General features: G+C 40.5%; 1 long non-coding RNA gene and 1 pseudogene across 1 annotated transcript; one reads left to right on the forward strand and one right to left on the reverse strand.

Moving 5' to 3' along the window:
* Positions 1 to 15,851: 15,851 nt before the first annotated feature.
* LOC110487355 lies at positions 15,852 to 44,188 on the forward strand (annotated as a pseudogene).
* A 7,455-nt stretch (positions 44,189 to 51,643) lies between these two features.
* LOC118938255 lies at positions 51,644 to 53,720 on the reverse strand. Its single transcript, XR_005035511.1, has 2 exons — positions 53,069 to 53,720; positions 51,644 to 52,634 (listed from the first exon to the last, which is right to left on the reverse strand). It is a non-coding gene; the product is annotated as an uncharacterized LOC118938255 (long non-coding RNA).
* Between the last annotated feature and the right edge of the window lie 18,369 nt (positions 53,721 to 72,089).

Raw genomic sequence — 72,089 nt, forward strand, 5'->3', positions numbered from 1 at the left:
TCTATTATATTATGACAGACGATCTACTGTCTCTATTATATTATGACAGACCAGCTAGATCTACTGTCTCTACTATATAATGACAGACCAGCTAGACCTACTGGCTCTCCTATATTAAGACAGACCAGCTAGGTCTACTGTCTCTATTATATTAGAACAGACCAGCTAGATCTACCTTCTTTACTATATTATGAACGACCAGCTAGACCTACTTTCCCTATTAAAGTATGACAGACCAGCTAGACCTACTGTCTCTATTATATTATGACAGACCAGCTAGATCTACAGTCTCTACTATATAATGACAGACCAGCTAGATCTACTGTCTCTATTATATTAGAACAGACCAGCTAGATCTACTGTCTTTACTATGTTATGACAGATCAGCTAGACCTACTGTCCCTATTAAATTATGACAGACCAGCTATATCTACTGTCTTTACTATATTATGACAGACCAGCTAGATCTACTGTCTCTATTATATTATGACAGACCAGCTAGATCTATTGTAGCTATTATATTATGACAGACCATCTAGATCTACTGTCTCTACTATATTATGACAGACCAGCTAGATCTACTGTCTCTATTATATTATGACAGATCAGCTAGATCTACTGTCCCTATTAAATTATGACAGACCAGCTATATCTACTGTCTTTACTATATTATGACAGACCAGCTAGATCTACTGTCTCTATTATATTAGAACAGACCAGCTAGATCTACTGTAGCTATTATATTATGAGAGACCACTTAGATCTACTGTATCTATTATATTATGACAGACCAGCTAGATCTATTGTAGCTATTATATTATGACAGACCAGCTAGATCTACTGTCTCTACTATATTATGACATACCAGCTAGATCTACTGTCTCTATTATATTAGAACAGACCAGCTAGATCTACCTTCTCTACTATATTATGACAGATCAGCTAGACCTACTGTCCCTATTAAATTATGAGAGACCAGCTATATCTACTGTCTTTACTATATTATGACAGACCAGCTAGATCTACGGTCTCTATTATATCATGACAGACCAGCTAGATCTACTGTAGCTATTATATTTTGACAGTCCAGCTAGATCTACTGGCTCTACTATATTATGACAGACCAGCTAGACCTACCTTCTCTACTATATTATGAAAGACCAGCTAGACCTACTTTCACTTTTAAATTATGACAGACCAGCTAGATCTACTGTCTCTATTAAATTATGACAGACCAGCTAGATCTACTGTCTCTATTATATTATGACAGACCAGCTATACCTACTGTATCTATTATATTATGACAGACAAGCTAGATCTACTGTCTCTACTATATAATGACAGACCAGCTAGATCTACTGGCTCTACTATATTATGACAGACCAGCTAGACCTACTTTCCCTATTAAATTATGACAGACCAGCTAGATCTAATGTCTCTAGTATATTATGTCAGACCAGCTAGATCTACTGGCTCTACTATATTATGACAGACCAGCTAGAGCTACTTTCCCTATTAAATTATGACAGACCAGCTAGATCTAATGTCTCTAGTATATTATGACAGACAAGCTAGATCTACTGGCGCTACTATATTATGACATACCAGCTAGATCTACTGTCTCTACTATATAATGACAGACCAGCTAGACCTACTGGCTCTACTATGTTAAGACAGACCAGATAGGTCTACTGTCTCTATTATATTAGAACAGACCAGCTAGATCAAACTTCTCTACTATATTATGAAAGACCAGCTAGACCTACTTTCCCTATTAAATTATGACAGACCAGCTAGATCTACTGTCTCTATTATATTATGACAGACCAGCTAGACCTACTGGCTCTACTCTATTATGACAGACCAGCTAGTTCTACTGTCTCTATTATATTAGAACAGACCAGCTAGACCTACTGGCTCTACTATTTTAAGACAGACCAGCTAGGTCTACTGTCTCTATTATATTAGAACAGACCAGCTAGATCAAACTTCTCTACTATATTATGAAAGACCAGCTAGATCTACCTTCTCTACTATATTATGAAAGACCAGCTAGACCTACTTTCCCTATTAAATTATGACAGACCAGCTAGATCTACTGTCTCTATTATATTATGACAGACCAGCTAGATCTACTGTCTCTATTATATTAGAACAGACCAGCTAGATCTACCTTCGCTATTATATTATGAAAGACCAGCTAGACCTACTTTCCCTATTAAATTATGACAGACCAGCTAGATCTACTGTAGGTATTATATTATGACAGACCAGCTAGATCTACTGTCTGTACTATATTATGACAGACCAGCTAGATCTACTCTCTCTATTATATTACAACAGACCAGCTAGATCTACTGTCTCTACTATGTTATGACAAATCAGCTAGACCTACTGTCCCTATTAAATTATGACAGACCAGCTATATCTACTGTCTTTACTATATTATGACAGACCAGCTAGATCTACTGTAGATATTATATTATGAGAGACCAGCTATATCTACTGTATGTATTATATTATGACAGACCAGCTAGATCTATTGTAGCTATTATATTATGACAGACCAGCTAGATCTACTGTCTCTACTATATTATGACAGACCAGCTAGATCTACTGTCTCTATTATATTAGAACAGACCAGCTAGATCTACTGTCTCTACTATATAATGACAGACCAGCTAGATCTACTGTCTCTATTATATTATGACAGACCAGCTAGACCTACTGGCTCTACTATATTATGACAGACCAGCTAGATCTACTGTCTCTATTATATTATGACAGACCAGCTAGACCTACTGTCCATATTAAATTATGACAGACCAGCTAAATCTACTGTCTCTACTATATTATGACAGACCAGATATATCTACTGTACGTTCGATAGTATTACAGACCAGCTAGATCAACTGTCTCTATTATATTATGACAGACGATCTACTGTCTCTATTATATTATGACAGACCAGCTAGATCTACTGTCTCTACTATATAATGACAGACCAGCTAGACCTACTGGCTCTCCTATATTAAGACAGACCAGCTAGGTCTACTGTCTCTATTATATTAGAACAGACCAGCTAGATCTACCTTCTTTACTATATTATGAACGACCAGCTAGACCTACTTTCCCTATTAAAGTATGACAGACCAGCTAGACCTACTGTCTCTATTATATTATGACAGACCAGCTAGATCTACAGTCTCTACTATATAATGACAGACCAGCTAGATCTACTGTCTCTATTATATTAGAACAGACCAGCTAGATCTACTGTCTTTACTATGTTATGACAGATCAGCTAGACCTACTGTCCCTATTAAATTATGACAGACCAGCTATATCTACTGTCTTTACTATATTATGACAGACCAGCTAGATCTACTGTCTCTATTATATTATGACAGACCAGCTAGATCTATTGTAGCTATTATATTATGACAGACCATCTAGATCTACTGTCTCTACTATATTATGACAGACCAGCTAGATCTACTGTCTCTATTATATTATGACAGATCAGCTAGATCTACTGTCCCTATTAAATTATGACAGACCAGCTATATCTACTGTCTTTACTATATTATGACAGACCAGCTAGATCTACTGTCTCTATTATATTATGACAGACCAGCTAGATCTACTGTAGCTATTATATTATGAGAGACCACTTAGATCTACTGTATCTATTATATTATGACAGACCAGCTAGATCTACGGTCTCTATTATATCATGACAGACCAGCTAGATCTACTGTAGCTATTATATTTTGACAGTCCAGCTAGATCTACTGGCTCTACTATATTATGACAGACCAGCTAGACCTACCTTCTCTACTATATTATGAAAGACCAGCTAGACCTACTTTCACTTTTAAATTATGACAGACCAGCTAGATCTACTGTCTCTATTAAATTATGACAGACCAGCTAGATCTACTGTCTCTATTATATTATGACAGACCAGCTATACCTACTGTATCTATTATATTATGACAGACAAGCTAGATCTACTGTCTCTACTATATAATGACAGACCAGCTAGATCTACTGGCTCTACTATATTATGACAGACCAGCTAGACCTACTTTCCCTATTAAATTATGACAGACCAGCTAGATCTAATGTCTCTAGTATATTATGTCAGACCAGCTAGATCTACTGGCTCTACTATATTATGACAGACCAGCTAGAGCTACTTTCCCTATTAAATTATGACAGACCAGCTAGATCTAATGTCTCTAGTATATTATGACAGACAAGCTAGATCTACTGGCGCTACTATATTATGACATACCAGCTAGATCTACTGTCTCTACTATATAATGACAGACCAGCTAGACCTACTGGCTCTACTATGTTAAGACAGACCAGCTAGGTCTACTGTCTCTATTATATTAGAACAGACCAGCTAGATCAAACTTCTATACTATATTATGAAAGACCAGCTAGACCTACTTTCCCTATTAAATTATGACAGACCAGCTAGATCTACTGTCTCTATTATATTATGACAGACCAGCTAGACCTACTGGCTCTACTCTATTATGACAGACCAGCTAGTTCTACTGTCTCTATTATATTAGAACAGACCAGCTAGACCTACTGGCTCTACTATGTTAAGACAGACCAGCTAGGTCTACTGTCTCTATTATATTAGAACAGACCAGCTAGATCAAACTTCTCTACTATATTATGAAAGACCAGCTAGATCTACCTTCTCTACTATATTATGAAAGACCAGCTATACCTACTTTCCCTTTTAAATTATGACAGACCAGCTAGATCTACTGTCTCTACTATATTATGACAGAGCAGCTAGATCTACTGTCTCTATTATATTACTACAGCCCAGAAACATTGACTCTCTTTATTATATTATGACAGACCAGCTAGATCTACTGTCTCTACTATATTATGACAGACCAGCTAGATCTACTGTCTCTATTATATTATGACAGACCAGCTAGATCTACTGTAGCTATTATATTATGAGAGACCACTTAGATCTACTGTATCTATTATATTATGACAGACCAGCTAGATCTATTGTAGCTATTATATTATGACAGACCAGCTAGATCTACTGTCTCTACTATATTATGACATACCAGCTAGATCTACTGTCTCTATTATATTAGAACAGACCAGCTAGATCTACCTTCTCTACTATATTATGACAGATCAGCTAGACCTACTGTCCCTAATAAATTATGAGAGACCAGCTATATCTACTGTCTTTACTATATTATGACAGACCAGCTAGATCTACGGTCTCTATTATATCATGACAGACCAGCTAGATCTACTGTAGCTATTATATTTTGACAGTCCAGCTAGATCTACTGGCTCTACTATATTATGACAGACCAGCTAGACCTACCTTCTCTACTATATTATGAAAGACCAGCTAGACCTACTTTCACTTTTAAATTATGACAGACCAGCTAGATCTACTGTCTCTATTAAATTATGACAGACCAGCTAGATCTACTGTCTCTATTATATTATGACAGACCAGCTATACCTACTGTATCTATTATATTATGACAGACAAGCTAGATCTACTGTCTCTACTATATAATGACAGACCAGCTAGATCTACTGGCTCTACTATATTATGACAGACCAGCTAGACCTACTTTCCCTATTAAATTATGACAGACCAGCTAGATCTAATGTCTCTAGTATATTATGTCAGACCAGCTAGATCTACTGGCTCTACTATATTATGACAGACCAGCTAGAGCTACTTTCCCTATTAAATTATGACAGACCAGCTAGATCTAATGTCTCTAGTATATTATGACAGACAAGCTAGATCTACTGGCTCTACTATATCATGACATACCAGCTAGATCTACTGTCTCTACTATATAATGACAGACCAGCTAGACCTACTGGCTCTACTATGTTAAGACAGACCAGCTAGGTCTACTGTCTCTATTATATTAGAACAGACCAGCTAGATCAAACTTCTCTACTATATTATGAAAGACCAGCTAGACCTACTTTCCCTATTAAATTATGACAGACCAGCTAGATCTACTGTCTCTATTATATTATGACAGACCAGCTAGACCTACTGGCTCTACTCTATTACGACAGACCAGCTAGTTCTACTGTCTCTATTATATTAGAACAGACCAGCTAGACCTACTGGCTCTACTATGTTAAGACAGACCAGCTAGGTCTACTGTCTCTATTATATTAGAACAGACCAGCTAGATCAAACTTCTCTACTATATTATGAAAGACCAGCTAGATCTACCTTCTCTACTATATTATGAAAGACCAGCTATACCTACTTTCCCTTTTAAATTATGACAGACCAGCTAGATCTACTGTCTCTACTATATTATGACAGAGCAGCTAGATCTACTGTCTCTATTATATTACTACAGCCCAGAAACATTGACTCTCTTTATTATATTATGACAGACCAGCTAGATCTACTGTCTCTACTATATAATGACAGACCAGCTAGACTTACTGGCTCTACTATGTTAAGACAGACCAGCTAGGTCTACTGTCTCTATTATATTAGAACAGACCAGCTAGATCAAACTTCTCTACTATATTATGAAAGACCAGCTAGACCTACTTTCCCTATTAAATTATGAAAGACCAGCTATACCTACTTTCCCTTTTAAATTATGACAGACCAGCTAGATCTACTGTATCTACTATATTATGACAGACCAGCTAGATCTACTGTCTCTATTATATTACTACAGCCCAGAAACATTGACTCTCTTTATTATATTACTACAGACCAGCTAGATCTACTGTCTCTACTATATTATGACAGACCAGCTAGATCTACTGTCTCTATTATATTAGAACAGACAGCTAGATCTACCTTCTCTACAATATTATGAAAGACCAGCTAGACCTACTTTCCCTTTTAAATTATGACAGACCAGCTAGATCTACTGTCTCTAGTATATTATGACAGACCAGTTAGATCTATTGTATCTATTATATTATGACAGACCAGCTAGACCTACTGGCTCTACTATATTATGACATACCAGCTAGATCTACTGTCTCTATTATATTATGACAGACCAGCTAGACCTACTGGCTCTACTATATTATGACATACCAGCTAGATCTACTGTCTCTATTATATTATGACAGAACAGCTAGACCTACTGGCTCTACTATATTATGACAGACCAGCTAGATCTACTGTCTCTATTATATTATGACAGACCAGCTATACCTACTGTCCATATTAAATTATGACAGACCAGCTAGATCTACTGTCTCTACTATATTATGACAGACCAGCTAGATCTACTGTCTCTATTATATTATGACAGACCAGCTAGATCTACTGTATCTATTATATTATGACAGAGAAGCTAGATCTACTGTCTCTACTATATAATGACAGACCAGCTAGATCTACTGGCTCTACTATATTATGACAGACCAGCTAGACCTACTTTCCCTATTAAATTATGACAGACCAGCTAGATCTACTGTCTCTAGTATATTATGACAGACCAGCTAGATCTACTGGCTCTACTATATTATGACAGACCAGCTAGACCTACTTTCCCTATTAAATGATGAGAGACCAGCTAGATCTACTGTCTCTAGTATATTATGACAGACAAGCTAGATCTACTGTATCTATTATATTATGACAGACCAGCTAGACCTACTGGCTCTACTATATTATGACATACCAGCTAGATCTACTGTCTCTATTATATTATGACAGACCAGCTAGATCTACTGTCTCTACTATATAATGACAGACCAGCTAGACCTACTGGCTCTACTATATTAAGACAGACCAGCTAGGTCTACTGTCTCTATTATATTAGAACAGACCAGCTAGATCTACTGTCTCTAGTATATTATGACAGACCAGCTAGATCTACTGGCTCTACTATATTATGACAGACCAGCTAGACCTACTTTCCCTATTAAATTATGAGAGACGAGCTAGAACTACTGTCTCTAGTATATTATGACAGACAAGCTAGATCTACTGTCTCTATTATATTATGACAGACCAGCTAGATCTACTGGCTCTACTATGTTAAGACAGACCAGCTAGGTCTACAGTCTCTATTATATTAGAACAGACTAGCTAGATCTATTGTATCTATTATATTATGACAGACCAGCTAGACCTACTGGCTCTACTATATTATGACATACCAGCTACATCTACTGTCTCTATTATATTATGAAAGACCAGCTAGACCTACTGGCTCTACTATATTATGACATTCCAGCTAGATCTACTGTCTCTATTATATTATGACAGACCAACTAGACCTACTGGCTCTACTATATTATGACATACCAGCTAGATCTACAGTCTCTATTATATTATGACAGACCAGCTAGACCTACTGTCCATATTAAATTATGACAGACCAGCTAGATCTACTGTCCCTACTATATTATGACAGACCAGATATATCTACTGTAAGTTTGATAGTATACAGACCAGCTAGTTCTACTGTCTCTATTATATTATGACAGACGATCTACTGTCTCTATTATATTATGACAGACCAGCTAGATCTACTGTCTCCACTATATAATGACAGACCAGCTAGACCTACTGGCTCTCCTATATTAAGACAGACCAGCTAGGTCTACTGTCTCTATTATATTAGAACAGACCAGCTAGATCTACCTTCTCTATTAAATTATGACAGACCAGCTAGATCTACCTTCTCTAATATATTATGAAAGATCAGCTAGACCTATTTTCCCTTTTAAATTATGACAGACCAGCTAGATCTACTTTCTCTATTATATTATGACAGACCAGCTAGATCTACTGTATCTATTATATTATGACAGACAAGCTAGATCTACTGTCTCTACTATATAATGAAAGACCAGCTAGATCTACTGGCTCTACTACATTATGACAGACCAGCTAGACCTACTTTCCCTATTAAATTATGACAGACCAGCTAGATCTACTGTCTCTAGTATATTATGACAGTCCAGCTAGATCTACTGGCTCTACTATATTATGACAGACCAGCTAGACCTATTTTCCCTATTAAATTATGACAGACCAGCTAGATCTACTGTCTCTAGTATATTATGACAGACAAGCTAGATCTACTGTATCTATTATATTATGACAGACCAGCTAGACCTACTGGCTCTACTATATTATGACATACCAGCTAGATCTACTGTCTCTATTATATTATGACAGACCAGCTAGATCTACTGTCTCTACTATATTATGACAGACCAGATAGATCTACTGTACGTTCAATAGGTTTACAGACCAGCCAGATCTACTGTCTCTACTATATAATGACAGACCAGCTAGACCTACTGGCTCTACTATATTATGAAAGACCCGCTAGATCTACTGTCTCTATTATATTATGACAGACCAGCTAGATCTACTATATCTATTATATTATGACAGACCAGCTAGATCTACTGTCTCTACTATATAATGACAGACCAGCTAGACCTACTGGCTCTACTATATTATGAAAGACCCGCTAGATCTACTGTCTCTATTATATTATGACAGACCAGCTAGATCTACTATATCTATTATATTATGACAGACCAGCTAGATCTACTGTATCTATTATATTATGAAATACCAGCTAGATCTACTGTCTCTACTATATTATGACAGATCAGCTAGACATACTGTCCCTATTAATCTATGACAGACCAGCTATATCTACTGTCTCTATTATATTATGACAGACCAGCTAGACCTACTGGCTCTACTATATTATGACATACCAGCTAGATCTACTGTCTGTATTATATTATGACAGACCAGCTAGATCTACTGTCTCTACTATATAATGACAGACCAGCTAGACCTACTGGCTCTACTATGTTAAGACAGACCAGCTAGGTCTACTGTCTCTATTATATTAGAACAGACCAGCTAGATCTACCTTCTCTACTATATTATTAAAGACCAGCTAGACCTACTTTCCCTTTTAAATTATGACAAACCAGCTAGATCTACTGTTTCTAGTATATTATGACAGACCAGCTAGATCTATTGTATCTATTATATTATAACAGACCAGCTAGACCTACTGGCTCTACTATATTATGACATACCAGCTAGATCTACTGTCTCTACTATATTATGACAGACCAGCTAGACCTACTGGCTCTACTATATTATGACATTCCAGCTAGATCTACTGTCTCTATTATATTATGACAGACCAACTAGACCTACTGGCTCTACTATATTATGACATACCAGCTAGATCTACAGTCTCTATTATATTATGACAGACCAGCTAGACCTACTGTCCATATTAAATTATGACAGACCAGCTAGATCTACTGTCCCTACTATATTATGACAGACCAGATATATCTACTGTTAGTTCGATAGTATTACAGACCAGCTAGTTCTACTGTCTCTATTATATTATGACAGACGATCTACTGTCTCTATTATATTTTTACAGACCAGCTAGATCTACTGTCTCCACTATATAATGACAGACCAGCTAGACCTACTGGCTCTCCTATATTAAGACAGACCAGCTAGGTCTACTGTCTCTATTATATTAGAACAGACCAGCTATATCTACCTTCTCTATTAAATTATGACAGACCAGCTAGATCGACTGTCTCTATTATATTATGACAGACCAGCTAGACCTACTGGCTCTACTATATTATGACAGACCAGCTAGATCTACTGTCTCTATTATATTATGACAGACCAGCTAGATGTACCTTCTCTAATATATTATGAAAGATCAGCTAGACCTGCTTTCCCTTTTAAATTATGACAGACCAGCTAGATCTACTGTCTCTATTATATTATGACAGACCAGCTAGATCTACTGTATCTATTATATTATGACAGACAAGCTAGATCTACTGTCTCTACTATATAATGAAAGACCAGCTAGATCTACTGGCTCTACTACATTATGACAGACCAGCTAGACCTACTTTCCCTATTAAATTATGACAGACCAGCTAGATCTACTGTCTCTAGTATATTATGACAGTCCAGCTAGATCTACTGGCTCTACTATATTATGACAGACCAGCTAGACCTATTTTCCCTATTAAATTATGACAGACCAGCTAGATCTACTGTCTCTAGTATATTATGACAGACAAGCTAGATCTACTGTATCTATTATATTATGACAGACCAGCTAGACCTACTGGCTCTATTATATTATGACATACCAGCTAGATCTACTGCCTCTATTATATTATGACAGACCAGCTAGATCTACTGTCTCTACTATATAATGACAGACCAGCTAGATCTACTGGCTCTACTATATTATGACAGACCAGCTAGATCTACTGTCTCTACTATATTATGACAGACCAGATAGATCTACTGTACGTTCAATAGGTTTACAGACCAGCCAGATCTACTGTCTCTACTATATAATGACAGACCAGCTAGACCTACTGGCTGTACTATATTATGAAAGACCCGCCAAATCTACTGTCTCTATTATATTATGACAGACCAGCTAGATCTACTGTATCTATTATATTATGACAGACCAGCTAGATCTACTGTCTCTATTATATTAGAACAGACCAGCTAGATCTACTGTCTCTACTATATTATGACAGATCAGCTAGACATACTGTCCCTATTAAAGTATGACAGACCAGCTATATCTACTGTCTCTATTATATTATGACAGACCAGCTAGACCTACTGGCTCTACTATATTATGACAGACGAGCTAGATCTACTGTCTCTATTATATTAGAACAGACCAGCTAGATCTACCTTCTCTACTATGTTATGAAAGACCAGCTAGACCTACTTTCACTATTAAATTATGGCACACCAGCTAGATCTACTGTCTCTACTATATTATGTCAGACTAGCTAGATCTACCTTCTCTATTATATTAGTACAGACCAGCTAGATCTACCTTCTCTACTATATTATGAAAGACCAGCTAGACCTACTTTCCCTATTAAATTATGACAGACCAGCTAGATCTACTGTCTCTAGTATATTATGACAGACAAGCTAGATCTACTGTATCTATTATATTATGACAGACCAGCTAGACCTACTGGCTCTACTATATTATGACATACCAGCTAGATCTACTGCCTCTATTATATTATGACAGACCAGCTAGATCTACTGTCTCTACTATATAATGACAGACCAGCTAGATCTACTGGCTCTACTATATTATGACAGACCAGCTAGATCTACTGTCTCTACTATATTATGACAGACCAGATAGATCTACTGTACGTTCAATAGGTTTACAGACCAGCCAGATCTACTGTCTCTACTATATAATGACAGACCAGCTAGACCTACTGGCTGTACTATATTATGAAAGACCCGCCAAATCTACTGTCTCTATTATATTATGACAGACCAGCTAGATCTACTGTATCTATTATATTATGACAGACCAGCTAGATCTACTGTCTCTATTATATTAGAACAGACCAGCTAGATCTACTGTCTCTACTATATTATGACAGATCAGCTAGACATACTGTCCCTATTAAAGTATGACAGACCAGCTATATCTACTGTCTCTATTATATTATGACAGACCAGCTAGACCTACTGGCTCTACTATATTATGACAGACGAGCTAGATCTACTGTCTCTATTATATTAGAACAGACCAGCTAGATCTACCTTCTCTACTATGTTATGAAAGACCAGCTAGACCTACTTTCACTATTAAATTATGACACACCAGCTAGATCTACTGTCTCTACTATATTATGTCAGACTAGCTAGATCTACCTTCTCTATTATATTAGAACAGACCAGCTAGATCTACCTTCTCTACTATATTATGAAAGACCAGCTAGACCTACTTTCCCTATTAAATTATGACAGACCAGCTAGATCTACTGTCTCTATTATATTATGAAAGACCAGCTAGACCTACTGGCTCTCCTATATTATGACATTCCAGCTAGATCTACTGTCTCTATTATATTATGACAGACCAACTAGACCTACTGGCTCTACTATATTATGACATACCAGCTAGATCTACAGTCTCTATTATATTATGACAGACCAGCTAGACCTACTGTCCATATTAAATTATGACAGACCAGCTAGATCTACTGTCCCTACTATATTATGACAGACCAGATATATCTACTGTAAGTTTGATAGTATTACAGACCAGCTAGTTATACTGTCTCTATTATATTATGACAGACGATCTACTGTCTCTATTATATTATGACAGACCAGCTAGATCTACTGTCTCCACTATATAATGACAGACCAGCTAGACCTACTGGCTCTCCTATATTAAGACAGACCAGCTAGGTCTACTGTCTCTATTATATTAGAACAGACCAGCTAGATCTACCTTCTCTATTAAATTATGACAGACCAGCTAGATCTACCTTCTCTAATATATTATGAAAGATCAGCTAGACCTATTTTCCCTTTTAAATTATGACAGACCAGCTAGATCTACTTTCTCTATTATATTATGACAGACCAGCTAGATCTACTGTATCTATTATATTATGACAGACAAGCTAGATCTACTGTCTCTACTATATAATGAAAGACCAGCTAGATCTACTGGCTCTACTACATTATGACAGACCAGCTAGACCTACTTTCCCTATTAAATTATGACAGACCAGCTAGATCTACTGTCTCTAGTATATTATGACAGTCCAGCTAGATCTACTGGCTCTACTATATTATGACAGACCAGCTAGACCTATTTTCCCTATTAAATTATGACAGACCAGCTAGATCTACTGTCTCTAGTATATTATGACAGACAAGCTAGATCTACTGTATCTATTATATTATGACAGACCAGCTAGACCTACTGGCTCTACTATATTATGACATACCAGCTAGACCTACTGTCTCTACTATATTATGACAGACCAGATAGATCTACTGTACGTTCAATAGGTTTACAGACCAGCCAGATCTACTGTCTCTACTATATAATGACAGACCAGCTAGACCTACTGGCTCTACTATATTATGAAAGACCCGCTAGATCTACTGTCTCTATTATATTATGACAGACCAGCTAGATCTACTATATCTATTATATTATGACAGACCAGCTAGATCTACTGTATCTATTATATTATGAAATACCAGCTAGATCTACTGTCTCTATTATATTATGACAGACCAGCTAGTTCTACTGTCTCTATTATATTAGAACAGACCAGCTAGATCTACTGTCTCTACTATATTATGACAGATCAGCTAGACATACTGTCCCTATTAATCTATGACAGACCAGCTATATCTACTCTCTATATTATATTATGACAGACCAGCTAGACCTACTGGCTCTACTATATTATGACATACCAGCTAGATCTACTGTCTGTATTATATTATGACAGACGAGCTAGATCTACTGTCTCTACTATATAATGACAGACCAGCTAGACCTACTGGCTCTACTATGTTAAGACAGACCAGCTAGGTCTACTGTCTCTATTATATTAGAACAGACCAGCTAGATCTACCTTCTCTACTATATTATTAAAGACCAGCTAGACCTACTTTCCCTTTTAAATTATGACAAACCAGCTAGATCTACTGTTTCTAGTATATTATGACAGACCAGCTAGATCTATTGTATCTATTATATTATAACAGACCAGCTAGACCTACTGGCTCTACTATATTATGACATACCAGCTAGATCTACTGTCTCTATTATATTATGACAGACCAGCTAGACCTACTGGCTCTACTATATTATGACATTCCAGCTAGATCTACTATCTCTATTATATTATGACAGACCAACTAGACCTACTGGCTCTACTATATTATGACATACCAGCTAGATCTACAGTCTCTATTATATTATGACAGACCAGCTAGACCTACTGTCCATATTAAATTATGACAGACCAGCTAGATCTACTGTCCCTACTATATTATGACAGACCAGATATATCTACTGTAAGTTCGATAGTATTACAGACCAGCTAGTTCTACTGTCTCTATTATATTATGACAGACGATCTACTGTCTCTATTATATTATGACAGACCAGCTAGATCTACTGTCTCCACTATATAATGACAGACCAGCTAGACCTACTGGCTCTCCTATATTAAGACAGACCAGCTAGGTCTACTGTCTCTATTATATTAGAACAGACCAGCTAGATCTACCTTCTCTCTTACATTATGACAGACCAGCTAGATCTACTGTCTCTATTATATTATGACAGACCAGCTAGATCTACGGTCTCTATTATATTATGACTGGTCTTTCGTACTATAGTGAGATGTATCAGTATAGACCTAGTCTGTTCATTATATACATCTACATGATGTATTGTTACACCATGTGGGAGCAGTATAGACCTAGTCTGTTCATTATATACATGATGTATTGTTACACCATGTAGGAGCAGTATAGACCTAGTCTGTTCATTATTTACATCTCCATGATGTATTGTTACACCTGGTAGTGGGTAGAGTTTATTTATTTATTGTATACAGTAATTTTTGCTAATTTTATCAAGGGTATCAATAACTAGGTGCTTATTTTGATATCTAGTTATTTGACTGACTGAATCAGAAAAACAGATGTGGAGTATTTGTAGAGTTTGTTTTACATTTTCATAAAAATTCTGAACTAATCAAACAACACTTGTTCCTTTTTTTATGTGTTGATATAATATTCGTATTTAATGGAAAGGAAAAAAACAATTCCCTAAACTGCTTTTCAAATATTATAATTCAATGAAGAAGAAAGAAAGTTTCCCTCCTCAACTCCGTTTCCTCCCTCCAGACAGCATATGGCGATATGTGTCTTTCAGGCGATATTCTACTGTGACGTATAATCTAGTGGACGGAACGCTTCTTCAACAACTGCAGCCACCTCGGTAGCTCGCTGGACAACAAAGTCTGAACATTCAAGTTATTTAGACAATTTCGTGTTTTATTTGCCACTATGATTTAATCATACTTATGTGGAAACAACTAGTTACCCCATTTAATTTAATATTTACGTTAAGTCAACTAGCTGGCTGGTTAATTTAGCGCTAGTCTAGTCGCTAATGCTAACATCCCCGACCATGAGCTCACTAAGCTACTCTACTCCTGCTAAAGAAGAGGAGGTCTGCTGGACGGACAAAGAAGCTTTTGTGAAAGAGGAGGAGGAAGAGGAGGATGTTACAATACAAAAACAAGTAGAGGGTGAGGCTGTTAGGGTGAAAGAAGAAGAGAACGACGTTTCAGTGAAAGAAGAAGAAGATGCGATCAGAGTGAAAGAGGAGGAGGGTGTTACTGTGAAAGAAAATGAGGAAGATGCCGTGGAGGATGAAGTGAAAGAAGATGAAGACGTTTTTGGAATGAAGGATGAAGAAGGGGAGATTACTGTCACATTAGAGGAGGACGAAGAAGAGAAGACTGGAGAACTGATTAACACCAGTAAATACAGTGAGTACTATCTTATAAAGCAGGGGCACAAACTCTGCAGTTATTGAACTAATGTGTGATTTTTAAAAGGGCACTACACTTGGTTATGTTTTTGTACTGTATGAATTGTTCATGACGTCCTCCAGTGATTTTTTAAAAACTTTTCCTGTTGAAAAGTGAGGGTGGGTATAATATGTGGAACGTTCCAACAGGAATCCGTTCCAAAAACTTCGTAAATAACAAGGTTACCAACAAACAACGCATACAGAGTCGTATTACAGTATAATGAGATAGGAGTGAGGGAGTGAGCTATGTAATTACGTTTTTCACTCACCACGTTTATTCGGAAAAAATGTCTCTTCGTTCTGGTAGCCTCCACCATTTCTCATTCGTTGGTTTAGTTATTATTTCCGGTGTTCCTGAATTTGCGGGTGAACACTGTTGCGCCTCAATTGGGGAATCGCTGTGGTTGAAATGTAACTAATGACCGCAAGCCCCAGTATTTTATTAGCTAGGTGGCTTGTACACAATTGTTACCGATGATACTGTATATACATACTCGTACTACAGTAGCATGCATTGTATTTTGCCAAGTTCTCTCTGTGTTAATCCTTTTCCCCAAATATAGCAGGTAACTTGTGTCTGTCGATGTTTTTGAGTTCATCTTGCCTAGTTAAATAAATAGAAAATCTATTAGAACATTTCAAATATATACTTTGACCTATTTCAGGTAACCCGAAGATGCTTGATTCACTACACCTGCTTTTGAATAACTTTCCAGTCGTTTTTGCTTTACATTCCGACTTTTGCACGTCTGTTTATTGGACATATATATATTAGTGTCTAATAAAAAATTGCAACTTATGTAAAGCATCCCATCTGTGTTAAGGTTAAAGTGTGTGTGTGTGTATATATATATATATATATGTATATGTGTGTGTGTGTGTGTAGTGTAGGTCTTCTTGATGTCCACTAGGTGTCAGCACAGCTTCAATAATGTCACAACAGGTTCACAACATGTTTTTCATGTGTAACAAATTAAATTGTATTGGTCACATGCGCCGAATACTACATGTGTAGACCTTACAGTGAAATGCTGAAATGAAGCCCTTAACCAACAATTTAGTTGTAAGAAAAATGTGTTAAGTAAAAAATACGAAATAAAATTCCCATTCTTAGCCTGAGACATTTCATAAATGCGTACAGAGGAGCACTTTTCTACGATCAGCTTTGCCTAGATCATTCTGAATCATTTGTCTCTGGAATAACATTATATGGACAGCGGTGGGTTTGTTTGTAGATCAGCACTCCTTCTCAACACCAGTTGCTGTACCCTAACATTTTATAATACAATTTCCCTTGCTGTCTATGTCTTTCTGGAACCCCACCTCAACATTGTTCTGTCAAGGCAACAAAAGCAAGTTGGCATGCTCTTGAAATGAATTTAACTCACAACCTCTCCTTTGGGAATTCACCACCATATCTACTACTACAACTATTTTTAAACTATCTTAACATGTGGCTTTCTTCAGGGGGACCAAGACTAGGAACACCTTTGAATGGTCTACAAAGAATGGCCCCAGGTAAAAGTTGACTTTTGCAGAGTATGGTTGTATTGTTACTCCACAGCATAGTATGTTATCACAACTCTATTAAAAGGACATTCTATACAAGGTGTCACTTCAGTCCTTCTATTTGATGGGAACTACCCCCTAACCCCCGACAAACCTCAAGTTAGCTCTTTCATGCCAACAAAAGGCAGCATCAAAAATGTCTCTCTTCAGATATCAACTCTCAATCTCTGGTTTGGGGAGCAAACGCCTTAACCACTACTCTACCAGAGAGACAGGGACTAGATGTTAAGGGGTACTTCAAAATGCACACATCAAAGACAACATTTCAGAGGTTAGAGAATGGTGTGGGGGCTTGTACTTCTTGGGTCCACCAACTGTTCCTCAATCTTCTTTTGATGACTACAAACAGAGATTATGAATCTTCAAAACCTACACTATAGGATGGATGTGTTTAGGAACGGGGGACGAAATTCGAAAGGGACGTGTTTCCAATTACCAACAAATAGACCCTAGAAATGTTATTCCATCTTCTTAATATTGGAACTTTGTCCCTTCATTTGCCTACTACTGTTTATAAGCATAACACATGGGTTTTTTCTGGGGACAAGGTATCAGAACGCTTTTGAATGGTCTACAAAGCATGCCCCCATGCTGAAAATTCATAATCTCTGTTTGTAGTCATCAAAAGAAGATTGAAGAACGGTTGGTGGACCCAAGAAGTACAAGCCCCCACACCATTCTCTAACCTCTGAAATGTTGTCTTTGATGTGTGCATTTTGAAGTACCCCTTAACATCTAGTCACTGTCTCTCTGGTAGAGTAGTGGTTATGGCGTTTGCTCGCCATACCAGAGTTTGAGAGTTCAAATCTGAGGAGAGCGTTTTTGATGTTGCCTTTTGTTGTCATGAAAGAGCTAACTTGAGGTATGTACCCCCTAGTTCAAATCCCAGAGAAACAGTTAATGTAGCAACTTCTTTCTTGTTGCCTTTGTGGGTCTGAAAGAGCAAACCAGAGGTGTATAGGGGAAAAGGGGCTAGTTCCCATCAAAAAGCAAGAATGAAGTGACACCTTGTTTCAAATGTCATTTCAATAGAGTTGTGATAGCATACTATGCTGTGGAGTAACAATACAAACATACTCTGCAAAAGCCAACTTTTACCTGGGGCCATTCTTTGTAGACCATTCAAAGGTGTTTCTAGTCTTGGTCCCCCTGAAGAAAGTCACATGTTAAGATAGTTTAAAAATAGTTGTAGTAGTAGATATTGTGGTGAATTCCCAAAGGAGAGGTTGTGAGTTAAATTCATTTCAAGAGCATGCCAACTTGCTTTTGTTGCCTTGACAGAACAATGTTGAGGTGGGGTTCCGGAAGGACATAGACAGCAAGGGAAATTGTATTATAAAATGTTAGGGTACAGCAACTGGTGTTGAGAAGGAGTGCTGATCTACAAACAAACCCACCGCTGTCCATATAATGTTATTCCAGAGACAACTGATTCAGAATGATCTAGGCAAAGCTGATCGTAGAAAAGTGCTCCTCTGTACGCAATTATGAAATGTCTCAGGCTAAGAATGCTGAACTGGAATCAGTACCCCCCCACCCCCCGTCAAAGTAATGTTATTCATTCTACTCACAAATGCTAAACAGATCCTAGTTGAGCACTCCTACTTCAAGCCACCAAGTGAATGTTGGGTATTGGGTGCTAAACGTCTTGAACAGTGGTTGAAAAAGTACCCAATTGTCATACTTGAGTAAAAGTAAAGATATGTTAATAGAAAATGTGTCAAGTAAAAGTGAACCAGTAAAATACTAAGTAAACCGCATTGCTAAAAGATACTTAAGTGTCAGTGGTAAAAGTATAAATTATTTGACCTTCCATATATTAAGCAAACCAGACAGCACAATTCTCTTGTATTTTTAATTATGAAATAGCCATGGGAACACTCAGACATAATTTACAAACGAAGCATGTGTTTAGTGAGTCCGCTAGATCAGAGGCAGTAGGGATTTTCTCTTGATAAGTGTGTGAATTGGACCATTTTCCTGTCCGGCTTAGCATTCAAATGCATAAAGTACTTTTGGGTGCCAGGGAAACTGTATGGATTAAAAAATATATTAATTTCTTTAAAAATGTGGCGAAGTAAAATTTAATGTTGTAAAGAAATGGAAAGAGTAAAAGTACAGATACAAAAAAAAACTGATATAAACAGAATGTAGTGGAGTAGTTTAAATACATTTTGTTAAGTAATTTACACCACTGGACTTGAAAGGAACACCGGTACCCCATGTAGCCTTGCTATTTTTATTTTACTGCTGATCTTTAATTATTTGTTAATTTTATTTCGTATTTTTTACTTAACACATTTTTCTTACAACTAAATTGTTGGTTAAGGGCTTCATTTCACTGTAAGGTCTACACATGTAGTATTCGGCGCATGTGACCAATACAATTTGATTTGTTACACATGAAAAACATGTGAACCTGGTGTGACATTATTGAAGCTGTGCTTACACCTAGTGGACATCATGAAGACCTACACTACACACACACACACACATATATATATATATATATATATATATATATATATATATATATATATATATATATATATATATACACACACTTTAACCTTAACACAGATGGGATGCTTTACATAAGTTGCAATTTTTTATTAGACACTAATATATATGTCCAATAAACAGACGTGCAAAAGTCGGAATGTAAAGCAAAAACGACTGGAAAGTTATTCAAAAGCAGGTGTAGTGAATCAAGCATCTTGGGGTTACCTGAAATAGGTCAAAGTATATATTTTACATGTTCTAATTTATTTTCTCTTTATTTAACTAGGCAAGATGAACTTAACAACATCGACATAGACACAAGTTACCTGCTATTTTTGGGGAAAAGGATTAACACAGAGGGAACTTGGCAAAATACAATGCATGCTTCTGTAGTACGAGTATGTATATACAGTATCATCGGTAACAATTGTGTACAAGCCACCTAGCTAATAAAATACTGGGGCTTGCGGTCATTAGTTACATTTCAACCACAGCGATTCCCCAATTGAGGCACAACAGTGTTCACCCGCAAATGCAGGAACACCGGAAATAATAACTAAACCAACGAATGAGAAATGGTGGAGGCTACCAGAACGAAGAGACATTTTTTCCGAATATACGTGGTGAGTGAAAAACGTAATTACCTAGCTCACTCCCTACCCGGTATCTCATTCTACTGTTATTCGACTCTGTATGCGTTGTTTGTTGGCAACCTTGTTATTTACGAAGGTTTTGGAACGGATTCCTGTTGGAACGTTCCACAAGTTATACCAACCCGAAAAGTGATATATAAATACAGTAAAGTATAAGTTTGAGCAAAATAGTGTTTCTTTAGAAAACTGCAAACTAGAAGGAGTGAGTTATGTAAGGCCTTCAAGGAGTTGGTTTGATGGGAAGTTGTGATGTCATCCAATAGGTGACAGATCTTCATGTGAATATTCATTATTCTTTTTAAAATCCTTCCTGTTCTGTCAAGTTGGTTATTGATCATAGCTAGAAAGCCATTTTCAAGTCTTGCTATAGACTTTCAAGACAATTTAAGTCCAAACTGTAACTAGGCCACTCAGGAACATTCAATGTCATCTTGGTAAGCTCCTCCAGTGTAGATTTGGCCTTGTGGTTTAGGTTATTGTCCTGTTAGTACAGATTTTTGTATTCAGATCTCTGAAATGCACTCTACCTACGTAACATTTAGTTTCCTTATATTACGCTGGGAAAACAGTTTTCATGGCCACAGAAATCCTAAATAATTTCAGAGTTTGCAAAATCCAATGGTTCTAACCGAGAGTCACCTTAACTTTATTGACAACACCCAAATGGATACTGTCATTAACGCGGTTCTTCAATAATTACACATCATTCTTAATACTGTAGCTGTTTAGTTACAGTCACATGTTCAACTATCATCAGCTGATCCAGGAAATCATTTTCAGAATGACAGTCAAATGACAACATCACGACATGCAACAACAACCAAAGTGCTTCTTCATTCATTACTCTGGTATAGACAGTTATGCCGTGCTCCATGTTGGATCCAACATCCCTAACAAATTGGTGTTTATAATGTGTTATTGTCTGCTTGATTTAAAGTCGGGTGTCGTTAGTCTGTTTGGACACAGAGATACTTAGCTCATAATGTGTAGAGAACTGTTCCTTGATAGATAGGCTATTGTACAACACACAGAGCTATTTTCCTTCATTCAGGACATTTAGAATGACAAAACATGGCAGAGTAGCCTAGTGGGATTATTCACAAAATTATCTGGTTATGAAATGTCATGACAAAGACATTTTTGTTTCCATGTTTCACCTGAAATATGAAATGATTTATAGTCCTAGGTCTATGTTGTTGTTAGGTGAAGTTATTGGTCCTACAGTAGGTCAATGTTGTTGTTAGGTGAAGTTATGGGTTCTACAGTAGGTCTATGTTAGGTGAAGTTTTGGGTCCTACAGTAGGTCTATGTTGTTGTTAGGTGAAGTTATTGGTCCTACAGTAGGTCTTTGTGGTTGTTAGCTGAAATTGTGGGTCCTACAGTAGGTCTATGTTATTGTTAGGTGAAGTTATGGGTCCTACAGTAGGTCAATGTTGTTAGTTGAAGTTATGGGTCCTACAGTAGGTCAGTGTTATTGCTAGGTGAAGTTATGGGTCCTACAGTAGGTCTATGTTGTTGTTAGGTGAAGTTATGGGTTCTACAGTAGCTCTATGTTAGGTGAAGTTATGGGTTCTACAGTAGGTCCATGTTAGGTGAAGTTATGGGTCCTACAGTAGGTCTATGTTAGGTGAATTTATGGGTCCTACAGTAGGTCTATGTTATTGTTAGGTGAAGTTATGGGTCCTAAAGTAGGTCTATGTTATTGTTAGGTGAAGTTATAGGTCCTACAGTAGGTCTTTGTTGTTGTTAGCTGAAATTGTGGGTCCTACAGTAGGTCTATGTTATTGTTAGGTGAAGTTATGGGTCCTACAGTAGGTCTATATTGTTGTTAGTTGAAGTTGTTGGTCCTACAGTAGGTCTATGTTGTTAGGTGAAATTATGGGTCCTACAGTAGGTCTATGTTAGGTGAGTATATGGTTCCTACAGTAGGTTTGTGTTGTTGTTAGGTGAAGTTATGGGTCCTACAGTAGGTCAGTGTTGTTGTTAGCTGAAATTGTGGGTCCTACAGTAGGTCTATATTGTTGTTAGTTGAAGTTGTTGGTCCTACAGTAGGTCTATGTTGTTAGGTGAAATTATGGGTCCTACAGTAGGTCTATGTTAGGTGAGTATATGGGTCCTACAGTAGGTTTATGTTGTTGTTAGGTGAAGTTATAGGACCTACAGTAGGTCTATGTTGTTGTTAGGTGAAGGTATGGGTCCAACAGTAGGTCTATGTTGTTGTTAGGTGCAGTTATGGGTCCTACAGTAGGTTTGTGTTATTGTTAGGTGAACTTATGGGTGCTACAGTAGATCTATATTGTTCAGTGAAGTTATGGGTCCTACAGTAGAGCTACGTTGTTGTTGTTAGGTGAACTTATTGATCCGACAGTAGGTCTATGTTATTGTTAGGTGAAGTTATTGGTCCTACAGTAGGTCTATGTTAGGTGAAGTTATGGGTCCTACAGTAGGTCTATGTTGTTGTTGTTGTTAGGTGAACTTATTGGTCCGACAGTAGGTCTATGTTATTGTTAGGTGAAGTTATTGGTCCTACAGTAGGTCTATGTTAGGTGAAGTTATGGGTCCTACAGTAGGTCTATGTTGTTGTTGTTAGGTGAACTTATTGATCCGACAGTAGGTCAATGTTGTCGTTAGGTGAAGTTATGGGTTCTACAGTAGGTCTATGTCAGGTGAAGTTATTGGTCCTACAGTAGGCCTATGTCATTGTTAAGTGAAGATGTGGGTCATACAGTAGGTTTATGTTATTGTTAGGTGAAGTTATGTGTCCTACAGTAGAGCTATGTTGTTTGCTAGGTGAAGTTATGGGTCCAACAGTAGGTTTATGTTAGGTGAAGTTATGGGTCCTACAGTAGGTATTTGTGGTTGTTAGCTGAAATTGTGGGTCGTACAGTAGGTCTATGTTACTGGTAGGTGAAGTGATGGGTCCTACAGTAGGTCTATATTGTTGTTAGGTGAAGTTATGGGTCCTACAGTAGGTCGATGTTAGGTGAAGTTGTGGGTCCTACAGTAGGTCTATGTTATTGTTAGGTGAAGTTATGGGTCCTACAGTAGGTCTATGTTTGGTGAAGTTGTGGGTCCTACAGTAGGTCTATGTTATTGTTAGGTGAAGTTATAGGTCCTACAGTAGGTCTTTGTTGTTAGCTGAAATTGTGGGTCCTACAGTAGGTCTATGTTATTGTTAGGTGAAGTTATGGGTCCTACAGTAGGTCAATGTTGTTAGTTGAAGTTATGGGTTCTACAGTAGGTCTATGTTATGTGAAGTTATGTGTCCTACAGTAGGTCTATGTTGTTGTTAGGTGAAGTTATGGGTCCTACTGTAGGTCTATGTTGTTCGGTGAAGTTATTGGTCCTACAGTAGGTTTATGTTGTTGTTAGGTGAAGTTATGGGTCCTACAGTAGGTCTATGTTGTTGTTAGGTGAAGTTATGGGTCCAACAGTAGGTCTATGTTAGGTGAAGTTATAGGTCCTAGAGTAGGTCTATGTTGTTGTTAGGTGAAGTTATGGGTCTATGTTAGGTGAGTATATGGTTCCTACAGTAGGTTTGTGTTGTTATTAGGTGAAGTTATGGGTCCTACAGTAGGTCAGTGTTGTTGTTAGGTGAAGTTATGGGTCCTACAGTAGGTCTATGTTATTGTTAGGTGAAGTTATCGGTCCTACTGTAGGTCTGTGTTATTGTTAGGTGAACTTATGGGTGCTACAGTAGGTCTATATTGTTCAGTGAAGTTATGGGTCCTACAGTAGGTTTATGTTGTTGTTGTTAGGTGAAGTTATGGGTCCGACCGTAGGTCTATGTTGTTGTTAGGTGAAGTTATTGGTCCTACAGTGGGTCTATGTCATTGTTAGATCAAGATATGGGTCATACAGTAGATCTATGTTAGGTGAAGTTATGGGTCCTACAGTAGGTTTATGTTGTTGTTAGGTGAAGTTATAGGACCTACAGTAGGTCTATGTTGTTGTTAGGTGAAGGTATGGGTCCAACAGTAGGTCTATGTTGTTGTTAGGTGAAGTTATGGGTCCTACAGTAGGTTTGTGTTATTGTTAGGTGAACTTATGGGTGCTACAGTAGATCTATATTGTTCAGTGAAGTTATGGGTCCTACAGTAGAGCTACGTTGTTGTTGTTAGGTGAACTTATTGATCCGACAGTAGGTCTATGTTATTGTTAGGTGAAGTTATTGGTCCTACAGTAGGTCTATGTTAGGTGAAGTTATGGGTCCTACAGTAGGTCTATGTTGTTGTTGTTAGGTGAACTTATTGGTCCGACAGTAGGTCTATGTTATTGTTAGGTGAAGTTATTGGTCCTACAGTAGGTCTATGTTAGGTGAAGTTATGGGTCCTACAGTAGGTCTATGTTGTTGTTGTTAGGTGAACTTATTGATCCGACAGTAGGTCAATGTTGTCGTTAGGTGAAGTTATGGGTTCTACAGTAGGTCTATGTCAGGTGAAGTTATTGGTCCTACAGTAGGCCTATGTCATTGTTAAGTGAAGATGTGGGTCATACAGTAGGTTTATGTTATTGTTAGGTGAAGTTATGTGTCCTACAGTAGAGCTATGTTGTTTGCTAGGTGAAGTTATGGGTCCAACAGTAGGTTTATGTTAGGTGAAGTTATGGGTCCTACAGTAGGTATTTGTGGTTGTTAGCTGAAATTGTGGGTCGTACAGTAGGTCTATGTTACTGGTAGGTGAAGTGATGGGTCCTACAGTAGGTCTATATTGTTGTTAGGTGAAGTTATGGGTCCTACAGTAGGTCGATGTTAGGTGAAGTTGTGGGTCCTACAGTAGGTCTATGTTATTGTTAGGTGAAGTTATGGGTCCTACAGTAGGTCTATGTTTGGTGAAGTTGTGGGTCCTACAGTAGGTCTATGTTATTGTTAGGTGAAGTTATAGGTCCTACAGTAGGTCTTTGTTGTTAGCTGAAATTGTGGGTCCTACAGTAGGTCTATGTTATTGTTAGGTGAAGTTATGGGTCCTACAGTAGGTCAATGTTGTTAGTTGAAGTTATGGGTTCTACAGTAGGTCTATGTTATGTGAAGTTATGTGTCCTACAGTAGGTCTATGTTGTTGTTAGGTGAAGTTATGGGTCCTACTGTAGGTCTATGTTGTTCGGTGAAGTTATTGGTCCTACAGTAGGTTTATGTTGTTGTTAGGTGAAGTTATGGGTCCTACAGTAGGTCTATGTTGTTGTTAGGTGAAGTTATGGGTCCAACAGTAGGTCTATGTTAGGTGAAGTTATAGGTCCTAGAGTAGGTCTATGTTGTTGTTAGGTGAAGTTATGGGTCTATGTTAGGTGAGTATATGGTTCCTACAGTAGGTTTGTGTTGTTATTAGGTGAAGTTATGGGTCCTACAGTAGGTCAGTGTTGTTGTTAGGTGAAGTTATGGGTCCTACAGTAGGTCTATGTTATTGTTAGGTGAAGTTATCGGTCCTACTGTAGGTCTGTGTTATTGTTAGGTGAACTTATGGGTGCTACAGTAGGTCTATATTGTTCAGTGAAGTTATGGGTCCTACAGTAGGTTTATGTTGTTGTTGTTAGGTGAAGTTATGGGTCCGACCGTAGGTCTATGTTGTTGTTAGGTGAAGTTATTGGTCCTACAGTGGGTCTATGTCATTGTTAGATCAAGATATGGGTCATACAGTAGATCTATGTTAGGTGAAGTTATGGGTCCTACAGTAGGTTTATGTTGTTGTTAGGTGAAGTTATAGGACCTACAGTAGGTCTATGTTGTTGTTAGGTGAAGGTATGGGTCCAACAGTAGGTCTATGTTGTTGTTAGGTGAAGTTATGGGTCCTACAGTAGGTTTGTGTTATTGTTAGGTGAACTTATGGGTGCTACAGTAGATCTATATTGTTCAGTGAAGTTATGGGTCCTACAGTAGAGCTACGTTGTTGTTGTTAGGTGAACTTATTGATCCGACAGTAGGTCTATGTTATTGTTAGGTGAAGTTATTGGTCCTACAGTAGGTCTATGTTAGGTGAAGTTATGGGTCCTACAGTAGGTCTATGTTGTTGTTGTTAGGTGAACTTATTGGTCCGACAGTAGGTCTATGTTATTGTTAGGTGAAGTTATTGGTCCTACAGTAGGTCTATGTTAGGTGAAGTTATGGGTCCTACAGTAGGTCTATGTTGTTGTTGTTAGGTGAACTTATTGATCCGACAGTAGGTCAATGTTGTCGTTAGGTGAAGTTATGGGTTCTACAGTAGGTCTATGTCAGGTGAAGTTATTGGTCCTACAGTAGGCCTATGTCATTGTTAGGTGAAGATGTGGGTCATACAGTAGGTTTATGTTGTTGTTAGGTGAAGTTATGTGTCCTACAGTAGAGCTATGTTGTTTGCTAGGTGAAGTTATGGGTCCAACAGTAGGTTTATGTTAGGTGAAGTTATGGGTCCTACAGTAGGTATTTGTGGTTGTTAGCTGAAATTGTGGGTCCTACAGTAGGTCTATGTTACTGGTAGGTGAAGTTATGGGTCCTACAGTAGGTCTATATTGTTGTTAGTTGAAGTTGTTGGTCCTACAGTAGGTCAATGTTGTTGTTAGTTGAAGTTAATGGTTCTACAGTAGGTCTATGTTAGGTGAAGTTATGGGTTCTACAGTAGGTCTTTGTGGTTGTTAGCTGAAATTGTGGGTCCTACAGTAGGTCTATGTTACTGGTAGGTGAAGTGATGGGTCCTACAGTAGGTCTATATTGTTGTTAGGTGAAGTTATGGGTCCTACAGTAGGTCTATGTTATTGTTAGGTGAAGTTATGGGTCCTACAGTAGGTCTATGTTTGGTGAAGTTGTGGGTCCTACAGTAGGTCTATGTTATTGTTAGGTGAAGTTATAGGTCCTACAGTAGGTCTTTGTTGTTAGCTGAAATTGTGGGTCCTACAGTAGGTCTATGTTATTGTTAGGTGAAGTTATGGGTCCTACAGTAGGTCAATGTTGTTAGTTGAAGTTATGGGTTCTACAGTAGGTCTATGTTATGTGAAGTTATGTGTCCTACAGTAGGTCTATGTTGTTGTTAGGTGAAGTTATGGGTCCTACTGTAGGTCTATGTTGTTCGGTGAAGTTATTGGTCCTACAGTAGGTTTATGTTGTTGTTAGGTGAAGTTATGGGTCCTACAGTAGAGCTATGTTGTTGTTAGGTGAAGTTATGGGTCCTACAGTAGGTCTATGTTGTTAGGTGAAGTTATGGGTTCTATAGTAGGTTTATGCTATTATTAGGTGATGTTATGGGTGCTACAGTAGGTTTATATTGTTCGGTGAAGTTTTGCGTCCTACAGTAGGTCTGTGTTGTTGTTAGGTGAAGTTATGGGTCCTACAGTAGGTCTATGTTAGGTGAAATTATGGGTCCTACAGTTGAACTATGTTGTTGTTAGGTGAAGTTATGGGTCCTACAGTAGGTCTATGTTGTTGTTAGGTGAAGTTATGGGTCCAACAGTAGGTCTATGTTAGGTGAAGTTATAGGTCCTAGAGTAGGTCTATGTTGTTGTTAGGTGAAGTTATGGGTCTATGTTAGGTGAGTATATGGTTCCTACAGTAGGTTTGTGTTGTTATTAGGTGATGTTATGGGTGCTACAGTAGGTTTATATTGTTCGGTGAAGTTTTGCGTCCTACGGTAGGTCTATGTTATTGCTAGGTGAAGTTATGGGTCCAACAGTTGGTCTATGTTAGGTGAAGTTATGGGTCCTACAGTAGGTCTATGTTAGGTGAAATTATGGGTCCTACAGTTGAACTATGTTGTTGTTAGGTGAAGTTATGGGTCCTACAGTAGGTCTATGTTGTTGTTAGGTTAAGGTATGGGTCCAACAGTAGGTCTATGTTGTTGTTAGGTGAAGTTATGGGTCCTACATTAGAGCTATGTCGTTGTTAGGTGAAGTTATGGGTCCAACAGTAGGTCTATGTTAGGTGAAGTTATAGGTCCTAGAGTAGGTCTGTGTTGTTGTTAGGTGAAGTTATGGGTCCTACAGTAGGTCTATGTTGTTGTTGTTAGGTGAACTTATTGGTCTGACAGTAGGTCTATGTTATTGTTAGGTGAAGTTATTGGTCCTACAGTAGGTCAATGTTGTTGTTAGGTGAACTTATGGGTTCTACAGTAGGTCTATGTCAGGTGAAGTTATTGGTCCTACAGTAGGCCTATGTCATTGTTAGGTGAAGATGTGGGTCATACAGTAGGTTTATGTTGTTGTTAGGTGAAGTTATGGGTTCTACAGTAGAGCTATGTTGTTTGCTAGGTGAAGTTATGGGTCCAACAGTAGGTTTATGTAAGGTGAAGTTATGGGTCCTACAGTAGAGCTATGTTGTTGTTGTTAGGTGAAGTTTTGGGTCCTACAGTAGGCCTATGTCATTGTTAGGTGAAGATAAGGATCATACAGTAGGTTTATGTTATTGCTAGGTGAAGTTATGGGTCCTACAGTAGGTCTATGTTATTGTTAGGTGAAGTTATGGGTCCTACAGTAGGTCTATGTTATTGTTAGGTGAAGTTATGGGTCCTACAGTAGGTCTTTGTGGTTGTTAGCTGAAAATGTGGGTCCTACAGTAGGTCTATTTTACTGGTAGGTTAAGTTATGGGTCCTACAGTAGGTCTATATTGTTGTTAGTTGAAGTTGTTGGTCCTACAGTAGGTCTATGTTTGGTGAAGTTGTGGGTCCTACAGTAGGTCTATGTTAGTTGAAGTTATGGGTCCTACAGTAGGTCTATGTTGTTAGGTGAAGTTATGGGTTCAACAGTAGGTCTATGTTAGGTATATATAGGTATATATACAGGTCCTACAGTAGGTCTATGTTGTTGTTGTTAGCTGAAGTTATGGGTCCTACAGTAGGTCTTTGTGGTTGTTAGCTGAAAATGTGGGTCCTACAGTAGGTCTATTTTACTGGTAGGTTAAGTTATGGGTCCTACAGTAGGTCTATATTGTTGTTAGTTGAAGTTGTTGGTCCTACAGTAGGTCTATGTTTGGTGAAGTTGTGGGTCCTACAGTAGGTCTATGTTAGGTGAAGTCATGGGTCCTACAGTAGGTCTATGTTGTTAGGTTAAGGTATGTATCCAACAGTAGGTCTATGTTATTGCTAGGTGAAGTTATGGGTCCTACAGTAGAGCTATGTTGTTGTTAGGTGAATTTATGGGTCCAACAGTTGGTCTATGTTAGGTGAAGTTATGGGTCCTACAGTAGGTCTATGTTGTTGTTAGGTGAAGTTATGGGTCCTATAGTAGGTCTATGTTTGGTGAAGTTGTGGGTCCTACAGTAGGTCTATGTTAGGTGAAGTTATGGGTCCTACAGTAGGTCTATGTTGTTAGGTGAAGTTATGGGTCCTACAGTAGGTCTATGTTGTTGTTAGGTGAAGTTATGGGTTCTACAGTAGGTTTATGCTATTGTTAGGTGATGTTATGGGTGCTACAGTAGGTTTATATTGTTCGGTGAAGTTATGCGTCCTACAGTAGGTCTATGTTATTGCTATTTGAAGTTATGGGTCCTACAGTAGAGCTATGTTAGGTGAAGATATGGGTTCTACAGTAGGTCTATGTTAGGTGAAGTTATGGGTCCTACAGTAGGTTGATGTTAGGTGAAGTTATGGGTCCTACAGTAGGTCTATGTTTTTGTTAGGTGAAGTTATGGGTCCTAAAGTAGGTCTGTGTTATTGTTATGTGAAGTTATGGGTCCTACAGTAGGTCTATTTTAGGTGAAGTTATAGGTCCTACAGTAGGTCTATGTTGTTGTTAGGTGAAGTTATGGGTTCTACAGTAGGTTTATGCTATTGTTAGGTGATGTTATGGGTGCTACAGTAGGTTTATATTGTTCGGTGAAGTTATGCGTCCTACAGTAGGTCTATGTTATTGCTATTTGAAGTTATGGGTCCTACAGTAGAGCTATGTTGTTGTTAGGTGAAGTTATGGGTCCAACAGTAGGTCTATGTTAGGTGAAGTTATAGGTCCTACAGTAGGTCTATGTTGTTGTTAGCTGAAGTTATGGGTCCTACAGTAGGTCTATGTTGTTAGGTTAAGGTATGTGTCCAACAGTAGGTCTATGTTGTTAGGTTAAGGTATGTGTCCAACAGTAGGTCTATGTTATTGCTAGGTGAAGTTATGGATCCTACAGTAGGTCAATGTTGTTGTTAGGTGAAGTTATGGGTTCTACAGTAGGTCTATGTCAGGTGAAGTTATTGGTCCTACAGTAGGCCTATGTCATTGTTAGGTGAAGATGTGGGTCATACAGTAGGTTTATGTTGTTGTTAGGTGACGTTTTGGGTCCTACAGTAGGCCTATGTCATTGTTAGGTGAAGATAAGGATCATACAGTAGGTTTATGTTGTTGTTAGGTGAAGTTATGGGTCCTACAGTAGGTCTTTGTGGTTGTTAGCTGAAAATGTGGGTCCTACAGTAGGTCTATTTTACTGGTAGGTTAAGTTATGGGTCCTACAGTAGGTCTATATTGTTGTTAGTTGAAGTTGTTGGTCCTACAGTAGGTCTATGTTTGGTGAAGTTGTGGGTCCTACAGTAGGTCTATGTTAGGTGAAGTTATGGGTCCTACAGTAGGTCTATGTTGTTAGGTTAAGGTATGTGTCCAACAGTAGGTCTATGTTATTGCTAGGTGAAGTTATGGGTCCTACAGTAGAGCTATGTTGTTGTTAGGTGAATTTATGGGTCCAACAGTTGGTCTATGTTAGGTGAAGTTATGGGTCCTACAGTAGGTCTATGTTGTTGTTAGGTGAAGTTATGGGTCCTACAGTAGGTCTATGTTTGGTGAAGTTGTGGGTCCTACAGTAGGTCTATGTTGTTGTTAGGTGAAGTTATGGGTTCTACAGTAGGTTTATGCTATTGTTAGGTGATGTTATGGGTGCTACAGTAGGTTTATATTGTTCGGTGAAGTTATGTGTCCTACAGTAGGTCTATGTTATTGCTATTTGAAGTTATGGGTCCTACAGTAGAGCTATGTTAGGTGAAGATATGGGTTCTACAGTAGGTCTATGTTAGGTGAATTATGGGTCCTACAGTAGGTCTATGTTAGGTGAAGATATGGGTTCTACACTAGGTCTATGTTAGATGAAGTTATGGGTTCTACAGTAGGTCGATTTTAGGTGAAGTTATGGGTCCTACAGTAGGTCTATGTTTTTGTTAGGTGAAGTTATGGGTCCTAAAGTAGGTCTGTGTTATTGTTATGTGAAGTTATGGGTCCTACAGTAGGTCTATTTTAGGTGAAGTTATAGGTCCTACAGTAGGTCTGTGTTATTGTTATGTGAAGTTATGGGTCCTACAGTAGGTCTATTTTAGGTGAAGTTATAGGTCCTACAGTAGGTCTATGTTGTTGTTAGGTGAAGTTATGGGTTCTACAGTAGGTTTATGCTATTGTTAGGTGATGTTATGGGTCCTACAGTAGGTTTATATTGTTAGGTGAAGTTATGCGTCCTACAGTAGGTCTATGTTATTGCTATTTGAAGTTATGGGTCCTACAGTAGAGCTATGTTGTTGTTAGGTGAATGTATGGGTCCAACAGTTGGTCTATGTTAGGTGAAGTTATGGGTCCTACAGTAGTTCTATGTTGTTGTTAGGTGAAGTTATGGGTCCAACAGTAGGTCTATGTTAGTTGAAGTTATAGGTCCTACAGTAGGTCTATGTTGTTGTTAGCTGAAGTTATGGGTCCTACAGTAGGTCTATGTTGTTAGGTTAAGGTATGTGTCCAACAGTAGGTCTATGTTGTTAGGTTAAGGTATGTGTCCAACAGTAGGTCTATGTTATTGCTAGGTGAAGTTATGGGTCCTACAGTAGGTCTATGTTTGGTGAAGTTGTGGGTCCTACAGTAGGTCTATGTTAGGTGAAGTTATGGGTCCTACAGTAGGTCTATGTTGTTGTTAGGTGAAGTTATGGGTCCTACAGTAGGTCTATGTTTGGTGAAGTTGTGGGTCCTACAGTAGGTCTATGTTAGGTGAAGTTGTGGGTCCTACAGTAGGTCTATGTTGTTGTTAGGTGAAGTTATGGGTTCTACAGTAGGTTTATGCTATTGTTAGGTGATGTTATGGGTGCTACAGTAGGTTTATATTGTTCGGTGAAGTTATGGGTCCTACAGTAGAGCTATGTTAGGTGAAGATATGGGTTCTACAGTAGGTCTATGTTAGGTGAATTATGGGTCCTACAGTAGGTCTATGTTAGGTGAAGATATGGGTTCTACACTAGGTCTATGTTAGATGAAGTTATGGGTTCTACAGTAGGTCGATGTTAGGTGAAGTTATGGGTCCTAAAATAGGTCTGTGTTATTGTTATGTGAAGTTATGGGTCCTACAGTAGGTCTATGTTAGGTGAAGTTATGGGTCCTACAGTAGGTCTATGTTGTTGTTAGGTGAAGTTATGGGTCCTACAGTAGGTCTATGTTTGGTGAAGTTGTGGGTCCTACAGTAGGTCTATGTTAGGTGAAGTTATGGGTCCTACAGTAGGTCTATGTTGTTGTTAGGTGAAGTTATGGGTTCTACAGTAGGTTTATGCTATTGTTAGGTGATGTTATGGGTGCTACAGTAGGTTTATATTGTTCGGTGAAGTTATGCGTCCTACAGTAGGTCTATGTTATTGCTATTTGAAGTTATGGGTCCTACAGTAGAGCTATGTTAGGTGAAGATATGGGTTCTACAGTAGGTCTATGTTAGGTGAATTATGGGTCCTACAGTAGGTCTATGTTAGGTGAAGATATGGGTTCTACACTAGGTCTATGTTAGATGAAGTTATGGGTTCTACAGTAGGTCGATGTTAGGTGAAGTTATGGGTCCTAAAGTAGGTCTGTGTTATTGTTATGTGAAGTTATGGGTCCTACAGTAGGTCTATTTTAGGTGAAGTTATAGGTCCTACAGTAGGTCTGTGTTATTGTTATGTGAAGTTATGGCTCCTACAGTAGGTCTATTTTAGGTGAAGTTATAGGTCCTACAGTAGGTCTATGTTGTTGTTAGGTGAAGTTATGGGTTCTACAGTAGGTTTATGCTATTGTTAGGTGAAGTTATGGGTCCTAAAGTAGGTCTGTGTTATTGTTATGTGAAGTTATGGGTCCTACAGTAGGTCTATTTTAGGTGAAGTTATAGGTCCTACAGTAGGTCTGTGTTATTGTTATGTGAAGTTATGGGTCCTACAGTAGGTCTATTTTAGGTGAAGTTATAGGTCCTACAGTAGGTCTATGTTGTTGTTAGGTGAAGTTATGGGTTCTACAGTAGGTTTATGCTATTGTTAGGTGAAGTTATAGGTCCTACAGTAGGTCTGTGTTATTGTTATGTGAAGTTATGGGTCCTACAGTAGGTCTATTTTAGGTGAAGTTATAGGTCCTACAGTAGGTCTATGTTGTTGTTAGGTGAAGTTATGGGTTCTACAGTAGGTCTATGTTATTGCTATTTGAAGTTATGGGTCCTACAGTAGAGCTATGTTGTTGTTAGGTGAATGTATGGGTCCAACAGTTGGTCTATGTTAGGTGAAGTTATGGGTCCTACAGTAGTTCTATGTTGTTGTTAGGTGAAGTTATGGGTCCAACAGTAGGTCTATGTTAGTTGAAGTTATAGGTCCTACAGTAGGTCTATGTTGTTGTTAGCTGAAGTTATGGGTCCTACAGTAGGTCTATGTTGTTAGGTTAAGGTATGTGTCCAACAGTAGGTCTATGTTGTTAGGTTAAGGTATGTGTCCAACAGTAGGTCTATGTTATTGCTAGGTGAAGTTATGGGTTCTACAGTAGGTCTATGTCAGGTGAAGTTATTGGTCCTACAGTAGGCCTATGTCATTGTTAGGTGAAGATGTGGGTCATACAGTAGGTTTATGTTGTTGTTAGATGAAGTTATGGGTCCTACAGTAGAGCTATGTTGTTGTTGTTGTTGTTGTTAGGTGAAGTTTTGGGTCCTACAGTAGGCCTATGTCATTGTTAGGTGAAGATAAGGATCATACAGTAGGTTTATGTTGTTGTTAGGTGAAGTTATGGGTCCTACAGTAGGTCTATGTTAGGTGAGTATATGGGTCCTACAGTAGGTCTATGTTATTGTTAGGTGAAGTTATGGGTCCAACAGTAAGTCAAATCAAATAAAATTTTATTTGTCACATACACATGGTTAGCAGATGTTAATGCGAGTGTAGCGAAATGCTTGTGCTTCTAGTTCCGACAATGCAGTAATAACCAAAGAGTAATCTAGCTAACAATTCCAAAACTACTAACTTATGTAACAAGTGTAAGGGGATAAAGAATATGTACATCAAGATATATGAATGAGTGATGGTACAGAGCGGCATAGGCAAGATACAGTAGATGGTATTGAGTGCAGTATATACATATGAGATGAGTATGTAAACAAAGTGGCATAGTTAAAGTGGCTAGTGATACATGTATTACATAAAGATGCAGTAGATGAAATAGAGTACAGTATATACATATACATATGAGATTAATAATGTAGGGTATGTAAACATTATATTAGGTAGCATTGTTTAAAGTGGCTAGTGATATATTTTACATCATTTCCCATCAATTCCCATTATTAAAGTGGCTGGAGTTGAGTCAGTGTGTTGGCAGCAGCCACTCAATGTTAGTGGTGGCTGTTTAACAGTCTGATGGCCTTGAGATAGAAGCTGTTTTTCAGTCTCTCGGTCCCAGCTTTGATGCACCTGTACTGACCTCGCCTTCTGGATGATAGCGGGGTGAACAGGCAGTGGCTCGGGTGGTTGTTGTCCTTGATGATCTTTATGGCCTTCCTGTGACATCGGGTGGTGTAGGTGTCCTGGAGGGCAGGTAGTTTGCCCGTCGTCGTCCGCAAACTTGATGATTGAGTTGGAGGAGTGCGTGGCCACGCAGTCGTGGGTGAACAGGGAGTACAGGAGAGGGCTCAGAACGCACCCTTGTGGGGCCCCAGTGTTGAGGATCAGCGGGGTGGAAATGTTGTTGCCTACCCTCACCATCTGGGGGCGGCCCGTCAGGAAGTCCAGTACCCAGTTGCACAGGGCGGGGTCGAGACCCGGGGTCGAGACCCCGGGTCTCGAGCTTGATGACGAGCTTGGAGGGCACTATGGTGTTAAATGCCGAGCTGTAGTCGATGAACAGCATTCTCACATAGGTATTCCTCTTGTCCAGATGGGTTAGGGCAGTGTGCAGTGTGGTTGAGATTGCATCGTCTGTGGACCTATTTGGGCGGTAAGCAAATTGGAGTGGGTCTAGGGTGTCAGGTAGGGTGGAGGTGATATGGTCCTTGACTAGTCTCTCAAAGCACTTCATGATGACGGAAGTGAGTGCTACGGGGCGGTAGTCGTTTAGCTCAGTTACCTTAGCTTTCTTGGGAACAGGAACAATGGTGGTCCTGACTGGGATAGGGATTGATTGAATATGTCCGTAAACACACCAGCCAGCTGGTCTGCGCATGCTCTGAGGGCGCGGCTGGGGATGCCGTCTGGGCCTGCAGCCTTGCGAGGGTTGACACGTTTAAATGTTTTCCTCACGTCGGCTGCAGTGAAAGAGAGTCCGCATGTTTTAGTTGCGGGCCGTGTCAGTGGCACTGTATTGTCCTCAAAGCGGGCAAAAAAGTTATTTAGTCTGCCTGGGAGCAAGACATCCTGGTCCGTGACGGGGCCGGTTTTCTTTTTGTAATCCGTGATTGACTGTAGACCCTGCCACATACCTCTTGTGTCTGAGCCCTTGGATTGAGATTCTACTTTGTCTCTATACTGACGCTTAGCTTGTTTGATTGCCTTGCGGAGGGAATAGTTACACTGTTTGTATTCGGTCATGTTTCCGCTCACCTTGCCCTGATTAAAAGCAGTGGTTCGGGCTTTCAGTTTCACGCGAATGCTGCCATCAATCCACGGTTTCTGGTTTGGGAATGTTTTAATCGTTGCTATGGGAACGACATCTTCAACGCACGTTCTAATGAACTCGCTCACCGAATCAGCGTATTTGTCAATGTTGTTGTCTGACGCAATACGAAACATATCCCAGTCCACGTGATGGAAGCAGTCTTGGAGTGTGGAGTCAGATTGGTCGGACCAGCGTTGAACAGACCTCAGCGCGGGATCTTCTTGTTTTAGTTTCTGTCTGTAGGCAGGGATCAACAAAATGGAGTCGTAGTCAGCTTTTCCGAAAGGAGGGCGTGGCAGGGCCTTATATGCGTCGCGGAAGTTAGAATAGCAGTGATCCAAGGTTTTTCCAGCCCTGGTTGCGCAATCGATATGCTGATAACATTTAGGGAGTCTTGTTTTCAGATTAGCCTTGTTAAAATCCCCAGCTACAATGAATGCAGCCTCCGGATAAATGGATTCCAGTTTGCACAGAGTCAAATAAAGTTTGTTCAGAGCCATCGATGTGTCTGCTTGGGGGGGAATATATACGGCTGTGATTATAATCGAAGAGAATCCCCTTGGTAGATAATGCGGTCGACATTTGATTGTGAGGAATTCTAAATCAGGTGAACAGAAGGACTTGAGTACCTGTATGTTGTTATGATCACACCACGTCACGTTAACCATGAAGCAAACGCCCCCGCCCCTCTTCTTACCAGAAAGATGTTTGTTTCTGTCTGCGCGATGCATAGACATAAGTCAGTAGAGCTATGTTGTTGTAAGGTGAAGTTATGGGTCCAACAGTAGGTTTATGTTAGGTGAAGTTATGGGTCCTACAGTAGGTCTATTTTGTTGTTGTTAGGTGAACTTATGGGTCCTACAGTAGGCCTATGTTGCAGTTAGGTGAAGTATTGGTCCTACAGTAGGTCAATGTTGTTGTTAGGTGAAGTTATGGGTCCTACTGTAGGTCTGTGTTATTGTTAGGTGAACTTATGGGTGCTACAGTAGGTCTATATTGTTAGGTGAAGTTATGGGTCCTACAGTAGGTCAGTGTTATTGCTTGTTGAAGTTATGGGTCCAACAGTAGGTCTATGTTAGGTGAAGTTATAGGTCCTACAGTAGGTCTATGTTATTGTTAGGTGAAGTTATGGGTCCTACAGTAGGTCTATGTTGTTGTTAGGTGATGTTATGTGTCCTACAGTAGGTCTGTGTTGTTGTTAGGTGAAGTTATGGGTCCAACAGTAGGTCTATGTTAGGTGAAGTTATAGGTCCTACAGTAGGTCTATTGTATTGTTAGGTGAAGTTATTGGTCCTACTGTAGATCTGTGTTATTGTTAGGTGAACTTATAGGTGCAACAATAGGTCTATATTGTTCGGTGAACTTATGGGTCTGACAGTAGGTCTATGTTGCAGTTAGGTGAACTTATGGGTCCTACAGTAGGCCTATGTTGGTGTTAGGTGAAATTTTTGGTCCTACAGTAGGTCAATGTTGTTAGGTGAAGTTCTGGGTTCTACAGTAGGTCTATGTCAGGTGAAGTTATTGGTCCTACAGTAGGTCTATGTTGTTGTTAGGTGAAGTTATGGGTCCTACTGTAGGTCTGTGTTATTGTTAGGTGAACTTATGGGTGCTACAGTAGGTCTATATTGTTCGGTGAAGTTATGGGTCCTACAGTAGGTCAGTGTTATTGCTAGGTGAAGTTATGGGTCCTACAGTAGGTCAGTGTTATTGCTAGGTGAAGTTATGGGTCCAACAGTAGGTCTATGTTAGGTGAAGTTATAGGTCCTATAGTAGGTCTATTATATTGTTCGGTGAAGTTATGGGTCCTACAGTAGGTCTATATTGTTGTTAGTTGAAGTTGTTGGTCCTACAGTAGGTCTATGTTGTTGTTAGGTGATGTTATGGGTCCTACAGTAGGTCTATGTTAGGTGAAGTTATGGGTCCTACAGTAGGTCTATGTTGTTGTTAGGTGAAGTTATGGGTCCAACAGTAGGTCTATGTTAGGTGAAGTTATGGGTCCAACAGTAGGTCTATGTTAGGTGAAGTTATGAGTCCTACAGTAAGTCTATGTTGGTAGGTGAAATTTTGTGTTCTACAGTAGCGCTATGTTAGGTAAAGTTATGGGTCATACAGTAGGTCTTTGTTAGGTGAGTATATGGGTCCTACAGTAGGTCTATGTTGTTGTTAGGTGAAGTTATCGGTCCTACAGTAGGTCTATGTTGGGTGAATATATGGGTCCTACAGTAGGTCTATGTTGTTGTTATGTGTCCTACAGTAGGTATATGTTATTGTTAGGTGAAGTTATCGGTCCTACAGTAGGTCTATGTTGTTTGAGTATATGGGTCCTACAGTAGGTCTATGTTGTTGTTATGTGTCCTACAGTAGGTATATGCTATTGTTAGGTGAAGTTATGGGTCCTACAGTAGGTCTATGTTGTTGTTAGGTGAAGTTATGGGTCCAACAGTAGGTCTATGTTATGTGAAGTTATGGGTCCTACAGTAGGTCTATGTTATTGTTAGGTGAAGTTATGGATCCTACAGTAGGTCAGTGTTATTGCTAGGTGAAGTTATGGGTCCTACAGTAGGTTTGTGTTGTTGTTAGGTGACGTTATTGTTAGGGTGAAGTTATGGGTCCTACTGTAATTCTGTGTTATTGTTAGGTGAACTTATGGGTGCTACAGTAGGTCTATATTGTTCGGTGAAGTTATGGGTCCTACAGTAGGTCTATGTTGTGGTTGTTAGGTGAAGTTATGGGTTCGACAGTAGGTCTATGTTGTTGTTAGTTGAAGTTATTGGTCCTACAGTAGGTCAATGTTGTTGTTAGGTGTTTATGGGTTCTACAGTAGGTCTATGTCATTGTTGGGTGAAGATATGGGTCATACAGTAGATCTATGTTAAGTGAAGTTATGGGGTCCTACAGTAGGTTTATGTTGTTGTTAGGTGAAGTTATGCGTCCTACAGTAGGTCTATGTTGTTGTTAGGTTAAGGTATGGGTCCAACAGTAGGTCTATGTTGTTGTTAGGTGAAGTTTTGGGTCCTACAGTAGAGCTATGTCGTTGTTAGGTGAAGTTATGGGTCCTACAGTAGGTCTATGTTGTTGTTAAGTGAAGTTATTGGTCCTACAGTAGGTTTATGTTTTTGTTAGGTGAAGTTATGGGTCCTACAGTAGGTCTATCACAGGTATTCCCAAACTGGAGTATTCCGTCAGGGGTGCGCCAAGTACTAATGTGAATCACATTTTTTTAAATGTACAAATAATACATTTTCTTCACATTTTCAAACTGTCAATTTATATTTTCCAACAGGGCTATACATTTGGGTGAGGTTTTTTTCTCACCTGAGTACCCTCGTTTCACTGGCAAAAATAAAAATTAAACCATCTAGTGTTCAGCGAAATAGCAACACGATGTCAAATACAGGTAGCTTAGTCAAATAATGAACTTCCAATCACATTAACCGTTACTCTCTCGCGGGAATTCCACTAATGTATGTAGCCAAACGTAGCTGCTGCTCATGTTGGTATCTGTACTGATTGCGCAGGGAGACATAGTAGAGTGGTAACGCACGTGCAAGCAGTTGCTCCCGACGCCACTTGGGTACACTGCAGCATCTTCCAACAGGCTCTTGCTGCCAAGGGAATGCCTGACAGCTTGGAAAACGTTTTGGACACTACAGTGATAATGGTTAACTTTGTTAAAGCAAGGCCCCTGAACTCTCGTGTATTTTCTGCACTATGCAATTATATGGGCAGCAACCATGTAACGCTTTTACAACATACAGTGCTGGTTATCAAGGGGGGTTATCAAGGGGCAAAGTATTGACACCTTTTTTTTTTAATTGAGAGACGAGCTTAAAGTTTTCTTTACCGACCTTAATTTTCACTTGTCTGACCGCTTGCATGATGACAAGTTTCTCACATGACTGGCCTATCTGGGTGATGTTTTTTCTCGCCTGAATGATCAGAATCTAGGATTACAGGGACTCTCCGCAACTATATTCAATGTGTGGGACAAAATTGAGGCTATGATTAAGAAGTAGGAGCTTTTCTCTGTTGCATTACCAAGGACAACACACAGGTCTTTCCATCATTCTATGATTTTTTGTGTGCAAATGAACTCAAGCTTACGGACAATGTCAAATGTGATATAGCGAAGCACCTGAGTTGGGTGCGCAATTACGCAGGTACTTTCCCGAAACGGATGACACAAACAACTGGATTCGTTATCCCTTTCATGCCCTGCCTCCAGTCCACTTACCGATATCTTAACAAGAGAACCTCATCGAAATTGCAACAAGCGGTTCTGTGAAAATGTTATTTAATCAGAAGGGTTGGGCTGCGCTCAGAGTATCCTGCCTTGGCAAATCGCACTGTTAAAACACTGATGCCCTTTGCAACTACGTACCTATGTGAGAGTGGATTCTCGGCCCTCACTAGCATGAAACTAAATACAGGCACAGACTGAAAATGATTTAAGACTGAGAGACTCCAGTACAACCCAACATTGCAGAGTTATGTGCATCCTTTCAAGCACACCCTTCTCATTAACCTGTGGTGAGTTATTCACAATTTCAATGAACAAATAAGGTTTTATTTGTAAGATGGTTAAATAAAGAGCAAAATGATTTATTTATATTATTATTAGTGCCCTGGTCCTCTGTCAATTTCCACCAGCCGGGTTGTGACGAACTTTAATACATTTAATAAATGTATAGTATAGTGTGTGTGTGTGTGTGTCACGTTCTGACCTTTGTTTCCTTTGTTTTGTATTTATTTAGTATGGTCAGGGCGTGAGTTGGGGTGGGCAGTCTATGTTTGTTTTTCTATGATTTGGGGATTTGTACGTTTCGGCCTAGTATGGTTCTCAATCAGAGGCAGGTGTCATTAGTTGTCTCTGATTGAGAATCATACTTAGGTAGCCTGGGTTTCACTGTTTGTGGGTGTTTGTTTCTGTGTCTGTGTTTTTCACCACACGGTACTGTTTTGGGTTTCGTTCATTCCACGTTTATTGTGTTTTGTATTCAGTTGTTCATGTGTACTATTTCTTATTAAAAGAACCATGGACACTTACCACGCCGCATATTGGTCCTCCGATCCTTCTCGCCTCTCCTCTTCGGAAGAAGAGGAGGAAATCCCTTACAGTGTGCTAACAATGATGGCAAAAAACAACACTTTTGAGAGTGCGCTGACCCTGGTGCTAGAGGGGGTACGCAGCTGGAGGTTTCCTCATTAGCATGGAGGAGTTTCTACAACCAAATTGCCCTCGTTCCGCAATTTTAACAAACACAGAAAGGGGTCTACATTGGAGACCAACAGTCGTCTGGCACACTGCTTAGGGGTTCAGCAACTAACTTATTTCTAGCCTACAATCGTCGATGTTACTACTAATGTGAAAACAAGACAAAATGTGACTATTGTTGCTCACTTGACAATTGTCAAATAATTTAACAGATGTCAATTGTTGTACAAGTTCATGGGTACGCTCTGGGCATCACCTTTTACCTCAAATTAACAATGGATTTCTGCTGTTGTCGGCCTTTAACCATCTGTCTGACTTTGTTGTTCACACAGGAGAGAGACGGGACTATCGTGGATCCTCTGGGGAGCCTCAACAACATCATGAAGCTGACGAGGCAGAGAAAAGTCTCTCCAGATCAGAACACCTCAAACACCTGCAGAGACCCACAGGGAAGAAATCTCATTGCTGCTCTGACTGTGGGAAACATTGCACATATTCATCAAAGCTTAAAATACACCAGCGAGTGCACACAGGAGAGAAGCCTTATAGCTGTAATAAATGTGGAAAGAGTTTTGCTCAGTCAAGTAGCCTGGTATCACACCAGAGAATACACACAGGAGAGAAAGCTTATAGCTGTGATCAGTGTTGCAAGAGTTTTGCTCAGTCAAGTAGCCTGGTATCACACCAGAGAATACACACAGGAGAGCAGCCTTATAGCTGTGATCAGGGTGGCAAGGGTTTTACTAATTCAAGAAAGCTGGTATCACACCAGAGAATACACACAGGAGAGAAGCCTTATAGCTGTGATCAGTGTGGGAAGAGTTTTACTCGGTCAACCAACCTGGTATCACACCAGAGAACACACACAGGAGAGCAGCCTTATAGCTGTGATCAGTGTGGCAAGAGTTTTACTAATTCAAGAAACCTGCTTTCACACCAGAGAACACACACAGGAGAGAAGCCATATAGCTGTGATCAATGTGGCAAGAGTTTTACTCAGTCAAGCAACCTGGTATCACACCAGAGAACACACACCGGAGAGCAGCCATATAGCTGTGAGCAATGTGGAAAAAACTTTTCTTGGATAGGACACCTTAAAGGACACCAGAGAACACACACAGGAGAGAAACCTTATAGCTGTAATCAATGTGGGAAGAGTTTTACTCATTCAAGTTATCTTAAAAAACACCAGAGAACACACACAGGAGAGAAGCGTTATAGCTGTGATCAGTGTGGCAAGAGTTTTACTCATTCATGCAACCTGGTATCACACCAGAGAACACACACAGGAGAGCAGTCATATTGCTGTGATCAATGTGGTAAGAGTTTTGCTCAGTCAAGTAGCCTGGTATCACACCAGAGAATACACACAGGAGAGCAGCCATATAGATGTGATCAGTGTGGCAAGAGTTTTACTCAGTCAAACAACCTGGTATCACACCAGAGAACACACACAGGAGAGAAGCCTTATAGCTGTGATCAGTGTGGCAAGAGTTTTACTCATTCAAGTAATCTGAAAACGCACCAGAGAACACACACAGGAGAGAAGCCTTATAGCTGTCATCAGTGTGGCAAGAGTTTTACTTCGTTAAGCAACCTGGTATCACACCAGAGAACACACACAGGAGAGAAGCCTTTTTGCTGTGATCAGTGTGGCAAGAGTTTTACTCAGTCAAGCAACCTGGTATCACACCAGAGAACACACACAGGAGAGCAGTCATAAAAATTATCAGGGCAAAAGCCTTGAAGAGCACCAGAGAACACACACAGGAGAGAAGCCTTATAGCTGTGATCAATGTGACAAGATATACTCTCATTCAAGTGGTCTGATTAAACATCAGAAAATACATGCAGGAGATGCACAGAGTGTGGAATGATCTCCAACACCAGACCTACAAGTCGGAAGTTTACATACACCCAACCACTCCTCAAATGTATTTTTAAGAAACTATAGTTTTGGCAAGTCGGTTAGGACATCTACTTTGTGCATGATACAGGTAATTTTTTCAACAATTGTTAACAGACGGAATTTTTCACTTATAAATCACTGTATCACAATTCCAGTGGGTCAGACGTTTACATACACTAAGTTGACTGTGCCTTTAAACAGCTTGGAAAATTCCAGAAAATGATGTCATGGCTTTAGAAGTTTCTGATAGGCTAATTGACATAATTTGAGTCAATTGGAGGTGTACCTGTGGATGTATTTCAAGGCCTACCTTCAAACTCAGTGCCTCCTTGCTTGACATCATGGGGAAATCAAAAGAAATCAGCCAAGACCTCAGAAAAAATATTGTAGACCTCCACAAGTCTGGTTCATCCTAGTGAGCAATTTCCAAACGCCTGAATGTACCACGTTCATCTGTACAAAGAATATACCACGCAGCCGTCATACCGTTCAGGAAGGTTCTGTCTCCTAGAGATGAATGTACTTTGGTACGAAAAGTGGAAATCAATCCCAGAACAACAGCAAAGGACCTTGTGAAGATGATGGCGGAAACAGGTACAAAGGTATCTATATCCACAGTAAAACAAGTCCTATATCGACATAACCTGAAAGGCCGCTCAGCAAGGAAGAAGCCACTGCTGCAAAACAGCCATAAAAAAGCTAGACAACTGCACATGGGGACAAAGATCATACTTTTTGGAGAAATGCCCTCTGGTCTGATGAAACAAAAATAGAACTGTTTGGCCATAATGACCATCATTATGTTTGAAGGAAAAAGGGGGAGGCTTGCAAGCCGAAGAACACCATCCCAACCGTGAAGCACGGGGATGGCAGCATCATGTTGTGGGGGTGCTTTGCTGCAGGAGCTACTGGTGCACTTCACAAAATAGATGGCATCATGAAACATTTGACCCAAGTTAAACAATTTAAAGGCAATGCTACCAAATACTAACTGAGTGTATATAAACTTCTGACACACTGGGAATCTGACGAAAGAAATAAAAGCTGAAATAAATCATTCTCTCTACTATTATTCTGAAATGTCAAATTCTTAAAATAAAGTGGTGATCTTAACTGACCTAAAACAGGGAATTTTTACGAGGATTAAATGTCAGGAATTGTGAAAAACTGAGTTTAAGTGTATTTGGCTGAGGTGTATGTAAACTTTCGACTTGTATATACATCATATCACATTTTATTTGTCACATACACATGTTTAGCAGATGTTATTGTGGGTGTAGCAAAATGCTTGTGTTTCTAGCTCCCAACAGTCCAGTAATATAAGAATATATAAATATTTAGGCAAGCGATGTCAGAGCGGCATAGACTAAGTTACAGTAGAATAGTATAGAATACAGTATATACATATGAGATGAGTAATGCATAGACTAAGATACAGTAGAATAGTATAGAATACAGTAAATACATGAGATGAGTAATACATAGACTAAGTTACAGTAGAATAGGATAGAATACAGTATATACATATGAGATGAGTAATGCATAGACTAAGATACAGTAGAATAGTATAGAATACAGTATATACATATGAGATGAGTAATACATAGACTAATATACAGTAGAATAGGATAGAGTATATACCAGAGGTGGGACAAAGTCATTGTTTTACAAGTCACAAGTAAGTCTCAAGTCTTAGCACTCAAGTCCCAAGTCAAGACAAACTATGGGGCGATGTTGGCGTTTACACAATCGCCCAACCTTAACACATACACACACCCTCTCTGTGTGTGGTTACAGTAGGCTAACGTATGTCAATGGTTTTAGGAACAGCAGTAACATCAGGTAGGATTTAGGCTACCAACTGCCTAGCCAGTTGTTGCTCAATCTTGGGTGCAATGTTCACGTTCCCGCACTGACTGACTGTGTCGAGTCTCATTGATTTAATGTTACGTTAGCCTACATGCTATACTAGCAAAACAATTCATTATATAGCTGTCGGCTATATTAGCCACGACTTACCGTTCTTTGTGCAGCTTCAAATGTCGAACAAAGTTGGAAGTTGGTGCGCCTCCATCTGTAATTTTCTTCACAGATGTTTTGCAAGTTGCAATCCGTTTTTTGTTAATACAGCGTCGTCCATATATCCGAAAATAATAATTACTTAATTAAAATCAAGCCTCCCAATGGTAAAACGTTTGATTTAATAAAATGTCCATAATATCTACATTAATAGTGGAATGATCATGTTTCACAATATTCCTAAACATAAAAATATATTCTCGATCTTCTATCGTGTTATTGACTGAATGTTTGTTCATGTGTAACTCTTGTAACTCTGTGTTGTTTTTGTCACACTGCTTTGCTTATCTTGGCCAGGTCGCAGTTGTAAATGAGAACTTGTTCCTGATTAAATAAAGGTGAAAAAATTATAATAATACAAAAATGTAGGAGCATCTACATGATGTATTGTTACACCATATAGGAGCAGTTTAGACCTAGTCTGTTCATTATATACATCTACATGATGTATTGTTACACCATGTAGGAGCAGTACAGACCTAGTCTGTTCATTATATACATCTACATGATGTATATATTGTTACACCATGTAGGAGCAGTACAGACCTAGTCTGTTCATTATATACAGTGCTTTGCGAAAGTATTCGGCCCCCTTGAACTTTGCGACCTTTTGCCACATTTCAGGCTTCAAACAAAAAGATATAAAACTGTATTTTGTTTGTGAAGAATCAACAACAAGTGGGACACAATCATGAAGTGGAACGACATTTATTGGATATTTCAAACTTTTTTAACAATTCAAAAACTGAAAAATTGGGCGTGCAAAATGATTCAGCCCCCTTAAGTTAATACTTTGTAGCGCCACCTTTTGCTGCGATTACAGCTGTAAGTCGCTTGGGGTATGTCTCTATCAGTTTTGCACATCGAGAGACTGACATTTTTTCCCATTCCTCCTTGCAAAACAGCTCGAGCTTAGTGAGGTTGGATGGAGAGCATTTGTGAACAGCAGATTTCAGTTATTTCCACAGATTCTCGATTGGATTCAGGTCTGGACTTGACTTGGCCATTCTAACACCTGGATATGTTTATTTTTGAACCATTCCATTGTAGATTTTGCTTTATGTTTTGGATCATTGTCTTGTTGGAAGACAAATCTCCATCCCAGTCTCAGGTTAATTGCAGACTCCATCAGGTTTTCTTCCAGAATGGTCCTGTATTTGGCTCCATCCATCTTCCCATCAATTTTAACCATCTTCCCTGTCCCTGCTGAAGAAAAGCAGGCCCAAACCATGATGCTGCCACCACCATGTTTGACAGTGGGGATGGTGTGTTCAGCTGTGTTGCTTTTACGCCAAACATAACGTTTTGCATTGTTGCCAAAAAGTTCAATTTTGGTTACATCTGACCAGAGCACCTTCTTCCACATGTTTGGTGTGTCTCCCAGGTGGCTTGTGGCAAACTTTAAACGACACCTTTTATGGATATCTTTAAGAAATGGCTTTCTTCTTGCCACTCTTCCATAAAGGCCAGATTTGTGCAATATACGACTGATTGTTGTCCTATGGACAGAGTCTCCCACCTCAGCTGTAGATCTCTGCAGTTCATCCAGAGTGATCATGGGCCTCTTGGCTGAATCTCTGATCAGTTTTCTCCTTGTATGAGCTGAAAGTTTAGAGGGACGGCCAGGTATTGGTAGATTTGCAGTGGTCTGATACTCCTTCCATTTCAATATTACCGCTTGCACAGTGCTCCTTGGGATGTTTAAAGCTTGGGAAATCTTTTTGTATCCAAATCCGGCTTTAAACTTCTTCACAACAGTATCTCGGACCTGCCTGGTGTGTTCCTTGTTCTTCATGATGTTCTCTGCGCTTTTAACGGACCTCTGAGACTATCACAGTGCAGGTGCATTTATACGGAGACTTGATTACACACAGGTGGATTGTATTTATCATCATTAGTCATTTAGGTCAACATTGGATCATTCAGAGATCCTCACTGAACTTCTGGAGAGAGTTTGCTGCACTGAAAGTAAAGGGGCTGAATAATTTTGCACGCCCAATTTTTCAGTTTTTGATTTGTTAAAACATTTTGAAATATCCAATAAATGTCGTTCCACTTCATGATTGTGTCCCACTTGTTGTTGATTCTTCACAAAAAAATACAGTATTATATCTTTATGTTTGAAGCCTGAAATGTGGCAAAAGGTCGCAAAGTTCAAGGGGGCCGAATACTTTCGCAAGGCACTGTATGATGTATTGTTACACCATGTAGCAGCAGTATAGAGGTCAATGGGGGACAAAATTGTTGACACCCTTGATAAAGATGAGATAAACAACTCTAAAAAATAAAGAATTCAAATACTGAGCTATATTGTATGTAAAAAATAAAGGGAAATTATATTATTTTATACGAATACAATTGCTCAGAGAAAGATATATAATTTAACATGTAATTCTCAAAAGGTCCAGCACCCTCCCCTTGGGAGGATAACAACACTGAAATGTTTTATGAGATTCAAGAACACATTGGGAGGGATCTTAGCCAATTCCTCCATACAGAATCTCTCCAGGGTCTTGATTTATTTTGTCTGCGCTTGTGGACTGCCCTGTTCAATTCAAACCACAGGTTTTCAATGGAGTTCAAGTCCGAAGACTGAGATGGCCGTTGAAAATGTTGATTTTGTGCCCAATTAACCGTTTCTTCATGGGTGTTGATGTGTCTTGCTGGAAGATCCAGTTATGGCCAAGTTTCAGCCTCCTAGCAGAGAGGTAACCAGGTTTTGGGCTAAAATATCCTGGTAGTGGGTAAAGTTTATTTATTTATTTTATACATACATTTTTGCTCATCTTTATCAAGTGTATCAATAAGTAGGTGCTTATTTTGCTATCTAGTTATGACTGAATCAGAAATACAGATATGGAGTAGATGTTGAGTTTGTTTTAAATTCTCATAAAAATCTGAACTAATCAAACAACACTTGTTGCTCTTTGTACGTGTTGATATAATATTCTTATTTAATGGAGAGGAAAAAAACGTTTCCCTAAACTGCTTTATAATATTATAATTCATTGAAGGAAAAAAAACAAGCTTTCCCTCCTCAACTGCGTTTCCTCCCTCCGGACAGCAGATGGCGATATGTGTCTTTCAGGCGATGTTTCTACTGTGGCGTAAAATTAAGTGGACCGAACGCTCTTCAACAACTGCAGCCACCTCGGTTGCTCGCTAGCCAACAAAGTCGGAACATTCAAGTTCTTTAGACAATTTCGTGTTTTATTTGACACTATGATTTAAACATACCTATGTGAAAACAACTAGCTACCCCATTTAATTTCACATATACGTTGTAAGTCAACTAGCTGGCTGGTTAAGTTCGCACTAGTTTGGTAATTAATGCTAGCTAGCTAACATCTCCGACCATGAGGTCACTAAGCTACTCTCCTCCTGCTAAAGAAGAGGAGGTCTGCTGGACGGAGAAAGAAGCTCTCGTGAAAGAGGAGGAGGAAGAGGAGGCTGTTACAGTACACAAACAAGTAGCGGGTGAGGCTGTTACCGTGAAAGAAGAAGAGAAAGACGTTTCAGTGAAAGAAAAGAAAGACCCCTTCAGAGTGAAAGAGGAGGATGTTACTGTGAGAGGAAGATGCAGTTTTTGGAGATGAGGATGAAGAGGCGGAGATTACTGTCACATTAGAGGAGGATGAAGAAGAGAAGACTGGAGATCTGATTAACACCGGTAAATACAGTGAGTACTATCTTATAAAACAGGGACATTGATCTGATTGCCACCAGTAAATACAGTGAATACTATCTTATAAATCTGTATCTTATAAAACAGGGGCACAAACTCTGCAGTTGTTGAACTAATGTGTGATTTTAAAAGGGCATTCTACACTTGAATATGTTTTTGTACTGTAGGAATTGTTTATGACGTCCTCCAGTGATTTTTAACTTTTCCTGTTGAAAAGTAATATATAAATACAGTAAAGTATAAACACACTAAAGGGAAACAAATAAATGTCTTGAGCAAAATAGTTTTTTTTTTGACAACTGCAAGCTTGAAGGAGTGAGTGATGTTATAGTAAGGCCTTCAGGGAGTTGGCTTGATGGGAAGTCGTGATGTCATCCAATAGGAGACAGATCTTCATGTGAATATTCCTTATTCTTTTTAAAATCCTTCCTGTTCTGTCAAGTTGGTTGTTGATCATTGCTAGAAGGCCATTTTCAAGTCTTGCCATTGACTTTCAAGACGATTTAAGTCCAAACTGTAACTAGGCCACTCAGGAACATTCAATGTCATCTTGGTAAGCTCCTCCAGTTTAGATTTGGCCTTGTGGTTTAGATTATTGTCCTGTTAAGACAGTTTTTTATATTCAGATCTCTGAAATGCACTCTACCTACGTAACATTTAGTGTCTCCTTATATTACGCTGGGAAACAGTTTTCATGGGCACAGGAATCCTAAATAATTTCAGTGAATGCAGAATGCCATGTTTTCATTTGTTGGCTTTATGTAGGCTATTGTATTTTACATAGTTGGCAATAAAAGTTACTTTTAGATTTGTATAATTTTTATTTAGAGTTAGATAGAATGTAGATTATTCACAGACAATGATTTTGAGATACTATTATAATTTAAATGAAACTGTTCCACGAAAATGTGCATATGAAAATCATAACCGGCACACAGATTGGTAGAAATGGTCAGATAAATTGGCACTACAACTGGAAAAGGTTGCAGACTGCTGGTGCAGTCTATTACTGAAAATTTCAGGAGCAGAATGGCAAAATTTACGAAGTCCAGCAGCAGAGGGGGGCTCCCTCTGGTCGGGTTATGTTGACGACCGGCTCCCTCTGGTCGGGTTATGTTGACGACCGGCTCCCTCTGGTCGGGTTATGTTGACGACCGGCTCCCTCTGGTTGGGTTATGTTGACGACCGGCTCCCTCTGGTCGGGTTATGTTGACGACCGGCTCCCTCTGGTCGGGTTATGTTGACGACCGGCTCCCTCTGGTCGGGTTATGTTGACGACCGGCTCCCTCTGGTCGGGTTATGTTGACGACCGGCTCCCTCTGGTCGGGTTATGTTGACGACCGGCTCCCTCTGGTCGGGTTATGTTGACGACCGGCTCCCTCTGGTCGGGTTATGTTGACGACCGGCTCCCTCTGGTCGGGTTATGTTGACGACCGGCTCCCTCTGGTCGGGTTATGTTGACGACCGGCTCCCTCTGGTCGGGTTATGTTGACGACCGGCTCCCTCTGGTCGGGTTATTTTGACGACCGGCTCCCTCTGGTCGGGTTATGTTGACGACCGGCTCCCTCTGGTCGGGTTATGTTGACGACCGGCTCCCTCTGGTCGGGTTATGTTGACGACCGGCTCCCTCTGGTCGGGTTATGTTGACGACCGGCTCCCTCTGGTCGGGTTATGTTGACGACCGGCTCCCTCTGGTCGGGTTATGTTGACGACTGGCTCCCTCTAGTCATTTGTGTGTATAATTTATTTAATCAAACAGCGTGCTTAAAGCATCAGACAAGTTCAGTACATATAGATTTTATAAAAACACATGGGGCGATTGGTAGAAAGAACAGATGACTGACTCTTGGTTGACCAAGATGTATTTTAGTTGGGGACAGCACTGGAACATGATTCTGGGGCTCCCGAGTGGCACAGCAGACACTGCATCTCAGTGCTTGAGGTGTCACTATAGACACCCATGTTCAAATCCAGGCTGTATCACAAAAGGCCGTGATTGGGAGTCCAATAGGGCGCCGCACAATTGGCCCAGCGTCATCCAGGGTAGGCAGTCATTGTAAATAAGAATATGTTCTTAACTGACTTGCCTAGTTAAATAAAGGTTACATTTAAACAAATGAAAAATTGTGTTTCATGACAAACCATTTTTTACAAATCCGTCAAGGCACCAACTTTGAGAAGGGTTTAAAACAAAGGTTTCAAACCAATTCATTAATGTAATTGAATCTATGTATGTCTTGCCTTTAATGTAAGGGCATGAAAAAAAATGGCTGAATATGATACAATGACTTATCAACAGCTCTAATAATTTGACCCCCACAGGAAATCTACACTGGCAATTCTAGAATATACGATATATCCTAGAAACCTGGTTAAACTATCATTATGACCTCATGGATGAATTCTAGAATATACTATATAGCCTAGAAATCTGGTTAAACTATCATTATGACCTCATGGATGAATTCTGGAATATACTATATAGCCTAGAAACCTGGTTAAACTATCATTTTGACATCACGGATGGCCAGTCCTTGTATTCATAGTGTAGTGAATTCTGGGGGTAGCCCTGAGCTGAACTCAAACCTGGGTCCAGCGACTGTCAAGCCAACACCTTATAACTGTTACGCCATGTGGTGTCTGAAGTTCGTGAAGAGGTCGCTAGGTGTTGGGTTACGGTTTCTACCGTTCTCTATGAATTTGAGTGGTTACACTTCTTCTTCCTCCATCCCTCAGCTGTTTACCAAACCAGGTCTCTGGGCAGCCATTTTGTTGCTGTTTAAAAAAAACACACAACCCAGCAATCTGCAGTTTAAACAATAACAAATCTGTCATTCCACCACTGTTTTGTTAATAAAATGATTATGGGGTTGGAGAAATGTAACTACAGACAGACATACCTATGGATGCAAGGACTGACCATCCATGATATCAACATTATAGTTTTAACCATGTTTTAACCATGTTGAGGCTATACAGTGTTGATGTACATTGTTTATAGTAAAAAAAGCTTATTTGGGGATCTGATGGGGTACAACAGTTGAACTAAGCTCATGAAGCATGTGTAATATTCTTCAAGAATCAATGGCTATAAATAAATAATTTAAAAGTCACAATATGGATGTAGCAATTGCAGATTTCCGCTTTAACATCAAACATCAGTTCAACAACTGCAGAGTTTGTGCCTCTGTTTGTAAGACAGTACTTACTAGTGTTAATCAGGGAACGGTTTCTCAAAACCATTTTATGGCTAAATTCATCGTTAGAACCATTGGATGCCTTAAGATGCGTTTGGGAAACGGCCCAGATATCCAGTTTCCTCCTCTTCTTCCTCCTTTTTCGATGTAACAGTCCTCTCCACCTCCTCCTTCACGCCATAAACTGCATAATCCTCTTATTTTACTGTAACATCCTCCTCCTCTAACACTTTGAACGCGTCTTCCTCTTCTTTCACAGTAACGGCCTCATCCTCTACTTCTTGTTTTACTGTGATATCTCCTTCTTCTTTAGCAGGATAGTAGCTTAGTGACCGCATGGTCGGAGGTGTTAGCTAGGCTAATGCAAACTTAACCAGACCGCTCGCTGACTAATAACAACAACACTGTAAATATGAAATCAAATCGGATAACTAACTAGACGACAGAAGTGGGTTTAGAACACAGTGGCTAATAAACACGAAAGCTTCTAAAGAGCTTTATTGGTTCAGCTATTTTGTCTAGCAAGCTACCGAGGTGTCAGACTAACTATTATTGCTTATGAAAGCTGTTGAAAGAAGCGTTCCGTCCACTAGATTATAAGTCACACCAACAGCATCGCCTTAAATTTCCAGACCGCCATCTGCTGACTGGAGTGCGTAACGCAGTTGAGTAAAATGTATATTTTATCTTCAGATAACAAGTTAAAGTGTAGGAAGCATGAGTTTTTACTCACCAGTGTAACAATACAGTGTGGTTAAAGACTTAGTAAGCTAGTTGTAGTCACGACGTGATTGCCTATAAGTACAAACAGTTATGTTTTGCGTTATTACATATTTATTAACTTATTTTGTGAACTCTTCCAAACTACCCACAATGCAGTATTTCTTCACGTCATATGGATGATCAACTCTGTGCTACTGAGTTTGTATGCCAGTGTAACGGTGTAATGAAGTTACATTTTTTAAATATATTTAACCTTTATTTAACAAGACAAGTCAGTTAAGAACAAATTCTTATTTACATTGACGGCCTGCCCCTGCCAAACCCTAACCCAGAGATGATGCTGGGCCAATTGTGCGCTGCCCTATGCGACTCCAAATCACGGCTTGTTATGATACAGCCTGGTTTTGAACAAGGGGTTGTAGTGACGCCTCTAGCACTGAGATGCAGTGCCCTAGACCGCTGCGCTGCTCGTGTGTTTGCATTACACTCAGTGTAATACACTCAGTGATAAAGGTATGGGATTCTGGGTGATCCACAGCAGATTTTTGGAGAATTTGAAAATTGAGTGGTCCTGGGATAGAAATGTATAAAGTTGACATTACATCATAAAATCCAACTTTTAAACCATACATTAGCAATGTATGTTTTCGTAACTACTGTTGTTGGTTTGGCGTCAAATAAACCTCTCTTTATGTGTTTCTTGCCGAATCTCAGATTTCCATGTGGGTTTTATGCTAAAGTTCCCTCTTTCAAGTTGGTAGCAAACTGGAAAATGCATCTTCTTTAGGAGTGCTATTTTTACCCTGTCGACTACGGATCGTTCATCCACACTTTGTGTCTCATCAATGCAGGTAATTTATGACAAATGTATAAAGTATATGTTTTATAAACTCATGAACACCAGCCAGTTTATTTACCCGGTTTTGTTAGTTTAGGTGTATTATACTTCTTCGCCACCAGAGGGGGACATTGAGTAATCTTTCAGGTTAATTTGATCATTTTTGATACTATAATGGATGACAGTTTATTCTGATGTAGTGAATATGAGACACATGAAAATAATGTCTTTATTTTTATTATAGTAAATTATGAATTAGTAGAAATTGTTAAATCCACTATACGATCACAATAACTTTATACATTTCAACTGTTTTTTTGACAGTATATTATAGGGCAGATTTATGTAGAATTGCTGTGGGAGTGCTATTTATATCCCGTCACTACTGATCATTCATCCATACTGTGTGTGTCCCATCATTGCAGCTTTGGAAATAAATGAACTATCCATCCATTGCACCTTCCTGTGTTGACTCACTGACTTGAGAGACTAGGTCGATATCTAGCTCAAGCTTGCAAACACACCTTCATTTCCATTAACTTCATCACACCTGCCCAGACCCACTAGAACACACTTCCATCTCCATTAACTACATCTCACCTGCCCAGACCCACTAGACCACACCCCCATCTCCATTAACTACATCACACCTGCCCAGACCCACTAGAACACACCCCCATCTCCATTAACTACATCACACCTGCCCAGACCCACTAGAACACACCTCCATCTCCATTAACTACATCACACCTGCCCAGACCCACTAGAACACACCCCCATCTCCATTAACGACATCACACCTGCACAGACCCACTAGAACCCCCCCCCATCTCCATTAGACATCACACCTGCACAGACCCACTAGAACACACCTCCATCTCCAGCACCCGCATCAGCACCATTTTATTTCTCTCCGTCGCCCACTCACTTTCAACTTTTAGATAATTAAGCATTTTACCATTCTATTGAATTAACAACAGAGGATTGGCTGATTTCCAGGTTTTAACTATAATATTTAAGATGACTGATTAGAAAAGTATCATCCAACCATCGGGTATCTCATTGCATCCTCATATGTCATATCTTGAAATATACAGACAGACGGATTAAAAGTCATTTTACATTGTATAACTGTACTTCTGACAGCCAACTTTCTAACTCCTGCCATAACTTTATGATGTCATAACATTCCCAGAAGGATTATTGAGTCATTGTTAGTTTTACACTTAAGACATGACTCTGCCGTTGTGCTGTAGAATTTGTGAATTATGTCTCTTGTATAATAAGGGACTATCATTTGTCCCAACATCACAGGCCACAGACTTTGATACAGTTAAAGACTTCCGAAAGTGTTTTAATGGGGTTTCTCCCTGTGCACCTGCCAATTTAAATCCATTAAATGAGACAAGTTACCAGACAGGACATATTGCTGATGCTCTTCCCATTGATAACCTGAATGACAATTATCTTGTGGGCGGTGGTCGTGAAGACGGCCAATTGGATGACGTCGTCCATCGGGATTCCCCCAAAAAAGAAGACTGATCACTGGAGTCAGATGTGAAGGAGGAGGTTGATCATCAGGAGTCAGATGTGAAGGAGGAGGTTGATCATCAGGAGTCAGATGTGAAGAAGGAGGTTGATCATTAGGAGTCAGATGTGAAGGAGGAGGTTGATCACCAGGAGTCAGATGTGAAGGAGAAGGTTGATCTTCAGGAGTCAGATGTGAAGGAGGAAGTTGATCATCAGGAGTCAGATGTGAAGGAGGTTGATCATCAGGAGTCAGATGTGAAGGAGGAGGTTGATCATCAGTGAACATCTAGGATTGTGGCTGGGCTGGCGTTTCCACTTCCAGCTTGGTCATATATTTTGATACATTGAATGTTGATATTTTGAACCTATGTTATATATTTGTACCTCCTGTTTCATGAAGTGATGTCACTGAGTACTGCCCCTATATATACAGTTCATTCGGAAAGTATTCAGACCCCTTCACTTTTTCTACATTTTGTTACGTTACAGCCTTATTCTGACATGGATTAAATAATTTTTTCCCCCTCATCAATCTACACACAATAACCATTAATGACATGACAATACCCCACAATGACATCACAATACCCCAATATTGACATCACCATACCCAATATTGACATCACAATACCCAATATTGACACCACACTACCCCATAATGAAGCTTGTAGGCTTATGCCTATTTGGGCAGTGCGTGTGGCAATAGGCTTCGCTGATTATTGAGTTGCGGCTGTCAGTGAAAAGCATCTCAAATATGTGTGAAGTATAATTTGAGTTTAATTCAAAATGTTGAGACAAGAAGAAGGGGATGGTTGTGTGGTGGTGCTGGCTTCCACCAATTCTTGCTCCTTCATTGTTTCATTGTGTGAATTGATTGAGTTTATTTTATCAATTCCTCATTACAAATGTCACCAGTAGTAAATGTACCGTTACTTCCTGTCATTTGGTTACATTCATTTCTGTTAATGCATGTATTAATTAGTCATTTACCGTTGTCATTCTCGGAGTGGAAACGTTGTCTGTTCAAAACCTGCTCCACTTGTGAGAAACCAGTTTTGGTTTATTTCAGAACCATCATTTACAAGATTCATCCATTTTTTTCATTGTCTTTTTGTTTGGAGTTCTCCATGTGAGCAATGAGCTTATCTAGTTTCTCTGTCCTGATAATGTTGAGGGAGCGCGTGTCTGGTTTCTCTATCCTGATAATGTTGAGGGGGCGCATGTCTGGTTTCTCTGTCCTGATAATGTTGAGGGAGTGCGTGTCTGGTTTCTCTGTCCTGATAATGTTGAGGGAAAGCGTGTCTGGTTTCTCTGTCCTGATAATGTTGAGGGGGCGCGTGTCTGGTTCTCTGTCCTGATAATGTTGAGGGAGCGCGTGTCTGGTTTCTCTGTCCTGGTAATGTTGAGGGGCGAGTGTCTGGTTTCTCTGTCCTGATAAAGTTGTGGGGCGCGTGTCTGGTTTCTCTGTCCTGATTGTGTTGGGGGGGCGCGTGTCTGGTTTCTCTGTCCTGATTATGTTGGGGGGGCGCGTGTCTGGTTTCTCTGTCCTGATAATGTTGAGGGGGAGCGCCCACCTGAGCATAGAACTAATTGGCCTGCTGTGCTGAAATGTAGGAAAATGTTGTTGCTCTTTACATCCAACCCCAAAATGTCACTCAACTACTATATCATGTCTGCATTATAAATAGTCTATCACTAGTTAACTGAAATACCACTCTTGGCTTTGGACAAAGGACCAACCCAGTCCACCAGAACACAGCTGAAAGGTTTGTCAAAAGCAGGAAGAGGCTGCAAAGGTGCAACTGGTACGGCTTGGTTCTGTTTACCTGTCTGCTGGCAAACGCCACAGGATTTACAGTGAGCCACAACATCCTGTTTCAGACATCTGTTGACCCCAAGATGACCTGCCATACTACCAAAGTGAGCCAACCTCAGTATCTCTTGTCGAAGCGCAACTGGAACAACAATTTGAGATAAACTGGGCCAATCGTCTTGTTCAGAAGTGGCGCGAGAACACCATGTGTCACACCCTGACCTTAGTTATCTTTGTTTTCTTTATTATTTTGGTCAGGTCAGGGTGTGACTAGGGTGGGTATGTTAGTTTTTGTATTGTCTAGTTTTTTTGTGTTTTTTTTTTTTTTTTTTTACATCTAGGGGTTTTTGTAAGTCTAGGTTTATGTAGGTCTATGGTGGCCTGAATTGGTTCCCAGTCAGAGGAAGCTGTTTATCGTTGTCTCTGATTGGGGACCATATTTAGGTAGCCATATTCCTTGGGTATTTTAAGGGTTCTTGGTCTATGTTTATTTGCCTGTCTGCTCTACCCATATTAGCTTCACGGTTCGTTTTGTATTGATAGTTTGTTCAGTGAATATACGCTTACCACGCTGCGCCTTGGTCTCCTCCATACAACGACCGTGACAGAAGAACCCACCATAAAAGGACCAAGCAGATTGTTCCGGAGGAGCAGTCAGTATGGACATGGAAGGAAATTCTGGAGGGAGCAGGACCCTGGACGCAGCCGGGGGATTATCGCCTTTCTAAGGAGGAGATGGAGGCAGCGAAAGCGGAATGGCGATACTACGAGGAGAAGTACCGAGGGGACAGGACTCTGCCATGGAATCAGGTAGAAACAGCGCAGGAGGAACGACGACATTATGAGGGGACACGGCTAGCACGGAAGCCCGAGAGGCAGCCCCAAGAAACGTTTTGGGGGGTGCACACGAGGAGATTGGCTGAGTCAGGTTGGAGACCTGAGCCAACTCCTTGTGCTTACTGTGGGGAGCATGTGACTGGTCAGGCACCGTGTTATGCAGAGATTCACACAGTGTCTCGAGTTCGCATACATAGCCCGGTGCTCTCTATTCCAGCTCCTCGCATTTGCCAGGCTAGAATGGGCATCCAGCCAGGACGCATTGAGCCAACTCTACGTCCCAGATCTCCAATGCGTCTCCACGTATCCTGTGCCTGCTTCCCACACTCGCCCTGAGGTGTGTGTCACCAGCCCGGTACCGGCACTACGCACCAGGTATCCAATGCGACTCGGCAGTCCAGAGCTTCCGGCGACAGTACCTAGTCCAGAGCTTCCGGCGACAGTACCTAGTCCATAGCTTCCGGAGACGGTACCCAGTCCATTTCCTCATTAGAACACCATGTCCTCGTTAGAACACCATCTTTACTCTGTTCAGCAGTCAGCTGCTTCCTAGAAACATCTTTACTCTGTTCTAGAGGTCGACTGATTAATCGGAATGGCCGATTAATTAGGGCCGATTTCAAGTTTTCATCGGAACAATCGGAAATTTGTATTTTTGGACTATTTTCTTTTATATATATTTTTTTAAACATTTTTTGTACCTTTTTATTTAACTAGGCAAGTCAGTTAAGAACAAATTCATATTTTCAATGACAGCCTAGGAAAGGTGGGTTAACTGCCTTGTTCAGGGGCAGAACGACAGATTTTCACCTTGTCAGCTCGGGGGATCAAATCATGCAACCTTACAGTTAACTAGTCCAACGCAATAACGTCCTGCCTCTCTCTCGTTGCACTCCACAAGGAGACTGCCTGTTACGCGAATGCAGTAAGCCAAGGTAAGTTGCTAGCTAGCATTAAACTTATCTTATAAAAAACAATCAATCATAATCACTAGTTAACTACACATGGTTGATGATATTACTAGATATTATCTAGTGTCCTGCGTTGCATATAATCTGACTGAGCACACAAGCATACAAGTATCTAAGTATATGACTGAGCGGTGGTAGGCAGAAGCAGGCCCGTAAACATTAATTCAAACAGCACTATCATGCGTTTTGCCAGCCGCTCTTCGTTGTGCGTCAAGCATTGCGCTGTTTATGATTTCAAGCCTAACACCTCCCGAGATGAGGCTGGTGTAACCGAAGTGAAATGGCTAGCTAGTTAGCGCGCGCTAATAGCATTTCAAAAGTCACTCGCTCTGAGCCTTGGGGTGGTTGTTTCCCTTGCTCTGCGTGGGTAATGCTGCTTCGAGGGTGGCTGTTGTCGATGTGTTCCTGGTTCGAGCCCAGGGAGGAGCGAGGAGAGGGACGGAAGCTATACTGTTACATTGGCAATACTAAAGTACCTATAAGAACATCCAATAGTCAAATGTTAATGAAATACAAATGGTGTAGAGGGAAATATTCCTATAATCCTGTAATAACTACAACCTAAAACTTCTTACCTGGGAATATTGAAGACTCATGTTGAAAGGTACCACCAGCTTTCATATGTTCTCATGTTCTGAGCAAGGAACTGAAACGTTAGCTTTCTTACATAGCACATATTGCACTTTTACTTTCTTCTCCAACACTTTGTTTTTGCATTATTTAAACCAAATTGAACATGTTTCATTATTTACTTGAGGCTAAATTGATTTTATTGATGTATTATATTAAGTTAAAATAAGTGTTCATTCAGTATTGTTGTAATTGTCTTTATTACAAATAAAAAATACAAAATTGGCCGATAAATTGGTATCTGTCACGGTTTTCCTTCTGAAGAGGAGTGGCGAGAAGGATCGGAGGACCAATATGCAGCGTGGTAAGTGTCCATGGTTCTTTTAATAAGAAAATCTCAACATGAACACAACTACAAAACAAGAAACGTGAAAACCCGAAACAGTCCCGTGTGGCACAAACACTGACACAGGAAACAATCACCCACAAAATACGCAAAGAAAATGGCTGCCTAAATATGGCTCCCAATCAGAGACAACGATAAACACCTGCCTTCGATTGAGAACCAATCCAGGCAACCGTAGACTTACCTAGACACCTAAAAGAACACAACCCCATAAATCTACAAAAAACCCTAGACAAGACAAAACACACAAATCACCCATGTCACACCCTGGCCTAACCAAAATAATAAACAAAACAAAGATAACTAAGGCCAGGGCGTGACAGTATCGGCTATTTTGGTCCTCTAATAATCGGTATCGGTCGAAACTGGGCCAATCGTCTTGCCCAGAAGTGGCGCGAGAACACCATTTTCTCATTAGAGCGCCGTTTCCTCGTTAGAATGCCATATCTGTCAAAATTACCAACACAAACTTAATTAAACTTTTCTTCTGGATGTATCTCAGCAAAAAGAGGGGAGAGGGAAACATCTCTACTTTATAGAGAAATCAGCTTCTTCATTGAAACATCTTTACTCTGTTCATCAATCAGCTGCTTCCTAGAAACATCTTTACTCTGTTCAGCAATCAGCTGCTTTCTAGAAACATCTTTACTCTGTTCACCAATCTGCTGCTTCCTAGACATCCAAGTGTCAACTGTAGGGATCCTCTCTTCATTGAAGTTCTACAAACTCTCACCTTTGTGGTTTTCAAAGGAGAGGTCAACTCAGGAGGTTTACCGAATTCAGGATCACCCATAAATGTCTGACAGATCGACCATGGTGGGATCGCTGACATACTAGACTTGCTCCCGGTGACTTTCTTAGACAGAGCACGTGCTGGGAACACTGTAGGGTACTTTTCTGATAAACCATCAGGTTCCTCAATTCTGGGTTCCTTACAAACGACAGGATTTGGCACAACCTTCCTCCAGCCAAATAATTTCCCAATATGAATGAGACCCCGTTCACCGGTAGGCTAGGCCTCACTCCAACGACAACGGAATGAGAAATGTTTTAAGGTTATACCAAGGATCATTTTGCTATTAAATTTTGAATTGTAAGACCAATGGATGTATCAACAAAAAATACATTATTTTACGTCAAATTATTTGTCCGTACTGCTATAACCCATAGTAACACATTGGATAACATTCACAACATGGAACAACAGTAACCATAGTAACACATTGTATAACATTCACAAGATGGAACAACAGTAACCATAGTAACATTGTTTCCCCCAAAACATCTAAAGGAAGTTTGGTGTTTGTCCTATATCTGGTGTCTGTCCTATATCTGTGAGATTTGTTTGGATGTCTTTAATCCCTTATTTGTCAGTAAAGTCTTTCCACATTTTGTTACGTTACAGCCTTATTCTACAATAAATAAAAATACTCAATCTACGCACAATACCCCGTAATGAAAAAGCGAAAATAGGTTTTTAGCAAAAATGTCACATTTATTAAAAGAAAAAACATGATTATTATTATTTATTATTTACATAGGTATTCAACCCGTTTGCTATGAGACTCGAAATTGAGCTCAGGTGCATACTGTTTCCATCATCATCGTTGAGATGTTTTTACAACTTGATTAGAGTCCACCTGTGGTCAATTAAATTGGACATTTGGAATGGCACACACCTGTCTGGATACCACAGCATTCTGAAGCATTCGTGCTTCTACACCTGCATTGCTTGCTGTTTGGGGTTTTAGGCTGGGTTTCTGTACAGCACTTTGAGAAATCAGCTGATCTAAGAAGGGCTATTTAAATACATTTGCCCAAATGCGATATGCCATCCCATCTGGTTGTTACGGCTTTCTTCTATCTCCTCCTCGGACGAGGAGGTGTAGCAAGGATCGGACCAAAATGCAGCGTGGTAATTTTCATACATGTTTAATAATCGAATAAACACGAACAATACAAAACAACAAACGTAACGTGAAAACCTACACAGCCTATCTGGTGACAACAAACACAGAGACAGGAACAATCACACACGAAACACTCAAAGAATATGGCTGCCTAAATATGGTTCCCAATCAGAGACAACGATAATCACCTGCCTCTCATTGAGAACAAATTCAGACAGCCATAGACTTACCTAGAGAACCCCACTAAGCCACAATCCCAATACCTACTAAAACCCCAAGACAAAACACACCACATGAATAAACCCATGTCACCCCCTGGCCTGACCAAAATAATAAAGACAGCACAAAATACTTCGACCAGGGCATGACAGAACCCCCGCCCTAAGGTGCGGACTCCCGGACGCACATCAAAAATAATAGGGAGGGTCCGGGTGGGCGTCTGACCATGGTGGCGGCTCCGGCGCGGGACGTGGACCCCACTCCATCAATGTCTTAGTCCCTCCTCCTCGCGTCCTAGGATAGTCCACCCTCACCGCCGACCATGGCCTAGTAGTCCTCACCCAGAATCCACCTGGACTGAGGGGCAGCTCGGGACTGAGGGGCAGCTCGGGACTGAGGGGCAGCTCGGGACTGAGGGGCAGCTCGGAACTGAGGGGCAGCTCGGGACTGAGGGGCAGCTCGGGACTGAGGGGCAGCTCGGAACTGAGGGGCAGCTCGGGTCTGAGGGGCAGCTCGGGTCTGAGGGGCAGCTCGGGTCTGAGGGGCAGCTCGGGTCTGAGGGGCAGCTCGGGACTGAGGGGCAGCTCGGGACTGAGGGGCAGCTCGGGACTGAGGGGCAGCTCGGGACTGAGGGGTAGCTCGGGACTGAGGGGAAGCTCAGCACTAAGGGGAAGCTCAGCACTGAGGGGAAGCCCAGCACTGAGAGGAAGCTCAGGCAGGTAGTTTGATCCGGCATATCCTGGCTGGCTGGCGGTTCCGGCAGATCCTGGCTGACTGGCAGATCTGGAAGAGTCTGGTTGACTGGCAGATCTGGAAGAGTCTGGCTGACTGGCAGATCTGGAAGAGTCTGGCTACTGGCAGATCTGGAAGAGTCTGGCTGACTGGCAGATCTGAAAGAGTCTGGCTGACTGGCAGATCTGGAAGAGTCTGGCTGACTGGCAGATCTGGAAGAGTCTGGCTGACTGGCAGATCTGGAAGAGTCTGGCTGACTGGCAGATCTGGAAGAGTCTGGCTGACTGGCAGATCTGGAAGAGTCTGGCTGACTGGCAGATCTGGAAGAGTCTGGCTGACTGGCAGATCTGGAAGAGTCTGGCTGACTGGCAGATCTGGCTGACTGGCAGATCTGGAAGAGTCTGGCTGCACTGAACAGGCAGGAGACTCCGGCAGCGCTGGAGAGGAGAAAGGCTCTAACAGCGCTAAACAGGCGGGAGACTCCGACAGCGCTGGAGAGGAGGAAGGCTCTGGCAGCGCTAGATAAGCGGGAGACTCCGGCAGCGCTGGAGAGGAGGAAGACTCTGGCAGCGCTGGACAGGCGAGGCGCACTGTAGGCCTGATGCGTGGTGCTGGCACTGGTGGTACTGGGCCGAGAACACGCACAGGAAGCCTGGTGCGGGGAGCTGCCACCGGAGGGCTGATGCGTGGAGATGGTACTGGATAGACCGGACCGTGCAGGCGCACTGGAGCTCTTGAGCAACGAGCCTGCCCAACCTTACCTGTCTCGATGCCCACTCTAGCCCGGCCGATACGAGGAGCTGGTGTGTACCGCACCGGGCTGTGCACCCGCACTGGAGACACCGTGCGCACCACAGCATAACACGGTGCCTGCCCGGTCTCTCTAGCCCCCCGGTAAGCACAGGGAGTTTGCGCAGGTCTCCTACCTGGCGTAGCCATACTCCCTGTTAGCCCCCCCCCCCCCCCCAATACATTTTGGGGGCTGACTCCTGGGCTTCCTTGCGCACCGCCGTGCTTGCTTCGCCAACTCCATTCTACTATAACCCTCTTCGCACTGCTCCAGCGAATCCCAGGCGGGCTCCTTGCACTCTCCCTGGGTCGACCGCCCACCTGTCTATTTCCTCCCAAGTAGTGTAGTCCCGATATTGTTGCTCCTGCTGCCGCTGTTGCTTCTCCTCATACCAACGCCTCTCAGCTCTCGCCGCCTCCAGTTCTTCTTTGGGGCTGCGATATTCTCCAGGCTGATCCCAGGGTCCTTCTCCGAACAATTCATCCTCCCATGTCCATTCCTCTCTTTGTTGCTTCTGCTGTCGCTGCCTGTCACCACGCTGCTTGGTCCTGGTGTGGTGGGTGATTCTGTTACGGCTTTCTTCTATCTCCTCCTCGGACGAGGAGGTGTAGCAAGGATCGGACCAAAATGCAGCGTGGTAATTTTCATACATGTTTAATAATCGAATAAACACGAACAATACAAAACAACAAACGTAACGTGAAAACCTACACAGCCTATCTGGTGACAACAAACACAGAGACAGGAACAATCACCCACGAAACACTCAAAGAATATGGCTGCCTAAATATGGTTCCCAATCAGAGACAACGATAATCACCTGCCTCTCATTGAGAACCAATTCAGACAGCCATAGACTTACCTAGAGAACCCCACTAAGCCACAATCCCAATACCTACTAAAACCCCAAGACAAAACACACCACATGAATAAACCCATGTCATCCCCTGGCCTGACCAAAATAACAAAGACAGCACAAAATACTTCGACCAGGGCGTGACACTGGTTTGCGCTTAGTGGGACTATCATTTGTTTTTCAGCAGGACAATGACCCAAAACACCTTCAGGCTGTGTTAGGGCTATTTGACCAAAAAGGAGAGTGATGGAGTGCTGCTTCAGATGACCTGGCCTCCACAATCACCCGACCTCAACCCAATTGAGATGGTTTGGGATGAATTGGACCGCAGAGTGAAGGAAAAGCAGCCAATAAGTGCTCAGCATATGTGGGAACTTCTTCAAGACGGTTGGAAAAGCACTCCAGGTGAAGCTGGTTGAGAGAATGCCAAGAGTGTGTGAAGCTGTCATCAAGGCAAAGGGTGGCTACTTTGAAGAATCCAAAATATATTTTGATTTGTTTACCACTTTTTTTGGTTACTACATGATTCTGTATGTGTTTTCATAGTTTAAGATTATTCTACAATGTAGAAAATAGTAAAAATAAAGACAAACCCTGGAATGAGTTGGTGTGTCCAAACTTTTAACTGGTACTGTATATCTCTTTCATGTTTTTACATTCAGTTACAAAAAGTATCTTTCTTACCACTTCTTCCATAGTTAAACATGTAAGGAAAGATTGTTTTTAAATCAAAAGGGATGCTGTAAAAAATGTATTGAATTCAAATGGATTTACCTACAAAGCACTACAGCCACTCTATGATGACCAGTTCTGCTCTTTTATTGAGGGATCTAGTCTAGATTAAACCTCATAGGAAGACAGTTTTATCATGTGGGGGTTTTATTCAGGTCTCTGTTTAACTAGATACTCTGTTTGTCTTTGGCAGGAGAGAGACCAGACTCTCGCTATGACAGCAGGAAGAGTAATTTGGGGGAACCAGACCCAGAGACGCCCAAACCAGCGAGACAACACCACTGCTCCCACTGTGAAAAAATATATTTTCTGGATCAGGAGACTTAAAAGCTCATGAGAGGACACACACAGGTGAAAAGCCTTTCCAATGCTCCCAGTGTGAAAAGAGTTTTGTTCAGTTAGGAAGCCTGAAGGAGCATGAGTGGATGCACACAGGAGAAAAGCCTTATCACTGTTCCCAGTGTAAAAATAGGTTTTCACGAGTAGGGGACCTAAAAGCTCATGAGAGGACACACACAGGAGAAAAGCCTTTTCAATGCTCCCAGTGTAAAAAGAGTTTTACTGTGTTAGCTAATCTGAAAAGGCATGAGAGAATACACACAGGAGAAAATCCGTATCACTCTTCCCACTGTGGAATGAGTTTTATTCAGTTAGCAAGCCTGAAGGCGCATGAGTGGACACACACAGAAGAAAAGCCTTTCCAGTGTTCCCAGTGTAGAAAGATTTTTACCCTGTTGGCTAACCTGAAAAGGCATGAGAGAAAACACACAGGAGAAAAGCCTTACCACTGCTTCCAATGTGAAAAGAGATTTTCCCAATCAGGGAACCTAAAAGCTCATGAATGGACACACACGGGAGAAGAACCTTTCCATTGTTCCCAGTGTAGAAAGCGTTTTACCGTGTTAGCTAACCTGAAAAGGCATGAGAGAATACACACAGGAGAAAAGCCTCATCACTGTTCCCACTGTGGAATGAGTTTTATTCAGTCAAGGAGCTTGAAGAAGCATGAGTCGACACACACAGGAGAAAAGCCTTTCCAATGTTCCCATTGTGGAAACAGTTTTACTCAGAGAGGGCACCTACAAGAGCATGAGAGAATACACACAGGAGAAAAGCCTTACCACTGCTCCAAGTGTAAAAATAGATTTTCCAGAGTAGTGGACCTAAAAGCTCATGAGAGGAAACACACAGCAGACAATCCTTTCCACTGTTCCCATTGTAGAAATAGTTGTACAGTGTTAGCTACCCTGAAAAGGCATGAGAGAAAACACACAGACGAAAAGCCGGGTACCGATGACGTGGATGTCGATTTAAGGCAGCCGCCCGCACCTCTCCGATTCAGAGGGGTTGGGTTAAATGCGGAAGACATATTTCATTTTAATGCCTTCAGTTGTACAAATGACTAGGAATCCCCCTTTGCCTATAGAGCTTTGCTTTAAACATGAGAGAAATATTAGATATTATGTTCTGCATTATAATTATTATTATGGCGGCCACCAAGTTAAGAAATTATGGTATTTTCTGAAAACTGACTTCAGGTTTTTGAGGAATCTAGTCTCGCAGGAAGACAGTTTTATTTTATGGAGGTTTAATTCAGTTCTCTTCTTAGTATTTAACTAAATACTCTGTCTTTGGTATGAGAGGGACTAGACTTATCACTGTTCCCACTTTGGAATTAGTTTTATTCAGTTAGGGAGCCTGAAGGAGCATGAGTGGACAAACACATGAGAGAAGCCATACCACTGCTCCCAGCGTTAAAAAATGATTTTCACGAGTAGGAGACCTAAAAGCTCACGAGAGGACACACACAGGAGAAAAGCCTTTCCAATACTCCCAGTGTGTAAAGAATTTTGTCTGGTTAAGGAGCCTGAATGAGCATAAGAAGACACACACCAAAAAAGCCCTACCACTGCTCTCTTTCTGTGTGGAAGGACATTTTCCCAATCACAGAACCTGAAATCACATGAGAGAATAAAGGCGCTGTGTTCTGACTTATATTTTCTGACTGTGAAATTGTGTTTTTGTTTATGCCACATGAAATCATATTGTTTATGATTATACCTGTCTATATAAGGTCCCACTGTTGACAATGCCCATCAGAGCAAACACCAAGCAATGAGGTCGAAGAAATTGTCCATAGAGCTCCGAGACAGGATTGTGTCGATTCACAGATCTGGGGAAGGGTACCAAAAAATGTCTTCAGCATTGAAGATCCCCAAGAACAGTTGTCACCATCATTCTAGAATGGAAGAAGTTTGGAACCACCAAGACTCTACCTAGAGCTGGCTGGCCGTGCGCCAAACTGAGAAATGGGGGTAGAAGGGCCTTGGTCAGGGAGGTGACCAAGAACCCGATGGTCACTCTGACAGAGCTCCACAGTTCCTCTGTGTAGATGGGAGAACCTTCCAGAAGGACAACCATCTCTGCAATACTCCACCAATCAGACCTTTACAGTAGAGTGGCCAGACGGAAACCACTCTTCAGTAATAACAACAGGACAGCCCGCTTGGAACCAAAAGCATCTATATTGTTCTCGTTCCAGCACATCTGTTGCTTCACCAACTTGTTATCCCTTTCGTCTGCACTACTTGCTGTCATTTCCCTTCCTGATTTTCCTCTCTTGGATGTCTCCACCATGCTCCTACTCTGTCAGTAATTCCTCCCTGGTTTATTAATTGGTAGTCAAACAACAATATATTCAAGGTGCTGCACATTATATTCCAAATCTAGAATTAGAATGGTCATTATGTTTCCATGATTTCAACAGTTCACCAGTTAACTAAGTCTATAATGTTGACACCAAGGATGTTGTTAGATTTGCGTCAATTCGAATCTGGTATCAGAATAAATATGACAATGAGTCACCGATTTTATACTATGTATTTTTTATTAGCCAAGCAATAAGTGGTAAATGCAATTTTCGTATATACGGGCTCTCTGTCCCACCTCGCAGGGCAAAACAGAGAACTGACAAGATGTATGTAAATAGTATTCTTTATACTGTGATAGACAGTTCCAACCCGTCTGTTGGCCTATCACAGTAGAGACTGGGCGTGGTTTAAACTTTCTCATACCGTTATCTCGCACCTGGCTCCTGTTATCTAACAAAAGACTGCTTGTTCTCGCAACACCCCGCTCTGAATGTGCCCCCCTCCCAACTCATTGAACAGTTCCTGTCTTCATGCTTCTCTGTATTTTTCCATCATGAGAAAGTCCCATGGCCTTGAAACTGTTAACAATGTTTCAAGTCAGCTATGTTGCATAACACATACATACATACATCCACACAAGCCAACAGCAGATAATATTCAATCATATATATGGTAATGGGCTATAGTGCATAACACAGAAACCTCATAATGTGGACACCAAGGATGTGGACACCAAGGAACTTGAAGCTCTCAACCTGCTCCACTACAACCCCTTTGATGAGAATGGGGGCGTGCTCTGTGTTTAGTCCCAGTGTCCTTCACTTAGTGATGAGCTTTGAGGGACTATGGTGTTGGACGCTGAGCTGTAGTCGATGAATAGCATTCTCACATGGGTTTTCCTTTTGTCCAGGTGGGAAAGCGCAGAGTGGAGTGCAATAGAGATTGCATCATCTGTGGATCTGTTGGGGCGGTATGCAAATTGGAGTGGGTCTAGGGTTTCTGGGATAATTGTGTTGATGTGAGCCATGACCAGCCTTTCAAAGCACTTCATGGCTACAGACGTGAGTGCTATGGGTCAGAAGTAATTTAGGTAGGTTGCCTTAATCCCTGTGCTCAAGAACACTATGGTGGTCTGCTTGAAACATATTGGTATTACAGACTCAGACAGGGGATGAAAATGTCAGTGAAGACCCTTGCCAGTTGGTCAGCGCATGCTTGGAGTACACGTCCTGGTAATCCGTCTGGCCCTGCGGCCTTGTGAATGTTAACCTGTTTAAAGATCACGGAGAGCGTGATCACAAAGTCGTCCGAAACTGCTGATGCTCTCATGCATGTTTCAGTGTTACTGACCTCGACGCGAGCATAGAAGTTATTTAGCTCATCTTGTAGGTTTGTGTCACTGGGCAGCTATCGGCTGTGCTTCCCTTTGTAGTCTGATGTGGCAAGCCCTGCCACATCCGACGAGGGTTGGAGCCAATGTTCAAGGGGTATAGCAATCTCCCCTAGGGTAGCAGTAATACGTTGAGATTTGTCCACAAAGATTTGTTACCCCTCCCATAGTTGGCTCATTATTGGGATTCATTGCTGATTCCTACCTGTGGCTCACTCTGAAGTGTCTATTGATTCAGGTTAAGGGCCCTGTTGGAGACTGGTGGTTGGTAGCGGAGTCGAGGGAACAAGCAGGGTTGGACACGACCATGTTATTATCCCACACAGTCTCTGTGGTTCATATGAACCCCGTTCCTGGGAATTAGATTTGATTAGAAATTGTCCCAGTCTGTTACCACAGAAGGGGTCCGTTTGTCCCATTTCCAGCTAGGTTAGGCGCATTGTCATTTCCAGAGTCAGTTTAGTCAGTTTTGGTACTGTGGATATGTAGCTTGTTTTTGGTCACAGAATGGCTGAATAAGTGCAACATTTTACCTGGAGCTAACTATGCAGAGCATAGCGCATGTTGAATGACTTTAGCTTCCCTCCAGGCCTGAGGACACACGCTCTCTAGTAGGCTTAAATTAAAGATACGGAAAATAGGAGTGGCAATATAGTCCGCTATTATCCTCAGTAATTTTCCATCTAGATTGTCAGACCCCGTTGGACAACAATCATTTTTTCAACTCTTCCACACTGACTTTACGGAATTCTAAATTACAATGCTTTCTTTCACAATTTGGTCAGATATACTTGGAAGTGTAGTGTGAGCGTTTGTTGCTGGTATGTCATGCCTACGTTTGCTAATCTTGCCAATGAAAAAATCATAAAAGTAGCGGGCTTTGTGATGAATGAGCCATCTGATTCAGTAAATTTTTTCCCAACATTATACAGTGCCTTGCGAAAGTATTCGGCCCCCTTGAACTTTGCGTCCTTTTGCCACATTTCTGGCTTCAAACATAAAGATATAAAACTGTATTTTTTTGTGAAGAATCAACAACAAGTGGGACACAATCATGAAGTGGAACAACATTTATTGGATATTTCAAACTTTTTTAACAAATCAAAAACTGAAAAATTGGGCGTGCAAAATTATTCAGCCCCTTTACTTTCAGTGCAGCAAACTCTCTCCAGAAGTTCAGTGAGGTTCTCTGAATGATCCAATGTTGACCTAAACGACTAATGATGATAAATACAATCCACCTGTGTGTAATCAAGTCTCCGTATAAATGCACCTGCACTGTGATAGTCTCAGAGGTCCGTTAAAAGCACAGAGAGCATCATGAAGAACAAGGAACACACCAGGCAGGTCCGAGATACTGTTGTGAAGAAGTTTAAAGCCGGATTTGGATACAAAAAGATTTCCCAAGCTTTAAACATCCCAAGGAGCACTGTGCAAGCGATAATATTGAAATGGAAGGAGTATCAGACCACTGCAAATCTACCAAGACCTGGCCGTCCCTCTAAACTTTCAGCTCATACAAGGAGAAGACTGATCAGAGATGCAGCCAAGAGGCCCATGATCACTCTGGATGAACTGCAGAGATCTACAGCAGAGGTGGGAGACTCTGTCTATAGGACAACAATCAGTCGTATATTGCACAAATCTGGCCTTTATGGAAGAGTGGCAAGAAGAAAGCCATTTCTTAAAGATATCCATAAAAAGTGTTGTTTAAAGTTTGCCACAAGCCACCTGGGAGACACACCAAACATGTGGAAGAAGGTGCTCTGGTCAGATGAAACCAAAAATTGAACTTTTTGGCAACAATGCAAGATGTTATGTTTGGCGTAAAAGCAACACAGCTGAACACACCATCCCCACTGTCAAACATGGTGGTGGCAGCATCATGGTTTGGGCCTGCTTTTCTTCAGCAGGGACAGGGAAGATGGTTAAAATTGATGGGAAGATGGATGGAGCCAAATACAGGACCATTCTGGAAGAAAACCTGATTGAGACTGGGACGGAGATTTGTCTTCCAACAAGACAATGATCCAAAACATAAAGCAAAATCTACAATGGAATGGTT

The sequence above is a fragment of the Oncorhynchus mykiss genome, chromosome 13 (genome assembly GCF_013265735.2).
Source record: "Oncorhynchus mykiss isolate Arlee chromosome 13, USDA_OmykA_1.1, whole genome shotgun sequence".
Lineage (NCBI taxonomy): Eukaryota > Metazoa > Chordata > Actinopteri > Salmoniformes > Salmonidae > Oncorhynchus > Oncorhynchus mykiss.